General features: G+C 38.7%; 1 protein-coding gene across 3 annotated transcripts; it reads left to right on the top strand.

The window, feature by feature from the left end:
* Positions 1–1,934: 1,934 nt before the first annotated feature.
* On the top strand, positions 1,935–27,496 carry pcdh10b (protocadherin 10b). 3 transcript variants are annotated; one of them, XM_044126859.1, is made up of 5 exons: positions 1,943–5,296; positions 6,526–6,584; positions 6,731–6,837; positions 15,286–15,443; positions 25,831–27,496. In XM_044126859.1, exons 1-5 carry the CDS (start codon positions 2,903–2,905, stop codon positions 25,882–25,884), a joined length of 2,772 nt encoding a protein of 923 aa, XP_043982794.1. In that variant the 5' UTR covers positions 1,943–2,902; the 3' UTR covers positions 25,885–27,496. The 3 variants fall into 3 exon arrangements, 2 of the variants coding, with proteins under 2 accessions (XP_043982794.1, XP_043982793.1); XM_044126858.1 differs by having other exon boundaries at positions 1,950–5,461; XR_006371649.1 differs by lacking the exons at positions 15,286–15,443; positions 25,831–27,496 and adding an exon at positions 5,362–5,461 and having other exon boundaries at positions 1,935–5,296; positions 6,731–6,807.
* Positions 27,497–60,948: the final 33,452 nt, after the last annotated feature.

The following is a 60,948-nucleotide window of genomic DNA, read 5'->3' as shown; positions in this document are numbered from 1 at the left end:
AACATTTAATATTCTGTATTGAACCTGGAAAACTTCTGAAACACCTCAAAATATCTTTTGTCTTTCAACAAATATCTTATAAATAATATAGACTCTGGTGATTCCAAATTGATCATTTGACCATATCTTCATGGGGAAAAGGAATATGTCTTTATGCCTTGCCAAATTATATACAAAAAATGGGCTACCGGATTTGACAAAGGAATTGGGATTAAAACTCTGGTATTTCCAGAAACTTGTTTGGAAAATGGAAAAACAAAATGATAAATGGAGTTATAAAAATCAAAGGCCTGAGTCCACCACCAGAAGACCAGATGGAGGTAAGACACACAACGCTATAAAACCTAACTATTTGTGTGCAGGTGTCCTGGGAAGTGTGTTTGACCTAGAATACCAACTTCTTAGCACTGTCGATGGAGATTATGATTTAAACCTAGTAGTTTTGAGTCAGATCAACATGTTAACTGATCGTACATATTGTACATGCTTATTTTGCTGTGCTGATAGATTTTCCTTTTCATAACTTTATCCTCCATAGGTGTTACTTTGCTTCTTCTTTCCTCTTTTCCTTTTAATTCGTAATATTTTTGCCATATTTAATAATTTCAATCTTAGCATCACATTAGCAGAGTTTTAATGTTGTGGGATGTGTCCAGGATGTTGTAACACTGAGTGCTGGGGGCCGTCACTGGAGACATTGTGTGTGGGGGGCCATGGAACTACGCAACAGCCAGTTCCGTGGTGGGACATCTTTTTTAGATCCCGCCACATTTTAGCTTAGGATCCAAATGCATCTTATTTAGTGATTAGGGTGGGGTGGTATTTGAACCACCTCATCAGGTTGATTGTCATGGATAAACAATTCTGTGTTTCTCCTCTATCTCTTTTAGCTGCTTGAATACACAGCTGTGGTTAAAGAAATGACTTCATAAGACAATGCCCTTCTTATGGCGTAGCTTTGAAAGATGCCTAGAAAAGGAATCAGAAATTGTTGTTTGGGGTCATTTTCTGAGTTTTCCATAAGTAAGCATGGAGATTCACCAGACCTGTAACAGTAAACTCTGTTGTCCTAAAACAATGCTATTACTTATTTAGGTTTAATAAATCGGACTGATGATTTTAACACAGTTTTCATGTTTATTCAAGACGATTCCTCCCAAAAAGGAGTCCAGAGCAACAAAAAGGAAAACTCTCCTGTAACAGAAAGTAACATTCAGAAAAACCCAGCTCAGTCCCAGGAGTACTTTCTAAAAAAAAACCCCAAAAAACCCAACAACAACAACAAAACAAAACAAAACAAAACAATGAATAGCAGTTGTTTAGAGAATCATGATAGGAAAAAAAAGTGAATGGCAGTAGTTTGTTGCCTTCATCTAGGAGAGAAACACAACAAAGGAAGAATGAAAAACAGGGAATATACATTTAAAAGTAAAAAAAAAAAACAGCATAGAAAGATTGCACATGTATGCACATGTATATGTATAAAATGGGAAATACCAAATTTGATTAGTTTCCAAAATAATATAAAGTGACCTTTATCAGATGCTTGAATGGTGAAATAAATGTGAAAAGGTTAAAAGATAGCTGCTAGTAAATATTAAGTTAGCACAGGTTTGGAATGCTAACCTAGAGCGATGCAGAGTTAGAGGTGACTACTTACAATCTTTTAGGACCTCATTCCATTAGCTTACTGTTTATTTCCTCTGTACATTTTCTCTTAGAATGAGAGCCAGATGGCTGAAACATGAAAACTATGCCACTCTAAATCAATACATACAAAAAACCCAGTGCTGATTTGTATTTTCCTTCGCTTTAAAGATGGTGTCAGTTTTTAGTACTACACATATAAAGTATCAGTCTACGTGTTAAAATAACCAGAATCACAATCAACATCATTTGTCAGGTGGATTTTAAAATCAGGGTTCGCCGCAAGGGGTCGCATGTGTTCCGCGGATAAAAGTGTCTGCTTACCTCTCTGTGCTGCTGCTGTGTGGCTGGTTGAGAAATAATAACGTCAAGACTGCTGGGTGTAATTATAGAGCACAGCCTTGAGAGCAGCACATGAATGGCGAATGATTCACTGCATGCATATCACAACATTTGCATGCATTAACCCGGATCGCCCAGCATATCCTTGGGCTCACAAAGGCCCTGCCACCGTGTCAACAAGTGCTGAACTCACTCTGATCACACTTTGCTCCATTAGTCGTGTTGTTGAGGAGGGCCTCAATTTGTCAGCTTATCACTTGATTTCTATAAATGTTAACTTCAGCTTTGAGATCTCTATTTTCTATGCGTCTTAAGGGAAACATTCTGAGTCAAAGGGAGGTAAAGAGACAGAGAAGCAGGTTGTGAGAGGCTGGCAAAACGGACTCTGACAGGCAGGCCCAGAGACCAATCAGGAGAGAGCCTTCAGTGTAAATTCCAGCCGCGGGGACGCGGGGGGAGGCGCGATGCGGAGGAAAAAGCAAATAGTTGAGTGAACAGCATCAGTACAGAATGAAGAGGACTACATAGAGGCAGCGAGGCATCATCAGCGGAGACAGAGTAAAAACAGTGTGATTCGGTTTTTCTGACTGGGTCCATGGATGTGAAGAGGGCACACTCCTGTCTGCTCCGTGGATTACAGGCTGAGTGAAGATGCGCACAGCTTTGCTGGAAGCTTCAGGACGGTTATGAACAACCAGACAGTGGAGCTCCGAAATAACTGAGTTTATACCGCATTAGAACTTCTTCAAAAGACCCAAATGTCTCTTTTTTAAAGGGACTCCATTTTCCAGACGCCTTCCTTATTTGTGGACTTTGACGCACTGTGGAGAGTTTCACTTGCTGGCTGAAGTGGCCGGAGAATGTTGAGATTTTTGTCTTCATCAGAAGGCAGTGAGATTAATGCTTTTTGCTGATGTATTTATTTCTTTTTTACCCAAGTGCACTTGTTTTTCCGGTCATGATTGTGGTTTTGATAGCTCTGTGTTTTACGGATGGAGCGCTCTCTCAGATCCGCTACTCTGTCCCGGAGGAGGCAGAGCATGGCACGCTGGTGGGGAACATCGCTGAAGACCTGGGGCTGGACCTTACCAAACTGGCCTCCCGGCGATTCCAGGTAGTGCCTAGTTCCAGAACGCCATATCTAGAAGTGAACCTTGAGAACGGCGTCCTGTTCGTTAACGAGAAAATTGATAGGGAGCAAATCTGCAAGCAGAGTGCCAGCTGCCAGCTTAACATGGAGGTGTTCTTGGAGAACCCACTGGAGCTGTTCAGGGTCGAAATCGAAGTGGTGGACATTAACGACAACCCACCGAGCTTCCCGGAGACAGACATCACGGTGGAAATCTCAGAGAGCGCAACCCCTGGCACCCGGTTCCCTTTGGAGAGTGCGTTCGACCCGGACGTGGGCTCCAACGCGTTGCGCACATATGATATCACAACCAACAATTACTTTTACCTGGACGTGCAGACCCAAACCGACGGAAATAAATTTGCAGAACTTGTCCTGGAGAAGCCTCTGGACAGGGAGCAGCAGGCGGCGCACAGGTACGTGCTCACTGCAGTGGACGGCGGACAGCCTCCTCGGACCGGCACCGCGCTGCTGGTAGTCAAAGTGTTGGACTCTAACGATAATGTGCCCGTGTTTGAGCAGCCCGTCTACACGGTGAGTCTTTCGGAGAACGTACCTGTGGGCACGCTGGTCATCCAGCTGAACGCCACCGACCTAGATGAGGGACTGAACGGGGAAATAGTTTACTCCTTCAGCAACCACATCTCCAGTCGTGTTAAGGAGCTGTTCGGCATAGACCCGCGGACCGGGCGCATCGAAGTCCGTGGAGAGGTGGATTTTGAAGAGAGCAGCCTCTATCAGATCTTTGTCCAGGCTAAGGACCTCGGGCCAAACGCCGTGCCGGCGCACTGTAAAGTGTTGGTCAAAGTGGCGGACGTAAACGACAACGCACCGGAAATCACCTTCAGCACTGTCACGGAGTCAGTGAGTGAAAAAGCCGCTCCCGGTACCGTCATTGCCCTGTTAAGTGTGACGGACCGTGACGCAGAGGAGAACGGACAGATCCACGTGGAAATCCTGGGCGATGTACCGTTCAAATTAAAGTCCTCTTTCAGGAATTACTTCACCATAGTGACTGATGGGCTCCTGAATCGGGAGCAGGCAGACTCCTACTCCGTGACCGTGGTGGCGCGGGATAAAGGAACTCCTTCGCTCGCCTCTAGTAAGTCCATCCGTGTCCAGGTGTCAGATGAAAACGACAATGCGCCCACTTTCACTCAATCCGTTTATGATGTATATGTGACAGAGAACAATGTACCAGGAGCGTACATCCACGCTGTGACGGCCCTGGACCCTGATGTAGGGCAGAACGCTCTCATTACTTACTCCATCTTAGAGTGTGACATTCAGGGCATGTCAGTTAAAACCTATGTGTCTATCAACGAGGAGACAGGATACCTTTACGCTCTCAGGTCTTTTGATTATGAACAGCTAAAAGATTTCACCTTTATGGTCAGGGCCAAGGACTCCGGTGACCCTGAGCTTTCCTCTAATGCAACTGTCAAAGTCATAATTGTTGATCAGAATGATAATGCGCCCCTGGTACTCGCTCCCCTGGGGAAAAATGGGACTGCGAAGGAACCCCTTCCCCGCTCAGCTGAGCCAGGATACCTGGTGACCCGTGTTGTGGCCATGGATGCAGATGATGGTGAGAATGCCCGCCTGTCCTACAGCATTCAGAGAGGTAACGACAACGGGATGTTTAGGATGGACTGGAGGACTGGTGAACTCAGGACAGCAAGGCGAGTGTCAGCTAAGCGAGACCCCCACCAGCAGTATGACCTGGTGATTGAGGTGAGAGACCATGGCCAGCCTCCGTTGTCCTCCAGTGCCAGCATACTGGTGATGTTGGTAGACAGCATGGCTGAAGGCCGGGGTGTGGGAGACAAAGTGGGCACCAGCAAGGCCAAAGATGGTGCTTTGGACCTCACCCTCATCCTAATCATTGCCCTCGGTTCTGTGTCCTTCATCTTCCTCCTTGTGATGATTGTGCTGGCAGTGCGCTGCCAGAAGGACAAAAAGCTCAACATTTATACCTGCCTAACTAGTGAATGCTGTCTTGGATGCAGCTCCTGCTGCTCACGGCAGGGTAGATCCCGCAAGAAAAAGCTCAGCAAGGCGGACATAATGCTTGTGCAAAGCACTGTTAATGTCAGCGGGCCTGGAACGGCTCAAGTCCCTGTGGAGGAGTCTGGGAGCTTCGGCTCCCACCATCAAAACCAGAACTATTGCTATCAGGTATGTCTGACTCCAGAGTCTGCCAAAACTGACCTCATGTTCCTAAAGCCGTGTAGTCCATCTAGGAGCACAGACACCGATCACAACCCGTGTGGTGCCATAGGGTCAGGGTACACAGACCAGCAGCCTGACATCATATCAAACGGCAGCATTTTATCAAACGAGGTAAGAGTCCCTCTCATTCCTATGACTGAATTTCCCCTTCCATTAAGAGAGCATTAGCATGCTGAAAACCCGTTTCAGGAACTGGACTTCTTGTTTTCTGACGTGATCCTTCATGTTAATCACATGCAGGAGCCAGTAGCTTGCTGGAGTTACAGTTTGTTAATAAGGCGTAATACGCCTTAGGATGTGGTCGTCTGGCGGGTTTCAGGGCAAGACAGAAAAACAGTGTTTGTCTGTTGCAAGGGAGGTCAGCCCCGAGCAATTAATGTGTGCTTGTTTTTTACTCCTCATCTTTAAAACTATATTGTCAGTGCATGAGGGCCTCTTACACACATAAAACATACAGCTCTGCAGAAAGCTCTGAGGCTACTGCAAACCATCCATAATCAGTATCGCTACACACCCAATCCCAGTAATGAAAGACTGAAAATCAGGGTTATTCCACCACGGATTATTTTATGAACACTTCCAAAGTTAGAACGTTAGTGCTATGTGATATAAAAAGGAATTTGAATGTGTTTGTGTTATTTCAGGTCCTTTGTAGACAAAAAAGTTCATAATGTTTATTTGGAGTTTTGGAGAAATGTCTGTAGAATGAAACAAGTTGTTAATTTTATTCAAACACAGAGCTATAACACAAAGAAACAACATAATTTTGCTATTGCCTTCTATGTTTTCAGCTGTATTTGCTCAGAGCCTGTGTGTGTGACACACATAATACACATGCTACTCTGCTACTTTGATGTAGAGCAGCATTTGCATTCTGATAATATATCGGAATGTTGAGTGGCAGCAGGAGCAGTGGCAGCCTTATACTATGCTGAAGCACAGAGTCCGAATCGTGCACACACTCCACATCATATGCAAGAGAAAAGCTCTAGTTTTTACTGCCCTGATCAGTGTGACACAATGTGTGTTGTATTGTTGCTAAAACACATCCTTTTTTGCTTTTTTAAAACTTTTATATATTTTTGGAGAGCTGGTTATAACTATTTTTGATTGCTGAATTTGTGTTAAATGTAATGCTGGAGCAACAGACTGAACTCCATTCTTTCTTGTTTCAGACTAAACACCAGCGCACTGAACTCAGCTACCTGGTGGAGAGGCCGAGGCGTGTCAACAGGTAAATACAGGAAGGGCTTCCCGCTGCAGCCTGGTGCTTCTCAGGCCTTTTTCCACACCTCTTTCATCTACTAAATCCTTCATCATCATGCGACTGTACCAGAAAGGTCAGTGTTTAGATTTAGATTTGATGTTCTTTGATTTTAGCTCAGCATTCCAGGAGGCAGATCTGGTCAGCTCTAAAGACAGTGGCCACGGAGATAGCGAGCAAGGAGACAGTGACCACGATGCCACAAATCGAGGACATTCTTCTGGTAAGATGAGTGTGCCTCACCTCTTTTTCTTTAGCCATTTTATTTGAATGTTTTGTGCTGGAAGTTAAAGGAGCAAATGAGTTGCTCTCAGGTTTGAGTAAGACAGAGAAGGGTTTGCTGATTTGCATGTGGTTGCTATGCAGTGTGTCTCCAGAAACAGACTGCTGCCTGCCCCTCCAGCCTGAAACTGAGCGAGGCTTGTCCAATTAAAACTTGTTATAATTACATCTGCAATTATGTCAGAGTCAAGATTATCTGACATGATTTGCTGTTTCTGTCAGTCATTGTTTAAGGATCAAGTTATGGTAATTTTTTTCTAATACTTTTCTATATTTTAAGTCTTATAAAAGTTTCTTAGAAGAGCTTGACTTTCATCTATATGAATAGTACTTGTACTTATGTTTTTTGCCACATGATGATAAAATGTGAGTGGGTACTCTGATGTTTGTAAATATATAGTGGTTTGCTCCTGGTGAGCGCGCTCAGTTCGTCTTGTGACTACTTGACATGATGTGACAGGCTTTTTAATGAGGCTGCGCTCACACCAAAGAACTGGGAAGCTGACCAAATAGGTTGTGCCTGTGGTGAACAAAACAGGCAATTCATTTGTTCATAAGATGAATTAATGAATTCCTTCATGCGGTACCTGTCCAAAAACAGTCCTTCGCAACTTTCCTTTTTTCGGCTCCCTTTCTTGACTGCTTGGCTTTTTTTCTTTTTTCCTAAATGAACCTACCAGAGCTTATATAAGACAGGCCCACTGAGTTACATATGCCAGTGTCATGTGTTCATTCAGAGCTGAGCTCTCGATGGTTGGACTTTCTGTGGACAGAGCTTCACAGCAGGGATACTAGCAGTAGGCCTCAGTAAACAGAACTAAGCTGTTGTGTTGAGCTGGACAAGTTTCCTCAAATAATACTACAGAATACAATATTACTATTGTATTATATGACTTATTACACTGAAGAAATTTAGGTGTACATAAAGCAAGGTGAAAGGCAAATAAAATTTTAATTTCAAGTGATGAAAGAAAACTGAAGTGTGTAGTTATGATTTAATGTGGTCAGCCCAATTAGTTTGTTCATGTACCAACTAGTGTTTTTTTTGTTTGTTTACCTTGGTCATCATATTTATTGAATATTCTCATGGAACAATAAATCTTGTGGCAATATGTAGAACAGAAAAAGTTAAAGGGTAGAAACTTCTTAAAAACACACGCCCACACGCCCACGCACACACACACACGAGATATGGAAAGAAAGTCAAAGTGAAATAAATCTTCTAAATTTAAGAAGATTAGACAATAGGGGTGTAAAATCCAAGAAAAAAAAATAAAAATGATATAACTGAACATTAAAATTAATATAATTTTTGCATTTTTGATCATTGTCAGTCTTGATCAGATAGCTGCTCTTTGTCTCAGAGAAGTGTATGAATGATGTCAGACTTCATGGCCCTTTAGTTTGAGTGTAATGTCAGTAAATGTGTATTTCTTCAACCATTAATTTCTGCAGCAGATGTAATTACAAAGCACCAGGACCTTTTTATTTATTAGAGAAACGGAGAGTTCACTGGCAGACCTTATTGTTCGTTCTCGTCCACTATCAGGGACAAGCATTTCATGTCTTGGACTGTCAGGGAAGCAAAAAGGACCCATTGTTTTGTCAGAGCTGGCAGCTAATGGAATCATTTAAACAGGTTATTTCCTGTGGATTATGTCATATACATACATTGTACAAAATACTGTGCAAATATTGTAACATAAAAAGTCTGTACAGTTGTCATAAATAGCCTACTCCAATCCAATAGATGTGCATAAAAAAAACTATTTAAAATTTTAATAAAAACGTGCAGAAAAACAGATGTTAAAAACCAGTCGACTGACACTCTGACATTATTAGACTGAAATGATTAAATACTTCTGAATTTGAATTTACATGTCTGTCCTGTCATTTGCAACGTGGTGCTATAAAAAACTGATTTGAATTAAATAGGTTTCCATAGAATACATATTACTGTTGTTCATTATAAGCCACGCTAACTGAATCTCTTTATTTGTTGGGCTTTTGGATTCCTTTTAGATTTTTACTTACTAAATAAAGAACTGAATCATTCTTGAGAAAAAAAATAAAATTCTAAGTCGTACATTCTGGCAAATAGAACCTCCTCTTTCATTTGTTTGAAGTGGAAGTGGGGCTTGTTACCTTTATGAACAAATCTTCTGCAGTCTTTTTATTTTTTGTTGATGCGCCTTATTTTATGCCTTTGGTCCTCTGACTGTGTGTTTTATGTGGTTAATATTTTTTTGCTGCCTCAGGCAGTCTGTTGTGTTGCTCCCTAACCAATCATTACTCAGTTTTGTCTCACTGAAGAAGCAGTTAACGAGTCATAATGAGTCCAGAGGACACCTGTAACACATACAGAAACATCATGAACTATGTTTTTGCTGCCCTATAGCACTTTGGGTCACAGTGCTGCTGCTCAGATCAGAGCAGGTATTTTCTGCACCTTGGACAGTCACAGCACATTAAAATTATGGTATCAATGAGGTGATATTCTACAACTTGTGCTATTACTGACTGCAAAGACTGGATATGGTTAGAGTCCAGCCACATAATTTCTGTAAAAAAGTTCATAGGAATATATTTTTGATCATACAGGTTCATCTTTTTCTGTACATTCCACATAATGATGTGGAACTTTGTCACTGGCAAGGATTGAGAAGTAGAGGAAGGTGTAACATAATGCATACAAAACAGAAAATATCCAGTAGAGATATTTGTTGACCAGAAACAGGCATTTGATGCTACAAAATGCTAATATATAAAATGAAAAGTGAGAGAGTTAATATATATCTGGTAAAAGTTATCTTGATTGTAGAAAACAATATGTGCAAACATGTCAACCTAAATATTAATATATTAATATATTCTTGTGGTGTTCCAAGACTCAGTGCTGAGTCCCAATTTATTTATTTTGCATATTAATGATAGATGTAGCATGACAAATATATTGAATTTTCTTGTATTTGCAGATGATACAAATATTTTGTGTTCTGTAGAGGATGTAAAACAATTTATCAATAAAGGAAATTGATAGATTAAAATTTTTCTTTGATAGAACTAAATTATTTCTAAATCTTGCCATCTTAGTAACCAATCTTATCTTTAAGAAGTGCAGCTAACCACTCTCAAAAGTATGTGTATATCAGTTTGCAAAAATAATTTTGGAAGCTTAGATGATGAAATTAAGCAAAGTCTAAACATTGCACAATTCCTGAGGAGATATGAGCATTATATAAAGAATGTGTATAAAAATTTTATTTCTAAGCTATGTGTATATGTATAGTAAACCCCTATCTAGAGGTGATAGAGAACACACACATACACCCCCCTCCCCCCCACACACACACATATATAATATATATTTTTTTTCATTTAATGACTTTTATATACCACACTTAAGTCCACTGTTAAGTCCAGTGGTCGGGGCTCCGAAGTGGTCCAATAATTTTTTTGTACTAAAAGATGTTAAATTGAGAGGAAATGTAAAATATTGCTGGGTAAGTATGTTACTGGAAGATATTGCTGACAATAGTTATACACACAACTTTAAAAATAACAAAAAAAACCAAAACTATTAAAATAAATATGCAAATTTTCTACTGCTGTTAAATCCAAATTCGGCCAGTTGATCTTAAGACAAGATGTAATGTTGATCACATTCAGAGCCAAACCAAGGCATAAATGAACTCAGCAGCTGGCCCTTATGGGCCCAATAAATGCTAACATTTTAACCAACTGCAGATATAGAATTTTAACATTTTTTTTATAAGAATGTCAATGCTGTGAAACTGAATAGTTTCAGCATAGATAAATTAAAAGATTTGATATTTCTTAACATTTAAATGAAAGACTTTAAGGAGCTGGTGAGTGCCCTGCGGTGAACTGGCAGCCTGTCCAGCATGACCCTGCCTCTCACCTGTTGACCCCTGGTTGTAAGAACCAGCAACCCTGGTGACCCCACTAGGCATAAGAGTGTAAGATAATAGATGGGTAGGACAGATGGAGCTGGCATGTTTACTAAGTAAAAGAACAATCTTCATAGTTAGATTGCTTTGTAACCATAGCTAAAATCTGATACCAAGTTGTTTTTAATCTATGTGTTTGAGCTTGCTTTGTTTTGTTTACATATATATCTCAGCAAATTACAATGATAGCTGATTGCTTTTAAACTCAGCCAATTAAATCAGAGCCCCTCTCCCAGACTTCACCAAGTCTATAGTGAAAGACTGTTATTGGTGCTGATGTTCTTAGTAGGAATAGGGCCTCTAAGTCAAATTCTGCTCAAGGTTCGTACAAGCTTGACTGGCGCAGCATGATGAGCTTGACCCACTGCACTGTGCATCTCTCTGCTGGAAACAGAGGGACAAACAGGGAGATTTAATTTATGTCACACTAGAAGGGACCAAGCTGTTCCATTTTGTGTCCATTGAATTTATAATCAGGGCCACAGAGACTGTTTGTTTTGGTAGTCCGGGCATTCGGGGAGGAGTTCCTCTGGTGGCTGGAGCCATAGTTGATGTGGTGCAGTTTGATGCATTGTGGCGCTGCAAAAAAAACCAAAAACAGAAAACAGCATGTTGCTTGACTGTGAGAACTGCAGGTCCACCATGGGCTGAATCCCTGTTCCACTAATACACTGTCCCACCGAGGAACACACACATACGTTTTATCAGTTCAGTAGCTGGGCCAGCATTTGTGAAATCTAAACACACACACCACACATAATTCTTTGTTCACAAAGATGTGAACAAAGTATGCACAATCTGCACCTCTGAAAGCACGACTTTTGCTTTTAGATTTTTTAGCAAGCAGTTTGGTGGCTTTTAAACTCTGCTCCTGTCTTACGGACGTATTTTCCAGAGAAACATGATTCCTTACAGGTAGTTGATATAAATGCAGCTGAAGCTTCTCTAAAAGAACATCTGCCAAATCATCTTGTTTGAGTGAAAGATGGAGCGTGCACTCCGTGACAAGGTGAACTGAAGAAATGCAGCGGCGGCAGCGCGCAGAGGCTTCAGGGATGTGATTGGTGGGCTCCGGGCTGTGTGCTCTGTTCAATGCATCAACGATAAACCCCTCTTTAAGGAATGACTCTGCTCTGTCGGTGAAATGCTCAGCGCAGGAGAAAGACGCATGCAGTTTGGGGTCACCGGTATATAAAAAATGTTTTAAACAATTTAATAAAAAAATTAATAAAAACAAGCAATGCGTAGTCTGGTGAGGGGGCAAGTCAAGCCTGGGGCCTGCCAGGCTTATAATACACCCGGAGAAAAGCTTTAGTTGAGATCCATAATCTGTTTTCCAAGAGGGACCTGGTAAGATCTGGTAAGACTGCAGATCCTACCAAATATCAACATTTACATGTACATCTTGGAAAAAATTAAGAGACCTCTTAAAATGATCAATTTCTCTGATTTTACTTTTTATAGGTTTATGTTTGAGTAAAATTAACATTGTTCTTTTTTCCTATGAACTACTGACAACATGTCTCCAAACTACCAAGCAAAAATGTAGTATTTATTTGCATAAAATGAGAAATGGTTAAAATAATGAAAAAGAAGCAACGGATTCAGACCTCGAAGAAAACAAGTTCATATTCATTTCAACAATACTAATGTTTTCACTGAGGAAGAATTCAGGAATCAATATTTGGTGGAATAACCATGAGGACACACACACACACACACACACGCGCACCCGCACACGCATATATACACAATATGTGTGTGTGTATGTATGTATAGGTGTGTATGGGTGTGTGTGTGTGTGCAGAGGCATATTATTTAATTCCCATGAAGCAATATGATCTACGGTGTATGTAGAATACTAATTAGCAGTATACACACACCTGTTTTGTGATTTGAGGTGAATTCAAGACATAGACCTAAATGGAGTTAATGCATTAAGTTACAAGTTATTTAGTAATTAATATTCCATGTTCTTTATTGATTGATGTCTGACTAATTTCATGTACTTTATAAATCCCTTATAAATGAAGAACTCATCTACTGACACTCTGCTGGTTTTTAAAAATGACGCCTGGGCTGAGTTCATTCCTCACATAAATCTCACCCTATTTACTGTTCTTCCCAACTTAAGATGCCCCCCAGGGACCTGCTTCCCCTCCTGCAACATGTTTTAAAGAACATTTTATTAATATAGCCAGTGTGATATACTTGGAGTAGATTGAGTTGCGGTCCTTATCCACTTTTCAATCCCTCCTCTATCCTCTCTGCTTCTTTCTCTCCCTGCTGCATGATGAATTCCTTATTATGCCTGTGGTTCATATTATCACTGCAGTAACAGCTCAGTGATCAGTAATTTATTTTTCAGACCTCTGCATAGCAATTACCAAATGAAGGTTATTATCAGAACTTTGTGTTTGCCCTGTGTGAGTTCCGTGCAGAATACCAAGCTGAGATGTGTTGTTCTGACACTGGAAAGGAACCCGTTTCCCCCCGTGCCTCTCAAAACCCTCTCCTTTAAGGGTAGTTTATTGCCATGTATGGAGGTGTGTGTGATGGTGACATGGTGCTGTATTTATGCCATGTGGGTTAATATTTAATATGAAACCCTCTCGTTAGGAGACAGGAAACTTTTCCAAGCTGTTAGCGACAGCAAGCCAAATTAATCCGCTTTGTAACAAAGCAAATTCCCCCATTGCTGACCCCTACAGGGGTGATGCTAAGATACACACACACACTCACACGCGCACCCCCACACACACACCATACCTACACACACATTGGTTACTAAGATGGCAACAGTCTTACAGTCTTAGACTAATCACAGTCTGTATTCAAAGGGATTAGAGGCAGATAGCCCTAGCTGGACAGTTCAGATTTTAGCCCTTAGACACACATACACAACAAGAGGATTAAGGTTTTAAAAAACATGCATTTGGTGAATAGAGTCCTTACAACCATAAAAAAAAACATATGGAGCTGAGAAAAAATAATGGGCTGAAAGCTTACATTGGGGCAGAGTAGCTGCACTGTACTCTAATGTTTCTGCTAACTGGGTTCTTCTCTTCTTCCTGACAAAAGGTAATTTTCACCAAGAATTCAGGGAGTAAAAAGCCTCACATATAATTACTTGACATGAAAAAGCCGAAATCAGGTTTCCAGTTCTCCCTATACCCAGCTTTTCACACAGCACAAAAGGCACGAAGAATGGGTGAGAAGGCCCAGCAGCTGGGCAGGTTGGTAATCCAACACTGCTTAGTTTCTTGTTGAATTTAAAGGTGGAAGAGAGGGAGGTTTTCTTCAATAATGCCTGGATCATCAGCTAACTTGAGGATAACCTGATGTGATAGTCGAGTTCTGCTCACTAAACAAAATCCCAGCAAGACCTAGATAATACTAGAAGTGATTGTGCTATAATCTGCAATTTGCAATCATGTCTGCTCTTATAGTTGCCTCACTTTGTGTTTTTAAAGAGTCTAATCTTGGTTAGAATTACGTTACAATCGTTTGAGCTACTTTAAATGACCAGGGACCTCATGTGTCTACTAATGGTGCCTTTAAACAATTTATTTCTATTATTTTTATTATAATTATCTTCTTCTTTTTATTATTAGTAGCACAGTTGGAAACAAAATTCAAGCAGGGGCCATTGGCATGGACATAAGATGATTTAAGTAACTAAAGAACAATTTTGCTCCAAGATATAAAACAAACTTTGGTTGGATAAACATGAAGGTAATGTCACTTCAATCTGTGCAGCACCACAAGATAGGATAGATGAATGGATGAATGAATTGGTAGGTTGTTTCATTAGAACATTAGTTTGGGAAACAGCAACATGAAAATTCAGTCCTCAGGTAAATTTAAATTCTGACAGCCAGTTTATCTGAAATTAGGCCCATAGGCTCCTGTTAATCCCAAACTCAATGTCAGGTAATATAAAGCTTTTCTGGATAAAAAAAAATTGTTTTGTATCTCACTAACATATTGCTTTAATTTAATGTTTACAAAATTTAAGTTTTTAAGGTTTTCTTTCTTCTAACAGAAAGAATTTGCACTGCTGTGCTGAACTAAATGGATGCTTCTTATGTGGTTGTTATGCATAAAACTACTGAATTGGTCTGTTAAATTAAGTGTCTAGAAAGACTCAGATGACAATCTAAAAAGATGAACATAGAATTTTATATGTGGGATATTTTAGCACAATCGATGGCTCTTGTTCTCTGTGTCTGCATATCAGCTGAGTTTTTTTAATCATTGTGTGGGAAGTTTTGACCATAACTTTTCAAAGATATAAACCACTGACACGAGGAATCAAACACAGAAAAAAAGATCAACTATGGTTACACATAGTTCTGTATGCCTGTCTTATGTAACTTTACACCCCTTTGTCCTCCTTTCCGTGCTTCAATCTGCAGGTGCTGATCTGTTTTCTAACTGCACAGAAGAGTGTAAGGCCCTGGGGCACTCTGATCGCTGCTGGATGCCCAGCTTTGTGCCCTCTGATGGGCGCCAGGGTCTAGACTACCGCAGCAACCTCCATGTTCCCGGTATGGACTCAGTCCCAGATACAGAGGTATTTGAAAACCAGGAGCAAATGACAGATAGGTCATTCTCCACATTTGGTAAAGCGACGCCTGTCCATGACCAACACCTCCTCCATTCCCTAAATCACCACCACTTTCTCCAAAACCATCAACTCAGCCCCCACCAAGGCTCACTAGAGCGGGAAATGTTGGAAGTATTTCTGCCTAGCTCCAGAGCTCCGTATTACGCAACTTATTTAAGTAAGTATTCTGTTTTAAAAAAGAGCCATTCTCTGATCTTGCAATCAAAGAAAAAAGCTCAAATTGAGTTTTAGACTGATAATAGAAATTCATTTCAGATCTGCACCCTGTCCTCTGAGTGTTCAGCTAACTCTTGCTTTTTTCTCAAGCATTTGCTCTACGTTTGACTGTGATGGCCAACTATATATGTTCTTTGTAATACAATTATGCAAATGATTGCTGCTGAGTGTGTAGATACACACTCACTGTTGAAAATGTCTGTTTTTTTGTGATATAAAAATAATTTCCAACATTTCCCCTCTTTAATGTGACTGGTCTCACTTGCAGTTCATCTAAAAAAACAATCAAATCTTTCAGAAGAGAAAATTAAGAAAAGGATCTGCAGCAATTTGCTTGAAAAAATGTGCAGTTTCATAATCTAACACAGTATTTCAACACTACTTGATACAACTTCAGCATTCAGTCTTCTTGGATTCACATGAGCCAGAAATGGTAGAAAATCTCACAGAACAGCAGTAAAGGTCAGCTATACAGGTAGGATTTTCCTGACAGTTAATAATTTGCATTCTTTGCTGAATACTTGGTTTGCAAAGAGGTCAGAAAGGATCACAGAAAATCCCCAGAATTATGTTTAGTTCAACCTGTAATTATTCATACCCTCAGTAAATGTATTTGTTCACCACAAAGTTTATTTCTGCTTGGAAATGAGGCGATTCATGAGGGATATCATTTTAGAAAATTAATTATTTCCTTAACATTAAAACATGTACAATGTTATTTATAGCCCTTCTTCATGAATGGAAAGATATTTTTCGGCATTAGTTCAGTTCAACTGCATACAATTACATATAATTTGTATGCAGGTTTTGTGTTTTCTCTCAGGACCTCCTGTTGTTAGGTTGTTTTCTAGTTTTGATTCTAGTTTTCTTATTATTTTGGTTAAATCTGCCTTATTCCTGTCTTTTTTATTTTAGTTCCTTCTTAGTGATTCTAGTTAGGTTTATTTCTTGTGTCAAGTCCTTTTTCAGTTATTCTAGTTTGAGTACTCTGTGTTCCTCAATCTTTATTAGATCAGTCTGGATTCTGTTTTGTTTCTGTTCAGTTCTTTTTACTATTTATTTTTATGTCTATTTTATTTATTTTTATGCCTTTTCTCTAGTTATTATGCTTTTTTAGTCCAGTTATTCTTCAGTCCTTTAGTTAACAATTTTCTTCTTGAAAATTAATTTAAAAGTTTTGTGACTTGACCTCATGTGCCCTGAAAGCACCTTTTAAATAAAATATGTGTTAACCATTATTATAAATACTTATTCTGATAAAAGCAAAGAATCTTGCCATGGTTATTGCTTCACGTGGCGGCAGCCTTTTGGGTATTTATATTAATTTACATCTGTAGTATGGGTGGCGATAGGGTGGACCAGCAGCTGCGCTCTACTTCCCACAAATTGGGATTTATAAAGGAAAGGTGTGCCTGTATGTGCTTGCCCATGGCTTTATACATCAGAAGTTTTTTGTACACTGCACTTTTCTAAATTTGTCCATACACCAAGCGTTAGTGTGAAAACTGCGCACTCCTTTATACATGAGGCCCAGGCCTTTTGTTCAGCTCACACCCTCCCTTGTATTTAAGCTTCTCTTTCTCACTCAGTATTTGCCAGATCCTTTTGTTTACTCCAGTCACTTCCTCATGATGCCCCGCTGCCTCATATTCTCCTTGTGTCCCCTTCCTGGTTTTCCTTCCATGGATTTTTGGTTTTTGCGTTTTTGCAGTGGCTCCCTTTGATTTTTGCAAGTTTGTTTTTCCATCTTCCTTATTAAATCTTCACTAGCCCCCTCTGTCACCTGTATTTGGGTCCTTAAACAGTCATCTACATATTGGAACATTTTCTCTACTATTTTGCTCCTCCCATATTCTGGTGTGAAAAACAACACATCACAGCACATCACTAAAAGAAGCCCATTCTAACAGGAAAATAGTTGTTGCCAGCAGAACCATAATCTGTGCTTAATTTTTTTCAGATTGAAAAATCCTCTTATAGATAACATTAGATGGACAGAGCTATCAAAGTTCTAAGAACCCCAAACCTTCAGGTGAAGATGAAGACTGGTTTTATTTTTCAGGATCTCAATGAGTGGAAACATACATTTAAATTAACAAAAAATAAATGGAAGAAGAAAATAAAAATATAAATAAGACTTTGTTCAGAAAGAATAGCTGGGATGTAGGATGCAGATCAATTCCTATTGAAGAAGACTGAATGCTGAAATAGAATCAAAAGGTGGTTAGAAAAGCATGAGTTTAAGAGTAATCAAACTTGTGGAACTTGTTATTGTATTTATTTATTTTTACAATGTGTCTATCCAAACCTACTCAAGTGTCTCCAAGTCAGAAGTCTCCCTAGCAATAGCCTCATGCAGTCTGGCTAATGTCCTCGTCTGGATGGTCTCCACTCAGAATTTTTCAAATAATTTTTGAAAAACTTCCTCTGTGTTCAGCTTGGTTCCACCCTTACAGATTACTCTAAACAGAGATTCCCCCCTCTGGCATTTTACAAAGCCTGTATCATTCTTACTGCAAAAAAGGGGAAAGATTCAACAGAATGCACCTCATACAGATTTATTTCTTTCCTGAACAAAATTTTAGCCAAAATTCTTATGCTTAGCGTTTTGGTATTTTTTCCATCACTCCTATTAAGTCCTGACTGGGTGACTATTGAATTACACAGTGGCAACAATGTATCCTTTCTGGCTGTGCTCTGCTCCCTACTTTCATTCTCTTCATCTAACTCCATTTTAAATCCTGCAGTGAAACATTCACTGAACATATGGGGCCAGTTTAGCAAATACTTTAAACTCCATGATTTTTCCTTAGTTAAGTCCAATTGCACTTAATTGTGTCTTTAAACCATCTGCTCAAGATGGGGTGTTCCTCGGTTTGGACAGGAGGGGCTTACTCACTTGAAGGATTTTTTTTAAAGAGAAGAAATTAGCATAATTAGAACAACTTAGCAATAAATTCAGTTTACCACTTTTTTATTTTATTTTATTTTATTTTATTTTTTTATTTAGATATTTGCAAACCAAAACCTTTATTCAATCCCATCTTTCAGACTCATTTTCTTTGCCAGATTATACACTGTTGGAAAATATCTGTACCATCATATTATTAAAGGACTGATTTAGTGGCTTTACAATAAGGTGTTGAATATGACAGAGATCTCCTCACCTAAAGGGAAAACTTCATGGGAAGACTACAAGATGACTATACTAGATGAGACATGGACCTCTACACTTACGATTAATACAACATCTATGTGTGTGCGGCATTGTCTCATTCAGTCTCATTTGTCTAAAAATCACCTCATACTGTGACAAATGGAAAACTGCTGAAGCCACATGGGTTCATATCTATTGGTCCTGCCCCAGTCTTGACCGGTTCTGGACAGATGTTTTTCATACTCTGTCCAGGTTCCTCAGAGTGGCAGTAACACCTGGAAGTCTCTTAGCTCTTTTTGGCTTCAGTGGTGAGGATTTGCCTTTACCAGCCTCTAAGACACAGGCGTTGTTTTGCTCTGGCCAGCAGCTCTGACCAGATGGAAGGCTGCTGCTCCTCCTGGTTATGACCTTATGTCATGTTTGAAATGGGATGTTCTCTTCAGCACGACTGGAAAATGGGTCTTTCTTGACACATTTGAAAATATTCAGTATCATTCATTTCAGTGACCTGGGTAGAAGTGAATGGGATTATTTTGTAGGAAATTTTTTTCTGTATTATTTTAATATTTTTGCTCGCGTTGTATAAATAGACCATATGTCTGATTCCTTTATACTCACAGGCTCTTAGCTTTATGTATAAAAGAAAAAACTTCAATGAAAAGACAGTGATTAATAAAAAATGTCTATCTGGCATATGTGTTTACTTTACTTTACTGATTGTAAAGTTGTACATAAATTAAAATGCTATATCAAGATCGATTTTTATGTAATATATATTTTATGAAATATCTGCAGGATGCACAAACTGTGCTCATAAGCAAACCTGATATTGAGGAGGATGATAACAATTAAAAAGCTTTGCCTGATCATAAAAAATAGCTTCTACAGTTTAATAGCTCTTGTAATTTCAAGAAAATATAAATTTTTAATCAGGAAAGAAAAAAGCAGCAGGCAGAGAGCTGAACATGTAATTGTATTGGAGCTGAGGATAAAAAAACAACTTTATATAATTAAAAAATCGAGAACAAAATGTAGAGAGAGAGAAAGAGCGAGTAAGAGAAGGCTAAGAAGTGAGATGGTCTAAATGCAATTCAATGGCCGTGAAGAGATACATTCTCAATCACTGCAATTTGGTGATAATACTTAATAATAATTTTGTCAAGCAGCGTCTGAAGAGGGCTTCTTCTCTCATCAGCCAAACAACTCGATGGAATTATCATCCAGTCAGAACCCTGCTGCTTCTTGAGCACCATCAGCTAAAAGCAAAGCATGCTGCTAGGAACAGCGGGCAAACATTTCTCTTTATCTTATTCTTCTATTCTCCCTTTGTGCTGGATTAAAACATTGCGTTAATTAAAAACCGACTGCTCTTTTTTCCTGTTTCAGTTTTTATTACAGATTACAGCTGAAGGGTTGAAAGGGTTTTTCTGACTCTGAAATGCTTTCATAACATTCATTTTGTAGCTTACTTAACACTTAATATTAGTGTTATAATTTACCAGTGAAAACATCTAAATAAAACAACATTCAACAAGTGTCTTTTGAACTAAACAACAACCATTTCTAAAGACTTTGTAGAGATGTGAACTGACAGCTTGAGCTTTCCTGAGAGTTCCTGCTTTTATTTACCAGATGAGGGACATTGATTGACCACGTTTACACTAACATAACTTCACAGCCGCACAAAATGTTGCAGAAATGATAAAAGAAAGTACACCCTACGACTCATTAGTGTGTAGAACTGCTTTCAGCAGTTCAGCAGTTTCAGCAGCAGCAACAACCTGCAGCTATCATTTTCTGACTTGGTTAGCCATTTTATTGTTAGGGAGAAATTCTGGCCCCCTCTTGTTTCTACAACAAGCCTTATAGGTTGGATAACCTGGCTAAGCTTTAGTTGCCATACTCCACGTGTACATTGTTATTTGGAGAAGTTCCTGCCACACTGATTGGTTTGGCATGGGATGTTTGGTCTAACATGCTGCACTTAGTGCTTGCCAACTTTGTGAGCCATGCTTCCCCTGTTGTAGAAAGAAGGGACGGCTCTGAACAAGTTTCTTTTTGACAGTCCTGTCATGTACCCCAACATTTACCCTGGTCACTGTACAGTGTTTCAGACTGTACAGTCTGAAACATGTCAGTTATCAGGTAACAGATCTGAGTCTGTTAGGACTTGGGCTGTAACAATTCCTTGAATGATTCAAGTACCTCGAGTGTTAAAATTTCTTGAGGCAAATAATCTGTCTGGAAGCTTTGTTAAATTATGTTTTATTATTTAGCGCACTGTGTTCTGGCTGGATAATTGATTATGTTGTGCAACGCTCTCATTTCTGCCTCTGAGTTATTGCTAAGTGCTAGCAGCCAAAGATCCAAGTTTTAAGTTAATTGACTAATTATAATGTCCAAGTTTTATCATTTTTCTGGAGACCAATATGCATGCTTGGAGTACGACAGCCTCTCTCCTCCTTGAGCTGCTGCCTGCTGGCCGGTTCAAAGCAAACGTCGAGGAAGAGGATGGCGAGTGTATTTATACAGACGAGCGGATAGACTGAACACAGCAGGCTGCTGTTCTGTAGTTATTGTTTAGTGTAAATGTAGCTTTATGGATGAACTGGTAAAATACATTCATCACCATCTCGGTCACAACAAATGGGTGGCGGAGCTTGCTGTGGCGGTACAGCTGTCATTTGTATTTTTATGTATGATGGGGCCAAGTCCTGTGGCTAACATGGACAAAAAAGCTATAAATGTCTGGGCAAAGTGAGAGTTTATCTATTAAATAGACTGAAGATGAATACATTAACCAAAAACTGGTTTATAGACATTTTGTCTATGTGAGTCTCTTGCTTTATCATTAAATTAAATATCATTTCATATTTTTGTATAATTTTTGTTCAGGTTATGTTAAAAATTGAGCTGAAAAAATCCGACCACAACAAAAAAAAGGTGGATGTGGCACAGCCTGCTACAGAGGCTTCTAAGGGAACATGGAGAAAATTTTTCTTTTGCGTTTTCTTGCAAAAGTATTGCATTTCTTAATAAATGTCGCGTTCCCTCGTGAATGTGCGTCAAACCTATGGTGGTAGAGGGCCACCTGGGTTAAACTCGGGGAATCTCATCTGCCCAATGTGTGTTTCAATCAACTCAAGGCCACTTCTTTGTTCAGTCAGTTATCAGTTTATTCTTTTCTAGACTGTCATGTTACAAACTTTGTAAGGACTGAAACAGACTGGTCTGACCAAACAATGCAAAAGTGGCAATGAACAACGGCCCCACAACACTGCCATCAGAAATTACGACCTGCACCCATTGCCAGGTTGTGGCAGGTCACTGGCAGGTTGTGGCAGCCATGGCAGCTGTCAGCAGAAGTGACGCTATAGCTGCCACTGCCACAATTTGAGCCTGGCCCTTCTGTGATACTGAGTCTTCGAGCAAACATCAGCAGAGAGTTGACGACAGCTGCTGCTCTCACGTCCTGCCCACAATAGTGAGGAACAGAGCGTATAAGGAGAAGCTCACTACCTGGGGTAGAACCGAACTGCACATTAACCGGTTAGTGTGCAAATTACCAGTGGAAAAGCACCTTAAAGCTCTGTTTCTCAGACTTTTTCAGTATTTGTTAACCTATTTAACAATCACAAACCACCTAACTTAAAACTGCCTTGCAGCAACACATCTCACAACCTGAAATCGAAATACCAATCTCTTAATGTCCTAACTGTTGTTTTCTTCGTTCATCCTAGTGACATCAAACACATGGAAATCAAAAAAGAAGCTGTTTTTACTACCAAGTGTTGTGTGCATTAATAACATTTGGGGCTATTTGTAATAACCGATTTCCTAAGTTAACGCTACAGCAAGTCTTTTCTGCCAGATGCTGTCAGACTTTATAATAGAGCCGTGCGTTGTAAATGTTCATTATATATTTAGCAATATATTGAGCAATTTGTGTCCTTAAGACTATCGCTGCACATTGTTATTTATTGTTTTATGCTTATTATTATTACTTTATTTATTTCTTATTTATTTCCTTATTTTAATTTATATTGTGTGCTTTGTCTGGACAAACAAAATTCAGAATAAAATTCACAATAAAATAGACTTATAGACTTGAGTTGCTTTGGCAACTCAAGTCTATAATTCATCTTCTGTACAGTTAAATAAAAAAATTATAATTTTTTTTCAACATGCATTGAAAAGAATCACATGTCACATCAATACTCTCAGCAACAGAAATGGCTTGGCTTCTTCTGATCATATAAGTACAGTAATCCTATCGTTTTCTTTCCACCGATATCTTCAGTTTTTCTTTTGAGTGACCTGGTTTTAAGTCATTTATCTGTTATTATTTCTAAACATGATCCTCTGGGAAGCTAGCTATTTGTGTCACAGTTTGAGTTCACATCACTGTAAAAAAAAACAACAAAAAAGTCATTTTCATGCAGTACCATATTGACTTTTAGGAGGCGCCCTCGGACCAGCAGTGCTCTGGGGGCCACTGTGTGAGAAAGACTGCTCTAAGGTTATTGATGGTTTTCTCATCTTGCATCCTGACATTTGTAAGCACACTCTTGCATTTTCCAGAGCAGCAAACTGCTTAAATTCCTTCTGTTAAACAGTTTTTTTTGCTGGTAGTGAGTCATCAGGTGCATTTGTCTAGCATTGCCTGGTTTCTTTGCCTGGCCATTGCCTTCCTATGTAACTTTGCTTGATTCTAATCTGATTTTCACAGCTCAGTCTGGGTGTTCTCTCACTGACTTTGATCCCTCTGGTAGATTTTCTATCAGGTCAATCAGCAAACAGAAGGAGAGGTTGTAAACTATGGCGTTGATTTTCTTTGCTGTTTTAGAATTATAGTCAGGAAAAGTGAAAGAAGCCGCTCAGTCCGCTTCCAAATATTGAATTAACATTAACAACCACCTCGTTCAATTCAGCACTTCTCTTTTCACAGATGAAGGTTGGTTGTTTACAGTTCGGTAAGCTTTTTAGTGTTGTACTGGCATATTGCATATGCCATGAGCAAACAATGTAAAACCTCAACACAGTCCATGCCTCCAAGAAGCTGTCATTTCTCAATAACCAAGGGTCAATGGGTAGCACAAGGGGCTGGTTTTTACTAGGCTGCAGATTTCTACTTCTCGTCTTGAATTTTGTGGAGGCTACAAGAGTGTAATTCATTTTTTCATCACTAATTACGAAGCTGTAACTAAGTTTTCTATCACTGCAGATGCTTAGTGCAGCATCTGCAGTGATGAAGGCCTGCAGATGCCCCCATCACTGCAGGCCTCTCTGCAGCTCTGGACAACAGCTCTGGACAACACCTTTGTGGTGGTGAGCCAAAAGGTGAAGTTCTGAATCTATCAGTTGTTATCTATGTTCCTACCCTCAGCTAAGGTCAGGGTAGGAGCTTTGGGTAGTGACCGAAAGAACAAGAAGAGGAAATGAGTTTCCTCTGCCGGGTGTCTGGGCTCTCTCTTCAAAACCTGCTCATCTGGGAGGGACTCAGAGTAGACCTGCTGTTTCTCCACATCAAGTTAAGCTGGTTGAGGTGATTTGGGCATCTGGTTAGGACGCCTCCCTGGTGAGGTGCTCTGAGCATGTCCAACTGGGAGGAGACCCAGAGGAAGACCAAGGATATGCTGAAGGGACTATACTTCTTGGCTAGTCTGGGAATGCCTTGGGATTCCCCTGGAGAAGCTGATCCAAGTGCTTGGGGAGAGAGAAGTCACGGATCTGGGTCTTCCTGCTTAAGCTGCTGTCTGTGCGACCCACCCTGGATAAACAGAAGATAATGGATATCACAATCTTTCCATCTTGGCTTAGTTTTATTAGAATCTGTCATATGTTTTTGAGAAAGGGATGTGCTTTCTTTTAGCATGACTATGTATAATAAATGGGTTAGATATAGATCAAAAACTATTTTGCTAAAGCATATCCCTGGACAGCTAGCCTGGCAGAGACAATCAGACATACAAGATAAACATTCTAAAGTATTCCAGCCCCTCCTGTGCTAGTTCCTGCTAGAGTCTACAGCTCCATTCTGGTAACAAATTTTATATTATTGTCATTTCCTTTCTCCTCCCTTGTGGTAGTCTGCTTTTATATGATGCCTGCTGCACTTGCTCCCTGTCGCTGTGGCTCTAGTTACCATAGATTTGCTTATTATGTACTTGTGATGTACCTCTCCAAGTTAAGAGGTTCCACCATTGGTACGTTTCCCACGGGCATCACCGCTCACTTCTCTCTCAAACTGCATTAGCATTGCTCACATGATAATGAGTGAAGGGTTGGCTGTGCAGAGTGGGAGCGAGCGGCTGGGAGGAAAAAAAACAGTTAGGGAGATAATAGATTTGGAAGGGATGGGGTTGGGGGGCTGATTTGATATGGAGGAGTGGATAAAAAGAAGCTACTAAGAGTCTGAAACCCTAATCTGTTTAAGTCAGCCAATGACACAGACGTAGCCTTTTGTCTTTTTAGGCCTGAGTTTGGAAAGAATTTGGGGTGAGGTAATGAGGAAATTGGGTGGGGCGATAGATCACAGGTGGGGGACAGAGAAGCGACAGCAATAAGTGTTTAGGTTCTTTGCTGTTGGGCTCAGTGTCCTGTGACTATTGTTGTCTCCTAAACAAAACACAATTTTCAATAGTTCATTCTTCCAATGCCACTATTGTCTACTTTGGCTCTCCCATGTAATCTGTGCTGTTCCACAGGAGTAATGTCAGGATTGTGACACTTTCCACCCGTTTGTGTGTGTGACAAACCTCTAATTCTGTGAGAATGAGGCCATTTAAATGCTGTTTTGTTTTCTTTGCCCCATCATCTCACCCCTTTGCATACTCCCTCTGAATGTGTGAGCACACACACCCCCATGCACGCCCGCACCCCCCCCCCCCCCCACACGCACACACAAACTTTCTTGAATATTCATGTCTCACCAGGCCTTTTGTTTTTCTGTCTATACAGCGAGGAAGAGGGTTTGCTAGCTCCTTCCGTGTGGACATACCAGAGACTGCATGACTTTGCACAATCTCTCCCTGACAACTGGCTATAAAAATGCATCAAGACTGAACGCATTTTGTCCTCCCCTGCTCTTCTCCTTTGTTACCCAGTGAAAAGGAAGCTTACATTTGCCTGTGACTGCACACAGGGTGAGGAACAAAAAGTTGAATATTTGCTCTCTTCTGGAGCTGCTTTCCCAGGTTTTGGAAGCTTCCAGAATCTTGGTATTTAGTGCCAGTTGGACATGGAGGAGGAGGAAGAAGAGAAGGAGGTGAAATGGGTGCAGGGACACTAATAAATGTATAGCCTTACTGGGTGGACTCATTTTCTCAGCCGGACTGAGAAATCTCCTAAAAAACAAAACACAACAACAAAAAAAAATAAAAATAAAAATCACAGAAGACTTGCAGTGATGTAGAAGAAAAGTGGATTTTTATTCTTCAAGCTGTGTGCCTGTTTACAGCACTGATGTATACGTTGATGTGGAAAATCACACCAGATGAGGACTTCATACAACAACATAAGTGACAGCCAATGAGAGAAACAGCCCTTTAGGCGTGCTCACACAGTGAAGCACCAAACTGTACAGGAAAATCGTTGTGCATTTCTAAATGCAATACCACTGTTTGAGATTTTCTATTCTGTTGTGTGGTCAGGTGTCTCTGGTACAATCTACTTTTAACTTGGTAAGAAAAGATGTGTGCAGGATATTGGATTTTCTGTTATTTTTTATTTCACTTCTTTTACATTTATTTGATATTTGATTTTGATTTTCCTATGGCTTACATATTTCTGATTCTGAGCCATCGGGTACTTTCTATCATGTCTGAGAAGTGTGTATTGTACTCTTTTAAAAACTTTGAAGCTTAATATAAAACTATATAAATTGATCTATATCTACTTGTTCTGAAGGCGTGCTGTTTGTTGCTGAGTTTTTCTTTTCTGAGGTGTGACTCTAGTTTAAGTGCCCATGTAGAAAGCTTATTTTCTTCCACTGGACACATAAGACACATTCCAGCCTTAGCAGATGAAAAACTTAGGTTCTCATTTTATATTTTTTCCCACTTTGAATAATGATAAAGATCATTTCTATAAATAAAGAGTTAATAATTTAGACTGACGTTTGTGGTAATTTTGTGTCACAGTAACCAACACTTTAAGGATGAGTTCCTAAACGAATGAAATGATCAGATACAGCTGGTTGTACACAATGCCATTGAAATCTGGTATACATATTTGTTTCTCACACATTACAAACACCAGTAAGCCAACAATAAATGGAACAAAATGAAAAGTTATGTCTTGTCTTTTTTTATAACAAAGTTTCAAAAACGGATGTTATTCTTTTTACACTTTGCTGCATCACAAATTCTTTTTTTCCCGGTTTTCAAAATATGTTACGCACTCTTGTGTTAGAGGGGCTGCTGGCCTCTTGGGCTAGTAGACAGTTGTATTTTGTTTATCATTTTGAGCAATATATTTGATTTTGTTACATATTCTCATTGAATAATTGATTGATTTGTATTGTTTATTCAGTATTCTATGGTATTCAAGGCTATACAGAACATATCATTCATAGCTTGATTAATGATGATGCCAAAATATTTTCTCTGCATTTCTTTGGCTTCTGTTTAACGTGAGCATAAAAAAGCCAAAATAAATAAATAAATAAATAAAAAATCTGATTAAAATGATATACTTTCATAAACATAAGCAAAGATAAAGGTTTATTTCCATATGTAGAAATGTCCTTCTAGGTGTGTGCATTTAAATAATTTATTATTGTAGGATTTTTTAAATCATACAGATGAATAAATTAATCTGCCTGGTTACAACCTTTTTAGCTATTCTGAATGATAAACTGATCTGGATTAGGTGTTTTTATTTATCTGGAAAGACATGTTCCTGCAGTGAACAAACAAAATAATTTTTTAAGTTTAATATTAAAATATTTGTTCTCCTAGCTTGTATTTTACATACTCCATGTTACTCACATACCATGATGCATTCACTTCTTATTAAGATCAGCGCAGCCAAATGAACAGAGTGGCAGGTTTTCTAAATGACAGCTTCGTCCTGCAGCAGTTGTTCTTCCAAACACATGACCGATGCAGGGAGCAGACTTATCTGGTTATTTGGGAGAGGCACTGAATGTCATTAACCTTATAAACTTGATTGATCGTAAAATTGACATAGTTTCATTACTTCCCCAAACACCTAATAAGATAGTACCATAATGTTGAGAAAGTGAAATTAACCAGTCAAGAGAAAAGTGTTTATTTTCCTCAGTGTCCTCTGCTGCGGTGACCTGACACACATTCTGTAATCCGCTCTTTTCTCTTTATTGTGATGAGATTTTATCTGTCTGAAGTCGATGTTTCAGTTATAATCCTAAATAGATTATAGCTTTTACAACTGTTTCACCAAAACTGAGGCAGAATTCAGAAATACACACACACATCCTTGTACTTCTGAGAACTTGTATTGACTTCCATTCATTTTAGTGACTGCATTTATGCCTAACCCAGACATTTTCCCTAAACTACACCACTAGTATATTCCTAGCCTAACCTTAACCTAAACTCAGTTCACACCACAGTCCTAAACTTAAACCCTAGCATCTAAACAACACTTGTGAGCTTTGGGGCTCTCAGTCAGTCCCCACAATGTAGCATGTGTTAGGAAAATGGTCCTTATGCTGTATTAAATACAAGGCACATGTACACACAAATACACATTATAATCCTCTCTGCTGGTACATGGTGGAAAATCTTTAATCATTTTTAAGCTATTTTAGATACAAAACTGAAAGAGCTTTTTAAATGTTAAGGTTACATTTAACAGGCAGGAATGCTTAATACCAACAAGATCATTTCTTAGTCTTCATAATTTCTTCAATGTGGATTTAGAAGGAAAGTCAGAATTTAAATAGAGGTCTACAAATAACATGAGGTGGTGGTGCAAGGAGGAGTGCTGGTTCTTTTGTTGCTGTGTAATGAGGGCAGAGCTATCAAAGCTGCACCATTTAGATTGAGGACAAATGTTACACCAAGAGCAAGTGTAGTTTAATCATATCTATTTTCCGTTAAATTGAAGTTATTGTGTTTGACCTCCATTAAATACTAATCTCACACAAACCAAAAACTTTCATTTCCATGTGCATTTATGCACCCAAGCTCCTAATGGGAAAAACCATTAGAGTATAATGAAAGATAAATTAAAAAGGAAAAAAAAAGACACTTGTAATTCCCCCAGTGAGTATGTTGAGAAAGAGGCAGATGCTGAAATAAAGAATGTCTTTGCTCTTTCTATTTTCAGTGAGTTGCAGATTGAGGAATGAGGAAGTAATTGTGATAGCAACTTTCAAAGTCATTCACTTCCCAAAGGCAGAGAGGATTATAACAGCAGGCTAAACTTTTTCATGCTAATCCACTCTTCTTTTTTTTTTTTTTTTTTACAGATGACTGGACACATAAGCCAGTGTAGTGGTCAGTAAATGATGTGCTTTGTAGTACTAGAAGTTTATGATGTTTTATATGAAGGTTTACCTGTCAAGTTTTGGACTTGAGAATAGGGGAAATAGTTACTCGCCGCTGCTGTCGTCAGAGTGGGGAGGGAGGAGGCTGGGGTTGTAGGTCTGAAGAAAATTACAGTAAGAGATTTGACAGGTATGTAGAAGGTGGGACATATTCTCATATGAGGCAAGCAAAGGTAGATATCTGACAAATCCCTGAGACAACAAGCAGATTTATGCAGTAAAACAGTTCAGTATATCAGCAAGCAGTTCCATAGTTGAGCTCCTCATATTTTTATATTGAATGAACATAAATAAGGCTGGGGCTAAACTAAAGGCTAAGCTTCCTAATAACCAGAAGTGTTTTAAGTCATCTCTTCCTGCCATGATCATTGGGAACGTCAGTTCACTTCCCAATAAGACGGACGAGTTGTCCATGTTGGAGAATCAGCTGACTTATTGTGAGTTTTCATCCTGATGAAGACATGGCTAACTGACAGCATAGGGGATGCTATTGTTGCTCTGCTCGAATTTACAACAGTCAGAAGTTGGTTGTGTGGCTTTTAAACAATTTTGCTAACTCTGGAGGTAGAAGATGCAGTGCTCCCTCTTCTACGTCGCTTACGTCAGACTCATCGTCAATTGCAGTTCCAATTATTCCAGCTTTTCTGAATCCTGACAGAATGGTTTTGGTTGCGGAGCTTTGTGTGCTCTAAAGAAGCCATCCGGACGCTAATAATGTATTAATAATTTCACACACAAGTTGCTCCAGAGTGTAAGTCACACCCCCGGCCAAACTATGAAAAAAACTGCAACTTATAGTATGGAAAATTCAGTACCTTAAGAATTGTTGGTATAACCATAGCCATGTCAAACAGTTTGTGTTCTGGGTGGATGAGATCAGTGGCACTACAACTAGTCTTCCTTTGCAGTCTGCCATTATATATTAGATTCAGGTACGGTAACTGACTCCAAATGATCCACTGGACAGGTGTCATCCCCTGGGCCAAGTCCTTTTTGTCCTGGACTGTGCAGTTGCTGTACCACACAGTCAAACTGAGGAAAAGGATGCTCTCTGTCATGGCTTTATAAATCTTCTTGAGCAGTTGACCAGGGAGTCCAGCCCTTTTTAGTTTCCTGCGGAAGAAAATACTTTATTGGGCCATCCTCATCAGTAAAGAGGTGGTCAGTGACCAGGTCAGGTTAGAGTTGAAGTGGATGCCCAGGCATTTGATGTTGTCCATGCACTCCACCACCTCCCCTTGAATTGTAATATTTGTGTGCACTGTCCTTCTCGACTTCCTGTAGTCCAATATAACCTCTTTGGTCATAGTGAACATCAGCAGTACAACCTTGGATCTCTGACCCCAAAGCAGACCCTGCACAAAAAACATCTTTTTCCACAACTGCAAATTAAAAAAAAAAAAAAAAAAAAAAAAAATATATATATATATATATATATATATATATATATATATATATATATATATATATATATATATATATATATATATATATATATATATATATATATATATATATATATATATATATATTATTTGCAAGGTTATAGGAGAAGCACTTCTCTCAACATGTAAAAAAAAAAAATTAATTAATGTCAGTAATGTCCAGGTGTCCGACATGTTTTCACATTTACCACATCTTCTCAGTGCAGACTATCACTTCCAATTTATTATAATTCTGACAGTAAATGCACAGATATTGCTGGTAATGCAATGTGAGACAGCAGAGGTGTCATTTAGCACAGTGTTAGCTTGTGCTAAATGACAAATAATGTTCATGCCAACAATGCAAAACATGCAACACATTGTTTTGTACATATATCGCCATCATCTGCAGAATTGTGGTGAATAGCAGGAACAGAACCTTCCTTCAGTCCAAGTCTTCTGGTAAATCCTGCTGTGTTGGTAGTTTTCAGAGGACCCCTTTCTAAACTGATCTGTGCAAATTGCAACTTATATTCCATGGACATTGCAAGCAAAATAAGGTCGCACATGTCTGTTCTCCATGCGTAGGAGAAGATGCCTGGACACATGCAGTCGATAACAAAACATTTTCTTTTTCCAGCAGCTATTATGCAGCACAGAGACAGCTGCAGGGTACTATTGGAGGGGACGCATACTATTATTATTGCACCTGACCCACAAGAGCACAACCACATCTCTAACATATCATCATGTATGTGTAGCACGAAACAGAACAAACCTAAACCACATGAACACAGTCCATATGCGCTTAATGTGCATGGCCAATTTTTACAAAATCTACTAACTAATAAAGATAGAAAAAAAAGTCCACAATTTGATCCACGAGAGGCGGATGAAGATTCCCACGTTCAGGTGGTGTGTCAGACTTCCTGAGGAGGAGGAGGTGAAGCAACAACAACTTCTACTCTATTTGGCAAAGTTTTAACTAGATTTAACAATTTCACTTTCTCGCATTCTCAGTGCAATGCTCAGGAAGAGCGCGGTAAATGTCACAGACGGTCAACCGGGTCAACCGTCACCCGGTTGACCCGGGTGACATCATGCATTTTTTTGCATGAAAAAAATGCTGTTAAACCAACAATCAATCCCACCAGAACCATGCAGAAGGTAAATAGCTCAGGCGAGGTTCACTCAACCACTGTTAAGACTACGGGAGGGTTAAAACTATGTTAATTCATTTTTAACTAGCTTCACTGCATAGCGACGTTTAGCTAACGGAATGAGCACCAAGCTGCCAAATAAACAAAAATTAATCCAACCAATAAGATTTAGGTTAGATTTTACCAAAGCTCCACTTAGGTTGCCAGGTGAAAGGCTGGACTTGGCTTGGGGTTGATAGGTAACAAATTGTTTCTGAATCAATTTAGAGGTTTTTGCAGACATCAGCAAAACATTTACTTATTTCCAAAAAACAATTGGGTGTTTTTATTTTTGCTCTCAGACTGTTTTTAGCATAGAAAAAATAAAGAGTAGATTCTGCAATGGTTACTTGGGCGCAGGAAACACAGCGGCCATCTTGGAGCTGTAGTCCTTCCTACTTGGGTAAAATGACACAGCAGTCCTAGCACTGAGGGATGTTTATACTCAAATCGCCCGACTATTGACGTGAGTGGATAACTTTTCACATGTACGATGGACAAATTGTTATTTATATTTTGTGATTAGAATATTACTATACCACATTTATGCCCACCAGTGAAATGCCAGCTAATATAAGTGCTTGGTGTAATACTGGGCTTCATATATATTTATATATTATAATATTAAATAACATTCACCAGTTTACACAGGTGGAAAAGACTATTATTGACATGTAATTATTTCAAAATATCAAAAATAAGATACCGCCCAAATCCCCCGTTTTTGTTTTCAAGGTTTCAAGAAAACAATGTGAGGAAGAACTGGGAAATGAGAGACAGATTGACTGCACAGCACAGATGAATCTCAGCTGCTGAATCTCTCTAAGCTACAACTCCTTGGTTGAAAAACATAAAAAAAGCTATCTAGATATATTATGCTAATATACATTTGTATACAAATATGTACAAAACATTTGTATTACTTTGCATGTTTTTTTTTTTTTTTTTTTTTTTATAAATATGCATATTACTAAATAAATGTAAAAAAAATGAGTGGCTGTGTGCTGTGTTGTAAAATGCTCATCGTACATCAAATCAGAATATTCTATTTTCCCCACTAAGAATATTTAAATATGCTGAACCATGTATCAATTCAATTCAAAAATAGCTAAAAAATATTCTTGTATAAGTAAAGGTCATTTACTGTTTCGTCGTCCAGATCAGGGTAGAACTTCTTCTCCATCTAGGTTCAGCCCTCAGAGTCAGAAAACTCTTCTCCTCTAAACAAGATCTCAACTTTCTGATTTCTTCCTGCTTCCACAAAGATTCTTTGTTACTGTTTCAATCCTCGTCTTGACACCATCTTTTGGCCTCCAGTGAAACATCTTCTTGTCTTGGAATAATCCAAATTTCTTTGGTTCCCATTTGATGAAAACAACTTCAGAAATCCCACTGAATTGAAATGTTACCAGTTCCATTCAGTGACATTTCCTCTGAGAAGGAAAGAAGAAAATAGATCACCTAGCTTCAGGAAACTTTAACTGTGATGCTCATAGGCTCAATAGACACAGTCTTTTATCAGCTCTAAGTTAATCATTTTTGCAGCAGAGAATGCTGTCTGGCATATGTAGCCTTTGTGCTGCAGGCGCTGCAACCCTGCAGGCCGTCTGTGATGCATGAACAGCAGAATGTCCCAGACTGCAGAGCCAGAGGTAAATTTAGAGAAAGGAGCCAAATTCTCTCCTCCCTGTAACAGAATTACAGTGACACTGTTTTTTTTTCCAGGCTGAAGAACATCCAGTAGATGGATTTTAGTTGGGAACACTGAAGGACTCTCAGTGCTGCTATTGTTAAATGCATCAGCAGGTTCTGTCTGTGAAATGTGATTGGCCAAGACAAAACCATCAACAAGTCGAGAGCGTTTTGAGTTTATAATTTGTGGAAGTGTAGATTGTAATGCATGGAAATTAAAAAATAAGTTGTTGGGGCGTGATCCTGTGGCGTAGAGGTTAGCGCGCCCCGCGTTTGGAGGCCCTCAGTCCTCGACGCGGCCATCGCGGGTTCAATTCTCGGACCCGACGACATTTGCCGCATGTCTTCCCCCCTTTCCTGTCAGCCTACTACAAAAAAAGGGACACTAGAGCCCACAAAAAGGACCCCTTGGTGGGGAAAAAAATAAAATAAAATAAGTTGTCATTCACTACAAGTGTTGTGTGAATTGACATTATTTTAAGGTTATTTGTAATTTAGAAGCACAATAAAAAAAAAAATAGACGAGAGTTGCTTTTGAAAGAAAGAAATATTCTTCTGCGTCATTAAATCTAAAACTGATATGTCTATTTATGTATTTCAAACATGATAGGAGTATAAAATGACACACATGAACAAGGAATGCAAAGAGATACTTTTTTTGTACCACAAGAATTTTAATATACTCGAAAAGGAGTAGGAAGAAGAAACTTATGTACTCATACAATACTTTCAGATGGACCCTCATTAAAGTAAATAAAAAAAAACACATAATATATACATCGGTACATCCATACCCATTTCTTGTTTTCTTTTGAGCGACCTAGTTTTAAACCATTTATCCATTATTATTTTTCACCACAATCTTTTGGTAAGCTAACTGTCCAAAAAACAAAACAAAAAAAAGCAGTACCTTATGGACTATTAGGGGGTGCCTGCGGACCACAGTTTGAGAAAGACGGCCAATCAATGCATATAAATTTGTTGGTATTGCTTAATCTCTGCTCGCCACTATCTCTAAAACTGTGGATATGTTTTAGACATCCACAGTTGTGTCTGGCAAGGATCTGTCAGTTTTAACAGAAATATGAAACCAGTTGTTAACTATTAAACATCTCTGCCAGTAGCATTTCACTAGAGATTCAACAGAGCAGATGGTTTGAATAAAGTAGTGCATCTTTGTAGCTGTTCTTTATTTAGTTTTCTTATTAAAAGTTAATGAAGCAGCCTACATTCTAAAGCCATGTCAGATGCCATATGAAAAAGGCATACAGTGTAGTTATGTTGCCTCCAAAAACTTGAAATTCACTAACTGACTATGATTGTGTTAAAAAAAAATGTAGCAATGTAAAATCAGAGACAATAGTACAGTTGAAACCAGATGTTTAGATACATCGACTAAAAAGACAAATACATCGATTTGATCACTGTCTGAAATGAAATCTTATATAATTTAAATGTAAATTGATCTCTTGTGTTAGGTGAAGTAGAATAACAAGAATATTTCTATTTGCCATAATAATGAGAGAAAGAATATGTCAGAAATGTATGTATTAATATGTTGAAAATCCGATGTTTGCATACATTTTCTCTGTATTTGGTTGAATTGCCTTTGAAATATTTGACTTCACTCAATGTTTTGGGTTTCCTTCCACAAGCTTCTCCCAAATAGTTTGCTGGATATCTGGTCCATTCTTCATATCATCATATCCCCAAATTCTCAATAGGATTGAAATCAGGACTTTGTGATGGCCACAACAAATGGTAAATGGTAAATCGCTTTGTTCTTGCATAGCAACTTATCAAGTCCAGAGGCTTGATAAGGCTGGATAATGCCATTCAAGTTTCTTATTGAAACATGAATGGCTTTTTCCTCTCTGAGAGTCAATACAAGACATGTTTTATTATATTATTCCTCTTGCCTCATAGGATCTTTGGTACCCTGTTCTGTCCCTACCAGTGGTCAAGAGACCTACCCCGATTTATCCAAGGTACCCGCTGTTTATCATAACCTCAAGGAGGTGTAAAACAAGCATCGAACCCCTTCACTTCCACCTTATCGGCCCTATGACTGTGCCATCCATCTGGTTCCTGGTAAGTTTTCAATCAGGGGTAGTCTGTTCCCTTTTTCTGGCCCAGAACCTCTGGCCCAGAGGACAAGAGATTATATAAGAGATGCACTCAAGGAATATACCATCCACCATTTTTCCTCCTTCTTCTTTGTGGGCAAAAAAGATGGTTCCTTAAGAACCTGTATCAACTACAGAGGGCTGAAAGGAAACTCAAAAATTGTTACTCACTTCCCCTAATCAACACTGTCTTCAACCTGATCCAGGGATCCACAGTTTTTACCAAGCTTGATCTTAGAAATGACTACCATCTGGTCTGTATCAAGGAGGGGGATGAGTGGAAGATGGCCTTTAACACTCCAACAGGTCATTACAAATACGTCGTATTCGTAATGACCTGTTGGCCTGACCAATGCTTCAGCGGTGTTCCAGGCACTCGTCAATGATGTCCTCAGGGACATGGTTAGATCTTTTGTTTGTGTTTTCCTGGACAACATTTTGATTTTCTCTAAGGCTCTCATGGCCCATCAAGCTCATGTTTGTTTCTTCATTTTCTGTTTGCTGCAGAACAACCTGTTTATTTCCACAGAGAAGTGTGAGTTTCACAAACCTACTTCAGCCTTCAGATCTTCCAACAAGATCTCGATGGACTTCAGCAAGATGGACGCTGTCAAGAGCTGGCCCCTCCCACAAGACGGTAGACAACTGTAAAGATTTGTAGGATTTCCAAACTTTCATCTCTGGATCATCCAAAAATCAGGTCTGTGCCAGAGAGTTGTTGACTACTTGTCCCTGATCATCTCATACCAGAGGAACTCTCATTTTGCCATGAATCTTGATTTTTTTGTCTTCCTGGAGTCACTAAGACCCTATCGGTGATCCAAACTTGTTTCTGGTGGGGAACTATGCTTCAAGATGTCACAGAATTCATCAGAGCTTGCTGAGTTTGCAGTCAGGCTAAACCATCCCATCAGAGAACTGCAAGCTAACTCAGCATTATCAACCCAGTGATTGTTTTGCTTTGCCTCCCTAGGAGCTTCAGAGTCTGTCCCACTTTTCATGTGTCCCATCTGTTATGGGTGTCCCATATTGGGGTTGTGTCATCCATTACCTGGTGGACTGGAGAGAGCGCTCCTGGGTGCCAGCCTTTATAAGGGAATTTCTTCACTGTAATCCTGACCAGCCAGGCGGTCCTTCTGTTGCCGGACAATGAGGTGGGTATACTTTCATGATTCATGTTCTGTGTCATGTCCATGCCGTGTTTAGCCATTCATTCAGCTCACCTGTCATGCCTGATTGCTTACCTGTCTCACCTGGGTCCCGCTCAACTTAAACACCTCTCAGTCTCTACCTCATTGCCAGATTATCGACTGCCTTGAACCAGTAGAAATCCAGCGTTTTCTTACAAGGTGTACTCATCAGCTTGACGTCTATGACAGAAACTGAATGATGCTGAGTTACATCGCAGAAAGAATTTATCTTCTACCGACACTATGGCCTGTTTGTATTATTGCGGGGTATTTTAATAAAGCTTACTTAAAAACTGTGTTGCCAAAATGTGTGCAATATGTGCATTGTGCCACCAGAGGCAACAGCACATTAAATCACACTTGCTACAACATTAAGTAAGCATTCACACAGTTCCCTTTCTATACCTGGGTCAATCAAATCATGAGGGGTGCCATGTTTTACAACCTATTTTGTTCAGACACAGCAGAAGCGTGCTGGACACATAACCCAGATGTCAATGGATTGAAACCATTCGGCTATGAAATAGAAACTAGCGACCATGCTAATTCAACATCCAGATGTGGGGCTTCGGCATTGAGCCCATTTGACTTGGCAGATATGGACAAGATGGTGTTCACCTACAGCCTGTTCCAAAATTTTACAATGATCCAAATGAGACATGTGTAGGAACACTGTACCTTCAAAAATCAAGTCAATATGTTTATATTGATGAGTCAGCCAATATTTTTTTCATTTCATTTCTGACTGCAAATATGTTTCCAAAGACTTTTAAATTTTTGTTTAGATCAGTGGTTCCCAAAGATTTTCTTCTGGGCCCCTCTATGGATTACAATAAACCCTCCTTCCCCCCACAAAAAATCAACTAGGCACAAACATCGTTCAACCAGACATAAACCATTACCTATACACATAAACCTATACACATATTTTGTTTTCAAACTCCACTGAAGTTCATTTCACATTTCAGGTTGCAACAAAATACACTACAAAACCATCTTTACAGTGAAACACTTGTGTACAGTGAAACACTTGTATCCTGTAGAAGTGTATTCTCTGCTGCTATGTTGTTTCAAAAATATATATATATTTTAATTTGCAACAATATTTAACTTTGCTATCATCAATAATTTAAAAAAAAAGTTTTAAATGGGGTTAAAACATGAACAGCTCCCTGAGAGGTTTTTTTTCCCTTTTCATTCATCTTGCCCCCCTGCAATGGCACTGCGCCTCCCCAAAGTGAACCGCTGGTTTAGATGTTGAGGGGGAATTAGCTTAAATGGTAGAGTGTTCACTGTGCAAGGCCAAAGCTGACATATGACTACTCCTTGCATTTCCCAAACTGGATCTTGCAGTGGGGCAGAACCAAGAACTGATCAGCAGCATCCCCTCTGTTCTGCTTAACAAATGCTGTGGCTTTGGCCAGAACCTTCTCCTTACGCCAGGCCCTCCCTGCTACAGCACTCTCAATCCTTACCTATTGACCTCCTCAGTTGGCCCCATGAGGAGTCGACTCTGAGGGGTTTTTGGAACAAGACAAACAGATACATAATGTGACAGAAAAAAAGCATAAATATGGTGTTATATATAAATATTGTATAAATTAATAATCATTACACAGAATTTCTGTTACTTTTATTCACTGAGCATTCACAGAATTTACAAATGAGCAACACTAACTATTCATTGCTGTGCTGAAGCAATGCCACGTAACAGTATTCATTATCAAATATTGTAAAATCTTATCACTTTTAGCTCTGTTATGCTGCCCCCACTGTCTTGGCAGCAGACCACACTCAAAACAATGCATTGTTATTGACATAAAATCCACTGATATTAAAAAACAGTGGATTTTTTAATCCACTAAGTGTACTAGTGGATTAAAAAAAACACTTACTAAGTGTAAGTGTTGTAATTTACACTTAGAAGTTACAATACTAAGTGTAATAATTTTTTTGTCTTTCATATTGGCAAAGGGTAGACAAAATCAACAAGATAAATCTGGAATCTGACACACACTTAGCTGTTAAAAAGGAAATTATATGTAAACTCACCGACTGCCAAAGGACTCCAGAAAGTTATAGATGAAACAATGCTAACTCTTAGTCGTTAAAGTTTAGAAAGGATCCAGAAGGTGGAACATGATTGGTCACTAGCTCCGGATGTGATTGGCCCACTGGGACATTGGAGCGTGTACTTTAGTCTAAGATTTACTTTTGTTTTACAGTAAAGGACTTACTTTAGTCTAAGATTAGTGTGCTTCAGGCAAAAGTGAGAGTTAGCAGGATTGACAACAAGATCCAAATAACTTAGCTTTGATCATTACTTGATAGCCAAAGAGTTTGTATGGCATACTTCCACATGACCATTTAAATAAGCCAAAAGAATGAGGAGTATAAAAATGTGGAAATGTTTTTTACATTGTTTTATTAAAAAGCTCAACATCAGAAAGTATCTTTGACCTGTCTCAGCCCTAACAAGATGTGCTTGGTAAAATGTCCTACATCCTGAACCAGAGGGGCTGATCAAGCCCAGAGAGAACCCAGAATGCCAGTGTTTGTGTAGCGGCTCATGTCAATCATTTTTTTGATGCACTTGGATTTCAAATAAATTAAGGGACCAACACCAACTTTGGAATGTATTCTGCACCAAAAGAATTAGGGTGACATACACTATTGAGCAGTAAATTCAATACTTGGAAAATCATGAGGGGTATCATGTTTTACAATCTATTTTGAGCAGTCAGTGTAGACCAGCACTACTATTCATTCTCCTTTAAAATCAACGTATTTTGTTGTCTTAGGTAGTGTGGGTGAGTGGACGAAGGTGCTGGATCTAGGGTCCAGTCTCTGTGGAGGTGTGGGTTCTACGACCACCACCAGAGTGGGGTCTTTCACCAATAGGTTTCTTTCTGAAGAATTCAAAAAATCAAGAAGCAAAGGTGCAACTCAATATTGGAAACTGGGTTGTCCAACTGTTTTTCTGTGCTAGACAGTGAGTTTTTATCTTTTGAATGAATGGAACAACATTGACTGTGCTCAATTAAATCACTTTCTTTTCTGGGGATATGTACACATAAGACTAGAAATTATGTGGCTGTTTTTAATAATAAATGAAACGCTTATGTAGTGTCCTCATATTTTCACATCATTGTATACAAACTTTATTTTTTTTAGAGTTATTATTATTTAATGTAAGCCACTCCATTAAAAACCCTTTTGATTGTTCAGTAACACCAGTGTCAGCCAAATCCCATCAGATTCTTATTATCAACTACTTTTGCATATGTAAATTTTATGAGTGCAAACTACTAACCACAAGGCCCCTCATAAAGCTTAGATTGATTTGCTTCAGAGGAGACTATTATGGAAAGAACAATTGACATGTCAGTTCCTGAGGAGTGCTTCATCCATCACTGTCCAATGGCCTTATTAGTTCTTCACCACAAAGAAATTCCTAATTCACCCCTGAGGTTATGAAGCTGCTGCTAACACCTCTCTTTTATGGAAATTTCTATCAATGCCCTCTTTATTAATTTCTCTCATTCATGCAGGAGATAAATGCAGTGAGTCCACATAAATTGATGCAAACACAGAAACATACCTGATTAGAACAGCTTTCACAACATCTCTAATAATCGTGCGAACTGATGGAAACATTTAATCAACAGCTTGGCCAGCTGCTCATTACTTGTACAAATAATACAAAACACTTTGCGTGTGAGAGAGCTTTTCCATTTGTTCTCACAAACACATTCATGAAAATAAATGGTGGCTGATGGACAGCTATTGAAGCTCAGCTCCTCTCCATCAACACACCTTCTGTCAACTGCAAAATGCAACTGTTAAATCAAGGTGTGTCCACTAATTAGCATCACAGGTATCTACAATCTTGTAATCAGTCAGTGGGCCTATAGATGGGGCTACAGGTTGTTGCTGTGCTGTTTGTTGACATGATGTGTGCCACACTCAACATGGACCAGAGGAAGTGAAAGAAAGAGTTGTCTCAGGAGATTAGAAAGAAAACTATACACAACCATGTTAAAGGGAAAGGTTTTAAGACCATCTCCAAGCAGCTTGATGTTCCTCTGACTACATTTGCACATATTCAGAAATTAAGATCCATGGGACTGTAGCCAACCTCCCTGGACTGGCTGCAGGAGGAACAAAACAAAGAGACAGATAAGGCCATGGGTCTTGCAACGGAATGATAACCTGAGACATAGAGCTAAAAACAATCAAGAATGGCTTAGAGAAAACCATTGGACTAATCTGAAGTGGCCTTCTATATGAGCTCTGATCTGAATCCTATTCAGCATCTTTGGAAGGAGCTGAAACATGCCATCTGGCAAAGGCCTCAAACCTGAGACAACTGAATGAGGAATGGGCCAAAATACCTGCTGAGAGGTGCAGAAGTCTCATGGACAGTTATAGGAATCGTTTGATTGTAGTGATTGACTCAACAGTTGTGAAACTAAATATTAAGTCAAGGGTACCATCACATTTGTCCATGTCTTTTCCGTTTTCATTAGTTTATTTTTAAAAACAATTCAGTTAAATAAATCTTTTCCCATCATATGCTGGTTTATGGATAAAAATGTAGGTCTGATGTTGAAGTTAGAAGTATCGTTTCTAGATTTTATGTTCTACAATGCACTTTTTTTTATAGTTTGATGGACGAAGCAGTCAAAGGAAAGTCAGGCACAGGTTTAAATTAAAGAATTGGTTTTTATTTAACCTAAAACAAAAACTTGGGTAAATACTGAAAAAGTGACCAAGCTGTGCCCATAAAAGAGGTCAAAGTAATGGACTTCAATTCAGACTAACCCAAACAAGCATCCATCCATTTTCTGTACACCCTTATCCCTTAGAGTTCTCCCACCAACATGCAAACTCCTTGCAGAAAGACCCTGGGCCGGGAATCAAACCCAGGATCTTCTTGCTGCAAGGCAACAGCTCTACCAACTGCGCCACTGTGCAGCCCGTCTCAAACAAACTAAATGAGAAAAAGGGGAAACTTAAATACTGGCTGGTCAGGCCACATAGAAGACATGAAGAGAGAACACACAAAAACCTAACTGAAGCTAACACAGAAAAATCCCATCCCCCCCTCTTGATGATGAGTAGTGGTATGAACCAATTTGTAATCTCAGTAGGCTTGCTCCACCTCTACTCCACCTCTTTGTTCCTGTGAAGGACCGGAGCAGCTGGCACTGAGGTAACTCAAAAAACAAAGGTTCAATCAAGTAAAACATAAGAGTGTAAACTAAAATGTGCACACCTATTCTAGAACACAGAGTTATGATGTATTGCCTTCTAAACAAAAACTAGCTATTCTCTAAATTAAATCCTAGACTTAAAGAAACCCAAACATAAGAGTGGTGAGATGTAGCCCGATGTAAAAACATTAGATTAGCTACAGTTTAGCTAATCTAAGCTGTAGTTGGCGATATGTTGTTTGCCGCTGAGCATGATCATTTATGTGGCTAAAACAAATCTTATTTTTACATCAACTTCTAAGTTGATGTAAGTTGTGTCTGCTAAAATTGTTTGGAGGCACAGAATCAGTCCAGTACCGTTCCACATTCTCAGGTGAGAGACTCACCTGGCACAAATGAAATGTTTAGCTATTGGAGTTACGCCTGAGACAAATTAATTTAATCAAAGTATATCATAAATATGTGTGTATGTATTCCATCTTAAAAAGGGGTACACTGATTGGGTACCGGGGCTTTAAAAGGTCAGGCTTTCAAAAAGTCAGGCAGACAAGACCTGCCTGACTGAAAATGATGCATTACTAGTAAAGCCAACAGAAAAAAAACTTGTATATAAGACTGTGTAAAGCCTTCAGTGTTAAACACTAACCAGGTTAGTTACACTGAAGTAAAAGTTGGTGATTACTGTTTAAGGTGACAAGGCCTACAATGAATTGTATTTAAGAAAATTTTTTAAGTGTGTAGGACAACGGGGTTGTATATGACTTAGGGGTTTACAAAACCTTTAAAACCATTTTTAAAGGTTGTTGAAGGTGGGCACTTGTTTCTCTATGAGCCCACCTTTTGCTCCATGTCCTGTTAGTCCTTTTTGAAGTCTGTATTTTGTAATAATTTATTTGATTTATAAAACCCTTCTTATCTCCAATTGAATTCTCAAAGGGCTCATTTACACGCTGATAATGAAGCTACAGCCTCCCTGGGGCAGGCTGACGGAAGCAGGGCTGCAAATTTTGCACCATCGGTGCTTCTGACCAACACAGCAGGCAAGGTGGGTGAAGTGTCTTGCCCAAGAACACAAATGACAAGAGCGGAATAGTCAACAGGCCGGGACTTGAACCTGTGACAGTCACGTTGAGCATTAAGACATCATACTTGGGTTGTGCCTTACCTCTGTGCCACTAAAACAATCTTTTTAATTGGATTTTTAATAACAGGATTTCTGCTGCAGCCTCAGGCTCCTGTCTTCTCATGTCTCTGTTTATTTATTCTTTTTTGGACTTGCTGTACTGAAATGAAATTTTGTTGTGCATCTGTACAATGACAATAAATGCATTCTGATTCTAATTATGTTTTCTTCTCTTCTGTTCAAGTTCCAGAGAGGTGAAATATAACAGCTTTGCCTGTTTGGTTCCTTATCACAGCCAATACCAAAAGATTCTGCTAAGTGAACCTTGAACCCAATTTTGAAAGTTAAAACCTTTTGGATGATTTTTCCAAGGAATTTGACAGCCATTTTGAAGAGTAGGATGTAACTGAAGGTCAGAGTTTTAAAGTGAAGACATGACAGTGGACCAGTGTCAGCAGTTGGCTCCAAAACCAAACTAGTTAGTACATGAAGAAATGTTAATTCAAACCATTCCACTTCATAAATGAAATTTTGAGAAAACATGAAGTTGCCAAAATCTCTCTTTCCATCTATTGTTTGCATCTGTTTAGAAGGATAAACTAAATCTCATGTTTCTCCTTGGAGGTTCTTATTCCCTCTTTAGTCTTCATGTTAAAAGTGCAGAGTAAAGTACATATGGCATGAAGTATAAAACCTTCAGTTAAATGTTTATCACTGAATTTGTTCATGTATGAAATTATATCCTCAAGACATGTTGGACAGTTTTCATAAATGTAATCTAAGAAACCTACGGAACAAATATTAACTATGCATGTATTGCTTGTAATTTGAATTAAGCTCAATATTTTAGTGTAAAATTGTTTGATTGCATTAAAATCCCACAAACCTCGCTCGTCTACCAGACCCACGAACATTAACCAAATGATAAAAACAAAAAGGCATTGACTCAAAAGGTGAAAAAATGGTTGTCACTGTTCGTTGTTACCATGAAAGAAAGGAAGCTCAGGGTTATGATTTCAGCGCATGGTCTTTCTGCATTGAGTTTGCATGTTCTCACATGCATGCATGAGTTCTACATGTCCTTGTGATTGATTAGCGACTTGGCCAGGACGTTCCCCTTTGACCTCTGGAAATAGGCATCCACCTTCCTGTGATCATGCATCAAGTAGATGGTTGAGGAAATTCTCTTTTAGACTGCCCACATGTTTCAATTGCCAACCCTCACTTTGCAATAATAGGATGTTGTTTAGTTCACACACATGACCTCACTACCATGAAAACTGTGACATAAGCTGTGGGCGGGGGGGTTCACTAAAAGTGATCACATCTAATACCTGAGTGATATTTTTCTTTCTTTCACTTCCAGAACTGTAGTAAACACACCGATAACTTATCTTCATTCAAAACAAGTAGCTTTTCAAAGATTCATAAACAGTTGTTTGAAATCTGTGTTGATCCTATGTGGCATCAGAACACAAGTGTGCATCATCTTTTGCAGCATGTTGCATCAGTGCACTTTAACACACACCACAGCAGGCAGAGAGAAAAGTTGGGCATTGCTGCTTGTCACAAACATGCTGCATGGCCCTGGGAGTCCTTCATCCCTTGGGTTGGGGTTACCTAGACCTGATCGTCATCACACCTGATGCCTGAAACTGCTGCCACTCCCTCAGGGCCTGTTTTCCATTCTCAGACTGTAGTGTTTGACTTAGATGTCAGAGCCAGATGTAAATCTTGTAGGGACTCTTGAAACAAGATAAGACTTTACTGAGACCAACTAAACAGAGATGAATTAATCCACTTACAGTAAAAAGAAAGCACACAATTTCTCTGGATAAATATTTTATTACCTCTGTGTTTAAGGGGGCGTATTATACAAAATTCACATTTTGCAGGCTTTTGTACTTCCATTTGGCTTCCTACTGATTCTAACAACAACCCAATGGCTTAAAAATAACCAGTTGGATTTTGGAAAAAATTCATGTTTTTTGGTCATGAATCAGCAGGCACTGCCTCTCACCTAGCAACCTCTGCAAAGTCAAGCCCATCACCCAGCAACTCAAGCTCAACTGGTTTTCCCACTTTCTGCGCTATACAATGCCCCCTGGAAAAGACATGTTTCGTTATTGACTTATGCTATCCAGAAACCACTTGCTTCTCTTGTTGGTTGTGCAGGAGGCTTCACTTCTACTTTTCAAAGATGGACAATTGTATAATTGCATTTCTATTTGCAGCCAATTTCATGTGTGGGTGTAAACATTGAGTTGGGTGGTGTGACCAGCAGCAACTTATTTGGATTTAAAGTGACAAGAGGCTCTAAAACATCTCATTCCAAAAGGAGCTCAAAATAGGCAGAACTGAACAGACTAAAATCTCATATTGTAAGAATCCATCCATCCATCCATTTTCTGTTCACCCTTGTCCCTTAGAGGGGTCGGGAGGGTTGTTGGTGCCTATCTCCAGCTATGTTCTGGGCGAGAGGCAGGGTACACCCTAGACAGGTCACCAGTCCGTCGCAGTATTGTAAGAATAACTTTGTGATAAACATGTAACAAACATGTTTCCATAGTTGATAGACCTATCCTTTATGAGGAAGCACAATAGGTCACCTTTAATGACAACATTTACTGAAATAAATTGAAACTGGCAAAAGTAGCAATACATCAAATTATAATGAAAATGTATCAATGAAAATTAGACATTGCTTTTGCCCTGTGGTTCAACGGCATTGTTTAAAAAACCAAACAGGCCTGACAAGGAAACCCGTAGCCGATTAACATAGTGGGCTTTGTAGGCTATTCACATGCTTTTGTTTTGGTTTTCATCAATAAATTGCAAGTTTTAAGGAAAGACATGAATCATTAACATCTCCAACACATCACTCATTACAAGCAGTAACAGGATAAAAAGATACTTCAGAGACAATAACATCCACCACAAAGATACCGGTGAAAGGACAATAACACCAGGACTACTTATTGGAGGAATTCATATCTGCATTAATATTTTTCAGCTTTTCAGGTTGAGTTGGAGAGCTTGAGTAGACTTTAGAACACTGATATGATATGATAATCCACACTTTCAGTATCTGTAGATAACTGGAATTGCCTCTCAGGAGACTTGGTTATTTGTTGGCCAGATGCATATCATTCAGAAGCTTAACATCCATGGGAATATCGCCAACTTCTCTGACCACAGGAGGAAATTTGATGATTAACTTTAGAATGATAATACAAATGGTAAGCAAAAAGCCCAAAGAAATTAAAGATTAACTCTAACGACAAGGTACAGGTTCAGTGTTAAATTGCACCATCCGTCATCGTTTAAGACAACGAGGACTTTATGAAAGACGAACAAGGAGGAAAGTAAAATGTAAAAAGCAAGACTGGAATTTGCCACAGTGCATAGTTATGAGCTACAAAGTTATCTGATTGTCCTTTGGAGAGATGAGACAAAATTGGAGCTTTTTCCAACCAAAGAACACTGGTTTTACTGTGAAACATGGAAGAGGCAAAGCTATTCTCAGGGGTACATTGCTGCATGATTCAAGGTCCTCTGCGCCAGATGCAGTCTGGCACCTGCAGGGTACGACAAAATCTCAAGACTATTAGAGAAATGTGCTACATAGTGTAAGAAAGCTTGGCTTCGGCCGCTGGTCAGGGGTCTTCCAACAGGATAACCAGGCCTGTTTCATTGGGTAACACTGTCATGACACCGTCAGAAACATGGTATAACACCTGTCAAGAACATGAGTAAGTCTTCATGAATATTTATGACTGTTGTCATAAAGTGTCATTCAGTAAATCATGACCCTTTTAATACAAAGTTGACATTGTTCAAAATGGCTTCATTATGACAACTTGACATTAACCAAGAAATCCTGATCTGACATAAATTTGTTATAAAACTTTAAAAATTATATAGCTTTATGTTATTAAAGCTAAAGTTTAATCAGTAATATTTTTCTTACAGGGTTTCTGTAGGTAATTTGGTCGCATCAGATAATCTGATGAGAGTATTTGTCTTCATCAGTGGTCAAAATATAATGAACATTGACCAACATATATAATATGTATTGGTGATGGCACTCATCAAAATGTAATGTTTGTTACTGGTTTTCTCAATTGTTGATTATGGTGTTTTTTTTCTGACAATTTTGATCATGTTTCACATTTTATTTTTGTGTTCTGATGAAGTGTGCTACACAAATAAACTGAAATGGAGCCAGCAAGAGAAAAATCTTTGGGATCTGGGAATACTTTGATATGACTGCTCACAATAAGATTCTTCTTAGATAAAAATAACGAACGCCTCCGGCTCCCAAATTCTCACCTTCTGGAAATTTCCACAATTATTTGTAGTTTGATCAGCAAAGATATATCAGTCTGCCACAGCAGAAACAGACTTAAAGCTATTGCAAGAGTAAAATTCTGTGTGTAGCTAAATGCAAAGTATCAGAGCCAACTAGAAAGCCAAGAAAAAGAATTTAGAAAAAGTTTAGTTTTTCGGGAAGCGAGTCAAAATAAAGGATACTGTCAACAAGCACTGCACTCCAAGACATGGAAACATCAAATACTTTTATTGTCAAATAGGTCAAATCAATCTATGACCTAAAAGAAAACACAACACAACTACTGGCAGTCAACCACGATTAGTCATTAATCATATTAATGACTGAAAAATATGACAGTTAAATAGGATGTAATTGACTCTTCTGTTACTAAACATTAGCTTGACAAAAACTTTGTGACAATAATTCATTTGCTAATTTTTTGAAGTATGATCAATCTGAGTGACAAGGTTGTTATAGTTTCAGCAGCAGATGTGACTAATGAGGAATGAAAGCACCACAGAGTGATGAATGTTTGGGCAGAGCAATGGGCTGGGAAGCTTCATTGCTTCATGAGGCTTCATTTGCCCATCTCAGCCGCCTTAGATGTTTCAGCACAATGGAGTGAGAGTCTGGTATGAAGTGAATCGTCTCCAAGGACAAGCAGTAATTCTCTCCTACTATTCACATCACTGGTTCTGGTCACTGAGGTTTTCAAGCATTTGCTTATGGAAAATTTCCATAGCCACATCATGTCAATAGAGTTGAGGTTCAGACATTTGACTGTCAATGTCAACATCAGTGTCAGGCTATAAAGCCCAAAACCATGTTGAATGAGCAATAAATATTAATCCTAAAATACATTTGGCTGAAGAACAAACTGAAAACCAATATGTTCTTTAGGCAAATGTATTTGGCACAGCAACAACCTTCAAATGCCACAGCTGAGTGCACAGCTCTATACATTGATGATATAGGGCAAAAAGGACTATATAAAATTAACCGTACATGTCTGTTTTAAATGACAAATATCCCACAGTTAGAGATGATCAATTCCACCTCTTTTCAAAAAGTAGAAAGAAAAAACCAAAACATTACATTTGAACATTTACCGGTGTAAAAAAATCCTCCCCTCCAACTCCCTCTGGCAATTCTGGTGTAAAATGTCACATTGTGGATTCCTTTTACAACAACTGTATGTAACTTTCTTCTTCTGCTGGTTCAACTAATATGTGAGGAGTGCAAATTGTGAGCAGTCCTTTCAAATATAACATACTGGCCTGAGACTTCAGTTTTTCTATGATATTCTTGACCTTTCAGCTACACAGAGACCTTTTCTAAGTGTAAAGCCTCTCTGCAGAGTAGAAGAGCTGGATGAAGTGAAAACATCACAGGACATTGAATCACAAATAGTCCTTGGAGACTGTTCTTTGTTTAAATCACAAAGCCTGTAGAGTGTGTTCAGTATGAAGGAGATCATCTGTCATTACGAGAAATCAGCTATATATAATTGAATTTAATTATTGGTAAACTTCGGGAAAAAATGCCTCTATATCTATCTATATCTATATTATTGGAACAATTCAGTTGAATTCAAATTCAAAAATACTTTATTGATCAGAAAAGGAAATTAAATAATTTTGTAATTAATGTTTATTCAGTGTTATTCCAAGAGGTACTACAGATGGTGATGGCTGTGGGCAGGAAAAAACAGAAATACTGGTACTGCTCTGGAAACTTCAGTCAAAAAAATTGCCAGTGAGGCCTGTGAATGCCTGGCTGCTCATGTCGAAGCAGCTTTTGGCTGACTTAGTGACACATATGAACCACCCACACAGAAGGTTTGGGTCTAATGCAAATGTGTGCATATTCTGTAGGACATGCTGTCTAAACCCATTGGTTCTGTCCTGCTTTATGGGAGCTTAGCTCAACATATAACCTACCTAGCAGCTGGTGGTACATCTGTTGCACTTAGTTACATCACATTTGGTGTGTTTATGTCAGAAAAGCAGCACTGAGCACTGCTTTACAGTTTAAACAAGTGTCTAGCTTTCTGTGAAAATGTTTTGTTTGGAACATTTAGTCTAATCCACTGGACTGAACAGGACATGCATTAATAAAATACATGTTTACATTTAAAAGATTATCATTTATGCATTTTATAATACTCTGATCCACAGAGAGAAAAACAAACTGCTAAACTATCATGTATTTGTAAAGTGAAATGAACAAACGTACAGAATAACCAAAATGGAGCACAAACCATCACTGAATGAATGAATGAATGAATGAATAAACTTTATTAATCACAGAATTAGATTCAAAATCTGGGGGTAACAAGATTTTTTGGAATGAGTTGCAGGCATCAAATCCAAATAAATTAATATTTGCAAAAAAATGTATATATAAATATAGATAATATAGTATCTATTTGAATATGAAATATCTTGTCAGTGCCACAAGTGTTCTGGAAGTTTCCCAGACAAGCTGAAACATTCACTCCAGTAACAAAAATATTCAAGTCCAGTTTACTCAAAATAACTTAGTTTTAGAAAACTAAGTTATTTTGCTTCTTTATTCCTATTTATATTTATTCATTTATACACTTATTATTTTATTTATCCCTACATTTATTTCTGCCTGTCCTTTATTCATTAGCTCATTTTCCTTCATTTATTCCTTTTTCCATTTTCCTTATTCATTTGCCCTTTTTTTCATTTTCCATTTTCCTTATTTGCTTCTGCTTCATTATGATAATGAGGAGGGGCGGCGTCTTCAGACTACAACTTCTCCAAATTGGTTGGTTAGCATCACAATTCTTTGCTCCAAGAGGATGGAGACCAACTACCAGCAGAAGCAATAAACAAATGTAAGTTGGAATAAAGAAGTAAATTATTTATGTATTTATTTAGTTTTGGGTGAAATAGCTTTCCACATGACAGAGGGATTTAAAATCCTGTATTTAATGTTGTCTTGGTAATTTTCTTAGTTTCCTGTTGTCAAGCTGATACATTTGTCATGATTCATGGTTGTTTGTGTTTTTTTTTTTTTTTTTTTTTTTTTTGTGGTTTTGATTTTTTGATTTTTGTCTATTTTCTAATAATTTCTTAGCTTTTAATGTTTTTCATTTGGGTTTTTCTGTTTCAGTTAATTCCTATGTGTTCAAGAAAATACTTGACCTAAGCTATTTAGGTCACAATGAACTAAGGCAATTTCTGTAAATTTTGTTTAATTAAACCTTAAGATAAATTTCGGTGTTGCAAGAATTTTCTACAAGGCAGTTGGAATCTAAAGATATGTTAAAGGTGTGAGAACAGACTGGCTAAAACACACATTTCACATCCAGTCTGTGCTGTGATGTCTCTGCTCCCAAAACAACACTCATGAACTGACTCAGTGCCTTAAAGCAACATCATCACTGCAGTTCTGTTTCACACCAATACCCATTTTATGCTTCAGATGCACACACACAAACACACGCCGACAAATTCTATACTATGGTGCAACAAAGACAGGAGAGCAGCCAGTGTCCTTATTACTCACAAACCGTTACTATGCTCCTCCTCCCTGCATTATTTATTTATTTATTTATTTTTATTTTTTTCCCCCACCAGGGGGTCCTTTTTGTGGGCTCTAGTGTCCCTTTTATCATAGTAGGCTGACAGGAAAGGGGGAAGACATGCGGCAAATGTCATCGGGTCCGGGAATCGAACCCGCGACGGCCGTGTCGAGGACTGAAGGCCTCCAAACGTGGGGCGCGCTAACATCTACGCCACCGGAGCATGCCCCCTCCCTGCATTATTGTCATGGTTTTGGGAAGCCATTTAACCCACATGCAGAACCAAACCAAGATCACAGGCTAAAGGTAAGGATTTTATTACTGAATGTACCAGGAAGGGAAATGTGCGATTCAGGAGATTTGAACTGGAGCTGTATCAGTGGCTTCGAGAAGAAAAGTGTTAGATATGAAAGGTCCTCAGGTAAGTTCTTAAATGTACTTCTGTGTGATCAATCTTACAATTTGCTGATGAAGTAGGAGCTTTGGGAGGAGACTTTGGATTCTGCTGATAGATTGGATTTATTGTTCGATGAGGTGAGCATGGATCAGAGACCGGGGAGAGAATCCAGGAATAAACCACAAAGTAGTAAAATTCTGGAGATCAGGCAGGCAGGTGGGTATGAAGACATAAACAGATTAGAGTTAATGCTGAGGACATCCACAGAACACGTTACTGGCAGAGTAACAGGACCGCTTGGATCAAATTCAGTGGGTTTTCATAATTTCAATCTTTTATTGTTAAAACTTAAATGACGAAACTGAACCACATCTATCCTCAAACAATAACATAAAACACATACAAAATAAATTAAATAAAAATAAAAGGAAAACATTACTCCAATGCACATAATAAATTTTCTCAGTTTTTGCCACATACAGATTCAACGGTGCATTGGTCTGTGTGACAAAACACATAAAATGCATGTCATCAGTGGGACACTTTCATTCTCACTGAAATCAGAGTCAGAGTCACAGTTTTTCTCCAAATAGGCCAGCTTTGATTATTTTAATGTGATCAAGGTGTGTAGACATTCACACATATATAAGCAGCTGTGCAAAGGTATGCTGAGTAATTGTGGAATGCTGTGGAACTGGCTGACAACATCGCCAATAAAAGTCTTCAAAGGAAGTTTGTAGAGGCCACATAGATCTGCTGGAACATGTTGGTAGTTTATTATCCTTCAGATTGCCAGAAGGAGCTGTGTATTACTGGTGCCGGTGTTCTGACTATCTGTGCTACCCATCAACAGGGCCAACCCTAGCCTCTGTGGCCACTAGGGGACCCCCAAGAGCAATTTATTTTTTTATTTTTGCCTTTACAAACAATGATTTCTACATGATGAAAACTGTATTATTGTAAGACAATCACAACTTTGCAATGAAATTGTGTGTTTTTGTTACTATAATCACACAGAAATCATTATTTTTAAAAATCAGCCCCCTAATGGCCCTGGAGCCCTAAACAGCTACTTACTTTGCTTAAGCATTGGACCGGCCCTGCCCATCAATCCGATAGACAAAGCTATCTAGATGTGCTATGGTAGGAGAATCTGACAAAGTAGCACAGATTGTTAAAACTACAGTGCAGCCGGAGCTGCTGACAGGTCAATTCTTTATTTGAGCTTTGTGAATGCGCCTTTATGGAAAGAAAGCATCTCCATATGAACAAAAGTGCCTAATAAATACAGTGACACTTTGGTTGGTTCAACACACGATTCCTCTATTTAGAATAAACTTCTACATTTCTCACTCACCTCAAAGGACTCTGGCAAGGTATTTCCTTTACCTGTCTCACTACTTGCTAGCAGTATCTTAGGACAAATGTTGTTGACAAAGTTCACAGATTTTGTAGTTGTAAATGAAAGTATATAAGCCTTCAGCCATTGGAAATAAAGGGACTGATAGTAGATCTTTCATGAGAAAGCATAATAACCTTATTGTCTGACATTTTGACCATTTGACATTTGTCCTTTTTTAAGATTTTTTTTATGAAAGTCTTTTTGACACCAACAAGGAAAATGCAAGGAAATGGCCATGAATGAACTCTCCTGCTTAAGGCTTCTGTTGTTTACGACCAACCTGCTCAGCTCCTCTCTCCCACATTAACCTCGGGGTCTAGCTAACGAGCTTCTGCAGCTTTGGTCTCCACCATCATTAAGGGAACACTAACCACAGCAGGATGGCACCGGAGACTGATAATCAGCTCTGCCTACCTACCTACTGCCATGCATACAGCTTATACACACACTCACACACACGCAGTCTCACACACTCAGACATGGAATTCTTTCCAGTTTTTTTCACTTAAGACAGTGTCCAAAGGTTAAAAGGAGTTTAGAGTACAGCACCTTTGCTGAAGCAGTCTCCTCAGGCACAGGTTTTGCGTGCCCAGCAGAGCTTGTGATTTGGTAGGCTACCTGGTTAGTGCTATTGTGTTCCAAACTGTTATACTCCTAATGAAGCCAGAACATTTTACAGCCAACAACCTTTTTTTACCATTAGCTCAAGCAGCCAACTTTTTATACCCTCCTCTTGTTGAGTCTATAGTTTTTATAGCCACACCCATCAACATCTACAACAACATTTGATGTACTGCTGCAATAAAAGGGGACTTCTGTATTTTCACTAGATTCCTGCTAACAATGCTCAGGAGATAAGCTAAGCTGTATTGGCTGACCATTAACACTGTGTGCTATGTTAATCTTCCGAGCCTTTTTAACAGACAGAATCAAACTAAGTGGCCTTGGAGATGTTAAAAATGAGCCTGGTGCTTCTAATGGCATATACTTCAGAGGTAATGTGTTTGGTAGTTAAGTCAGCGACAGTGACTTATTCCCCCTCTGTCTTCAATGAGCTAAGGCATCTTTCCACATAGCAAATGGACCATCTGGACTGCCTTTTATAGCTCACAAGCAATACAGCCTGACTTTCATGTTGTAGGGCTTATATATTTCTAAATGCAGAGAAAGGAAATTGCTCATTAGGACCAGCTGACACAAATTAAGTAAGAGGATATAAACAGACATAATGGGCAGATTGTAATGAAACTAGGATTTCACAAAGATAGAAAATCTAAGGCCAGGAAGGTCCAGGAGGACAAGCAATGACGTTTGCCAGAGAGTTGTATCACCCTGTCTAGAGAAATCACACAGAAGTTAGATGTCATATAAATTCTGACAGTCTAGTTGTAAAATATAGATTAGGTAGTTTGGGTCTTTCTCGTTTTTTTATATTTCTCTTGACATTTCTTAGGACTGCAGAAAGATATGTGTTCTCCCGCTGCCTGGTTCCAATTTTGTGCCATCTAAAATTAGTATTTGTATTAATTATCTTAAATTAGCTGTCAGAGTGGTTAATTAGCATTAATAATGTTGTGTGACAAAAGCGTTTAATGGTGGCTGAAAAATGAGACAAAACAGTGCATATTTATCATCTTCCAAATGAAATAATTACACTAATTAATAAAGCTTTGTGGTAAAAACTCATTTAGGATAGATAAAGGGGAAGGCATGAGGTTGGGACTATCTGAAATATCTTGCATGTTGGACTGAAAAGATGTCTAATTAGTAGTGTTGTTAATTCAAACTTGTAAGTAGAAAGGTAGGAACCATCCTGTGACCAACTGCTGTGTAAATGGGGACCATGGAGATGATTCACAACTCTTGAGGTATGGAAGACCCTGTTCCAGTACTCACACTGTATTCTATGCCCTTCTCTGAAGTGTGAACTCAAAGTAAACATAAAAGTTTGAGTGTGCCAGACACAAGCATTCAAATATTTGCGTTGTAACTTTGACATCCAATTGCAGACCAGTCCCTGTTTAGGCATTTATGCTGCTAAAAAGTACAAATGCAACATCCATCCATCCATCCATCTTCTGCTTATCTGGGGTCGGGTCCCGGTAGTAACAGCCTAAGAAGGCAGGCCCAGAATACCCTCTTCAAAGCCATTTGTTCCAGCTCCTCTGGGGGGACCCAAAGGCATACCCAGGCCAGCCAAGAAACATAGTCCCTCCAGCATATCTGGGGTCTTGCCCCAGGCATCCTCCTGGTGGAATGTGCCCAGAACACCTGACCAGGGAGGCGACCAGGAGGCATCCTAACCAGATGCCCAAGCCACCCCAACTGGCTCCTCTCAACGTCAGGGAGTAGCAGCTCTACTTTGAGCCATTCTTCCCAAGCATCCTCCTCCAGGTCTCACTGTCATTGCCCACATGAGTGCTAAAGTCCCCGAGCAAAACAAAAGAGTCTCCAGGACCCCTTCCCAGGACTCCAAAAAGGATGAGTAATTTGAACTGTTGTTCAGTGCGTAAACACCAACAGTCAGAACTCATCCTCCCACTTGTAAGCAGAGGGATGCTACCCTCTCATTCACCAGGGTAAACCCCAAAGTACAGGCACTAAGATGGGGGCCAACAAGTATGCCAACTCCTGCCTGGTTGCAGAAGCAGAACTTATTTCAATAAACTGAATTATATTGAATTACTGCAGTAATTCAGAGAAGATTAATAATAATAGCAACCAAACACTGGGGAGAGCAGAGCTAAAAGTGAGAATTATCAAGATGCCATTTTGGCAGAACACTTACAGGCAAGATGGCAGAAGTCCAAAGGAAATAAGTTCCCTATGACTCATGAGACATAGGGTACCAACAATCTGAAACTCACAAAATCCTGGTTACACAAAAGTAAAACAACTTAAAACACATGCACAAGTTTAAAACAAATTATAAAACAGTTTAAAAGCCATGACACTAATAGAATCCCACTTCATATTTTTAAGAACCACCCAAAAAAATGACCAACGACTGTCAGTATTGGTTAGTGTGTTAGTGAACCGACGTTCTACTCGAAGTGTTAACATGTTAGTTGCTCTATGTACTAGTGCTAACATTAGCCTTTTAGCTAAAATAAGACTTTTAACTCATTGTTTCATATATTAGTCACATTGAGCATACTGAAGAAGTATTTACATACTTCTTCAGTACTGACAGCTACTCTCACTAGTATTGGGCATCACATGCTAGTGATACTCAATACTCCTGAAAGCATTTACACTAACCTCAACAATGTTGCTAATTTTCAGCATCAGAACACTGGATTCCGACTTACACACACACTTTGGCAGGCCCCTTTTTAAATCTCTTAAATGTATATATATATATATGTGTGTGTGTGTGTTATTCATTATTAATATTTCACCTGAAAGTTGAAATAATAATAATATTAATAGAAACTTTCTTTTAATAGAAAATTGGATTTCTCTCCAAGTTTCAGTGTGACATTATTCTGCAACCAAAAATTTTTAAGCTTTTAGCATGTTTACCAAAGGTGCCAACAAAAGGTGCTCGATCTGCAGATCGAGTCAGTGTTTTTTTTTTTTTGGGGGTTTTTTTTGTCGATGGAATTGATAAGAAAGTAAGGGATGGGAGAATATGTAAAGCACCCTGTTTAACTACTGCACACAACGTGGTATTTTTGAATCAGATCAGAATAATAGGCTTACAAGCTTTAATCCCAAGTCAAATAGATTTAGGTTTACACCCCTAGGGGCAGCTGATGCTTTAACAAACAGTCCCAACTCATCTAATTCCGGATTGCATTAGCTTTTTATAGCACAACTAAATGAAAAATAATTTTCTGTTATCCACTCCATGTAAACACCCTCTGCACTGTGATATCAGTACACAATGCAGAAATGTTAAATGTTCCACTGATATTTTGACAAAGTAATGGAGTGATAACTTTAAACCCAAATTTTTGAATAGCTTTGGACTTTGTCAAACAATTTGCTAGTACATCCCTTCCATTTCCCTCTACTCCAAAACAAGTTTTTTAAGAGTGCAGCCAAAAATGTTTCATTTGCTGTTGAGTGTAATTACATTATTGATGTATTTTTTTTAGAGTTCCTTAAGGGGACAGTATTATGTAAAATTAACTATTTTGAGCTTCACATCATCTTATAATGGTAATCCCTCCTCAGAAACATACCTGGAGTATTGCCTTGACTCTTAACGCATGTTTGAGAAATCTTGAGTCTGCTGTGGCAACCAGCTAAACGCCTGGTTGGACCTTGCACTGTCTTCGCGACGCAGCTTTTCTTCGGGATTGCATTTTCCAAGCTTCTGTCTCAGGGCAGTCCTCTACCACGACTCCCCACTCAGCTCCTTCAGACTAGCCATCAGCAATTAGTAAACACCTGGTGGAACTGCATGTGTCCTGAGATCGTTATACGAGTAATTTCTCAGCTGGTAAAAGCATTGTTAAAAGGTTAATAGAGTAATGCTGTTGTGATGACTTCTTGAAGGTGGAGTTTCAGAAAGAGCAGGAGTTTTTAAAGAGACAGAAGCCCAATTTCAAGGTGTTAAATTTAACTTTATTAAATAAAATTTCTTTTGAGTTATTTAGTTATTTGATAGTATAGTATAATATTTTTTATAACAATTGAAAGTAAGACAGTTTCTTAATTGTGTTATAAAATGACACTGTGTGCCTGGAAAATGCATAATACAACCCCTTTAACAAACATGTGTGCCAACAACTCCAATAAACTATATAGGTTTGGTCAGAATACATGCAGAGTTTCTGTATCCATTCCAATCGTGTGTTCTGTATCCTAACATTCACACACACACACGCGAATACACCCCGACAGAGAATCCCAGACACACCTACATATATAGAAACACACAGCTGAAGGCTTCGTATGTGTTAGTGAATATACAGCAGAGGGCTTAAAGGACCAGAACCTATTTGCAAGGTAAATACAGTCTCATTAAATGGAGAAGCATAAAAAGAAAAGTCTCTGCTGCACATAACATGAAAAGACTATTGTTCTGCCAATACATGAAGACGTTCTTTCTTTCCATTGTGAAAATAATAATGCCTAGAACCCTTGTTCTGTGAGCCTTTCATTTCAACAAAAGACTGTGTGTGATTCTCTGTCTTATTTATCAGAGCCGAGCACCCACTGTGGTGAAGAAGAAGGAGAGAAAGCTATCACTGGTTGAAATATCAGTTGCAGCTCTAAGGAATCTTTTGGAATTCGATTTTTTTTTCTCTTGCAATGAGCTTTTCCCACAGAATCTGTCCAATAAGTGGGACAAATTCAGACAGCAGATAAATACATTGGATATAATAATGATGGAATGTCAATATTATTTTAAGATTTTGTTTTCACTGCTCCTGTAATTACTTACAAAATTTAGTTGGTTTCTGTTTCTGTGTCACAAATGCTTGATTGCCCTTTACAGAATGTGTCATTAACAACAAGCAGCCACCTTTTGCCAGTTCAGAAAGTTGAGCTTAAAAAATGTGTTATAAACACAAGTTTTCTCTCTTTTGTAGTGCCCTGGATTTGTGAATAACATGTCTAATCCAAATATTCTAGATCTGGCATGCCGAAATCAAACAACAACTGTGAAACCTCCTGAAATGTTGTATCCTATAGGATTTATGCAATGCTTATGATGACACCAGAATCTAATTCTGATATGATATTGAGTTGCTTTTCAGTTAGTGGTTGTCTGTTTGATTGCTCTTGCTATTCCTAATTTAGTAAGAGCAAAATTAGTTTGGGAAATGGGCTTATGGTAGCCAGTGATTCTGGAGAAGAGGGACAAAAGGAGTTTACATTTTCCCCAATTTAGTTTTTTACTATTCCTCAAGCTTATGTATACAAATATGACAAATAATGTTTTGAAAATGTAACGATGCTAAAGTGCAGTTGCAACATTTTTTTGAAAATTAAATTTTTAATGGACTTGATCCATTTTTAATGGAACTTTGTCATCACCATCTGACAAAAAAAAAAATAAAAAAATTAAGGAGCCTATTAATGATCTTTTTACTCAGTTTTACAGAGAAAATGCTTCTCAAGAAACTAAAGAAATATTATTTAAAGTAAAAAACAACATAAAGTCCATCTGACGGAGTTGACAGAACTGAAGGTGTTGACAATCTAGTGAGTAAAAAGAAATACTTGATGCACATGAAGTAATACGATTTATATAAAATACATTCAAATTAATGAACTGCACATTTAAGTGAGATTTGTCAACACTTTCACTGAAAGAGTCACACTGTCAGTTAAAAATTCTATTCTGTTGATAAAATACCAAACTACCTCAATTTATATGATGTTATTCTGAAGGAGGCCATATTGTAGCTCATCAGGTCCATGAAATCTTTACAGTAAACCAAACTAAGCATTTTTTTAACAACATTTCATCAACGTTTTGTAAATTGTCAGTTATGTGTTGACACATGATGGTTGTGACAAACAACTTAGGAATAAAATGGAAGAAAACACTCAAGACTAACATAAGCTAACTAGAGCTGCTTAGCCTTCTTAGCAAAGGAAGAGAAAGAAAGAGGTCCTGGGGTTCTCGTCCCAATAATGCCTGATTTATTTATTTTTTTTACATTCTTTTATGTCTGACAGTGTTGACAAAAACATGGGACAAATTTGAATTGTGTTGGAAAATATATAAAAATGAATTTTGATTCAATTTATTGATACTTTTATAATTATTTATTTAAATGTTTATACCTAATTGTCCTAATATATTATCTTAGTATTCCTTTAATTGTTTTAAACTATTAGAATGTATTGCTTTCTGCTCCAGGACAAGGGATTTTACAGACACTTTCAAGCCAATTTTAGGTTTGAAGGTCTCTGGGTTTCTGTCCAAGCAGGTCTTAATGGCTTTGAGTCGTTCCGTTTCGTGCTCCAGGTTGTTGAAGCAGTTGTTGCAGTTACAGTTTTACTTTACAATGTTTAAAGTAAAAAATACTCAGCAAACACCAGGAAAACATACATTGTTGTGCTGACATGGCCCTTGGTTTAGTCAGATATTTTTAAAAAATTATATTTTGTGTATATTTTATAAAGATTTTGTGCTTTATCCATGGGACCTGTTTTGTCCCTCTTTTCAAGAATCACTGGTAGCCTGGCCATTGTCTTCCTCTGCTATTCCTCTCTATTCAAATCTCACTTCCAGCACTGAGGAAGACGTTCTGGACATAAACCCAACATCTGAGGATGTTTTATAGTGACACTTACTGATGATAAGTGGCTGATGGAATAGACTGAAGCATAAGCATTCAAAACTGCAGCATTCTTTGTGCCTCTGCAAGTGATAATCATAATTATACAGAAGGACCTTTCAAAGAAAAAACGGCTACTTAACCCTCAAATCAAAGTTATCATAACATTTCATCAGCTTTTTATTTACCATCACATTCCCCCAATGATCACCAGCCTCCCCCCACAGTCCAAAAACATGACTGTCAGGTTAATTGGTTTCTCTAAATTCTCCTTTGGTGTGAGTGTGTGTTGCCCTGTGATGGACTGGCCACCTGTAAAGGGTGTAACCCCACCTCTGGTCGATTGGCTGCTGAAGATAGGCACTATCCCCCCTCATCATCCCACTGGGTAAAGGCATGGAAGATAATGGATGGATGGATGGATGTGAATGTGTCATGGGCAGAATCTTGTATACAAACATTAAGGTGCAGCTGTGATTTGTAAAGAGGAGATAGCTGTCTGATGTGTAAAGCACATGGTTTTATAAATCTGGATTTTTTTATGCTGTACACCATTTTCACCCCCTGTGTGCAAATAGACTTTTCAAACATCCTATGATATATCATATCTGGAGTCTCATTTGGTAGATGAGACTCCAG

This window comes from Gambusia affinis, linkage group LG09, assembly GCF_019740435.1.
Source record: "Gambusia affinis linkage group LG09, SWU_Gaff_1.0, whole genome shotgun sequence".
In the NCBI taxonomy this organism is placed as follows: Eukaryota; Metazoa; Chordata; class Actinopteri; order Cyprinodontiformes; family Poeciliidae; genus Gambusia; species Gambusia affinis.
This window is presented reverse-complemented; position numbering and strand designations above follow the sequence as displayed.

Excerpts from the sequence above, each read along its gene's own strand:
- pcdh10b (XM_044126858.1), top strand. The coding sequence starts at position 2,903 with ATGTATTTATTTCTTTTTTACCCAAGTGCACTTGTTTTTCCGGTCATG. Across the intron at positions 6,838-15,285 it reads AAATCGAGGACATTCTTCTG|GTGCTGATCTGTTTTCTAAC; the intron begins GTAAGATGAGTG and ends TTCAATCTGCAG. Across the intron at positions 15,444-25,830 it reads ACTCAGTCCCAGATACAGAG|CGAGGAAGAGGGTTTGCTAG; the intron begins GTATTTGAAAAC and ends CTGTCTATACAG.